At 44.8% G+C, this 64,031-nt stretch overlaps 3 long non-coding RNA genes and 1 other non-coding gene across 4 annotated transcripts; 3 read left to right on the plus strand and 1 right to left on the minus strand.

Annotated features, from left to right (window-relative positions):
• The first annotated feature begins 13,068 nt into the window (after positions 1 to 13,068).
• On the plus strand, positions 13,069 to 28,353 carry LOC117088428. Its single transcript, XR_004439215.1, has 3 exons — positions 13,069 to 13,357; positions 14,592 to 14,595; positions 28,343 to 28,353. It is a non-coding gene; the product is annotated as an uncharacterized LOC117088428 (long non-coding RNA).
• LOC117088449 lies at positions 13,195 to 13,358 on the plus strand. The gene has a single exon (XR_004439235.1). It is a non-coding gene; the product is annotated as a U1 spliceosomal RNA (small nuclear RNA).
• Positions 28,354 to 37,187: 8,834 nt separating the features above from the next.
• Positions 37,188 to 45,992, minus strand: LOC117088434. Its single transcript, XR_004439228.1, has 3 exons — positions 45,900 to 45,992; positions 40,541 to 40,543; positions 37,188 to 37,200 (listed from the first exon to the last, which is right to left on the minus strand). It is a non-coding gene; the product is annotated as an uncharacterized LOC117088434 (long non-coding RNA).
• Positions 38,975 to 45,971, plus strand: LOC117088445. Its single transcript, XR_004439233.1, has 4 exons — positions 38,975 to 39,373; positions 40,168 to 40,391; positions 41,323 to 41,526; positions 45,425 to 45,971. It is a non-coding gene; the product is annotated as an uncharacterized LOC117088445 (long non-coding RNA).
• Positions 45,993 to 64,031: the final 18,039 nt, after the last annotated feature.

Raw genomic sequence — 64,031 nt, forward strand, 5'->3', positions numbered from 1 at the left:
CAATTCTCACCTCCAGAAGATCCAGCCTGTGCTGCACGAGCCTTTCAGGAGGTCTGGATGTCTGTTCCACCGCTCCCGGCTTCTTTCCCTGCTTTTGCTTTTCCCTTCCCCCGCTCTTATCCTCCTGCCCCACGACCCGACCACTGCCCAGCTGAGCCCCTGCGGCTCCACGGCCGCAGAAGGTGCACTGGAGGCCCTGCCCGTTGCCCTCTCCGGGGGATGCCGAGAAATCAATGTGAATAAACGCTTTGTAAAAAGAACTTCCCTGGCTGGGCGCGGTGGCTCACGCCTGTAATCCCAGCACTTTGGGAGGCCGAGGCGGACGGATCACGAGGTCAGGACATCGAGACCATCCTGGCTAACACGGTGAAACCCCGTTTCTACTAAAAATACAAAAAATGAGCCAAGCTTGGTGGCGGGCGCCTGTAATGCCAGCCACTCGGGAGGTTGAGGCAGGAGAATGGCGTGAGCCCTGGAGGCAGAGCTTGCAGTGAGCCGAGATCGCGCCACTGCACTGCAGCCTGGGGGACACAGCGAGACTCAGTCTCAAAAAAAAAAAAAAAAAAGATCTTCCCCATGGAAAAATCTCATGATTTCTATTCTTGGGGTTCTTCAAGGGACTAAAAGCTAAAGGCGACTATGGCCTCGGGATGTCGAGGCTGCAGTGAGCCGTGTTTGTACCACTGCACTCCAGCCTGGGCGACCAAGCGAGACCCTGTCTCAAAAAACAACAAAACAAAACAAAACAAAAAACAAATCAAAACTTCCCCAAGGTAAAATATTTCATGATTTCCATTTTTCAGGGCTCTTCAAAGGACTAAAAGCTAAAGGCAACGATAGATTAATTCAACAAGTCCTAGTCGTGCGCCCTGGTGAGTGCCAGACCCTGCTCCCCGCGAGGGGCCCCATGAGCGACCCTCACCATGATCCCTGCCCCGGTGGAGCCCCCGTGCTGGACACAGGATCCGAAGATGACAGCGGAAGTTCCGCAGCGGCCTCAAAGGTGACTGGGCAGGGTGGGCACAGGCTCCCTCACTGGGTGAAGGCGGCACAAAGAACCATCCTGGGAGCCCACAGGGCGTTCAGCTTCTCTTGGGCCCCCAGGCGGCTCAGGTCCGAGTCGCGGGCCGGGGCTTTTCCAGGGGCTTTTGAAGCAGGGGAGGGGCAAGGTCGTCCTGGTTCCAGAATCTCCCAACCTGCGGGTCTCCGACGAGACCAACACGATTCACTGCTCTGATCTCTCCAGTTTTCCAAGGCCTTGCACAGTTGTACTCTCTGACGGGCTCTGAGGATGGGAGGGTTGGGGAGTGTTTGGTGAGTGCACCCTTTCTATAGCGCCCAGAAGAAGGTAAACTACGTGTCTCTGTGGCACAATCGGTTAGCGCATTCTGCTGTTAGTCTAAAGGTTGGTGGTTAGAGCCCACTGAGGGAAGCCTGCTCCAGGTTGTTTTTTTTCTTTTTCTTTTTTTTTTCTTTTGAGACGGAGTCTCGCTCTGCCGCCCAGGCTGGAGTGCTGTGGCCGGATCTCAGCTCACTGCAAGCTCCGCCTCCCGGGTTCACGCCATTCTCCTGCCTCCGCCTCCCGAGTAGCTGGGACTATAGGCGCCCGCCACCACGCCCGGCTAATTTTTTTGTATTTTTTAGTAGAGACGGGGTTTCACCGTGTTAGCCAGGATGGTCTCGATCTCCTGACCTCGTGATCCGCCCGTCTCGGCCTCCCAAAGTGCTGGGATTACAGGCTTGAGCCATCGAGCCCGGCCTCCTGCTCCAGCTTTTAAAGCGTTCATGCATTATCGATCCCTAGATAAACCGGGGAGATTATACCTTCCCAGAGTCCTAAGCCACTAGGGTCGTTTCTCTGCGGCACAATCAGTTGTCGCATCCGAAGGGCCTAGATAATTTTTGTATTTTTTGTAGAGAAAGGGTTTCCTTATGTTGCCCAGTCTGGTCCCCAACTCGTGGGCTCAGGCACATCCAAGGTCTTCCCAAAGTGCTAGGATTATGTCGGGCCTTATATAATGCTTCTAATTTCAGCACGTTAGCAAACTTATCTTCTGTGGGAAAGGTACCAAATCATATTCTAATTTATTTCTCAACTCTAATAATGTCCCTTTCTTAATTTCTTTGCTGACACAATGCATTTTCTCCCCTCTCCTACTTTTTGTTTTGAGACTAGGTGCCACTCTGTCACCCAGGATGGAGTGCAGTGTTGTCATCTCAGCTCACTGCAAACTCACTGCACCTGCCACCCTGGCTTTAGTGAGCCTCCAGAATAGCTGGAACTACAGGTGTGCACCATCAAATCTAACTTTTTTTTTTTTTTTTTTAGAGATAGGATCTTGCTGTGTTGCCCAGATTGGCTCCAGGAGCTCTAACTTCTTGGCTCAAGAGATTCACCTGCCTTGGCCTCCCAAAGTGCTGGGATTTCAGGTGTTAACCACTGCACCCGGTCTAACAAACTTTCTATACATGTGCCCATGATATTCTTTTCTTTGCTTTTTATTTTATTTTATTTTATTTTTTGAGACACAGTCTTGCTCTGTCACCCAGGCTGGAGTTCAGTGGCGTGATCTCAGCTTACAAGACTGCACCACCATGCCTGGCTAATTTTTGTATTTTTAGTAGAGACAAGGTTTCATCATGTTGGCCAGGCTCATCTCAAACTCCTGACCAGCCTCCCAACATGCTGGTATTACAGTCATGAGCCCCCATGCCCGACCATTTGCCAGTGATATTCTAGTAAGTGGACAAATGCCTTCCTGGCTTAAGTAAGGGGGAGGTACAACAGGAGGACATGGTGGACATTACACAGAGATATTCAGTTTCATAGGATGGACAGCTAAACTTTTAAGACATTTTATTTTATTTTTTGAGATAGGGTCTTGCTCTGTTGCCCAGGTTGCAGTGCAGTAGCACGATCATAGTTCGCTGTAGCCTCAGTCTCCTGGGCTCAAGTGATCCTCCTGTCTCAGTCTCCCAAAGTGCTGGGATTACCAGCCTGAACCACTGCACCTGGCTATTTTAAAGTCCTCCAACATCTGTAATTGTTTCTTTTTTATTTTATTATAATTATATAACAAATATATACAGTTATATATTATGTATAATAAAATATAGTATATATTTTTTATATATATTTATTAAAATATATATATGTATTTTTTAGAGATGAGGTCTCACTATGTTGCCCAGGCTGGTCTCGAACTCCTGAGCTCAAGTGATACTCCCATCTTGGCCTCCCAGAGTGCTGGGATTACATGTGTGAGTCACCATGCCTGGCCCTGTTTCTTTTTTGTTTATTTATTTATTTTATTTTATTTTATTATTTATTTGTATTATTATACTTTAAATTCTATGGTACATGTGCACAACGTGCAGGTTTGTTACATATGTATACATGTGCCATGTTAGTGTGCTGCACCCATTAACTCATCATTTACATTAGGTATATCTCCTAATGCTATCCCTCCCTGCCCCTGCTCCCCACAATAGGACCTGGTGTGTGATGATTCCCCTTCCTGTGTCCAAGTGATCTCATTGTTCAATTCCCACCTATGAGTGAGAACATGCGGTTTAGTTTTCTGTTCTTGGGATAGTTTGCTGAGAATGATGGTTTCTAGCTGCATCCATGTCTCTACAAAGGACACAAACTCATCCTTTTTTATGGCTGCATAGTATTCCATGTTGTATATATGCCACATTTTCTTAATCCAGTCTGTCACTGATGGACATTTGGGTTGATTCCAAGTCTTTGCTATTGTGAATAGTGGCCTGGCCTTGTTTCTTTTACAAATTTAATTCATTTATTTAGAGACATGGTCTTACTCTGTCACTCAGGCTGGAGTGCAGGGGTGTAATCATGGTTCACTGCAGCCTCAACCTTCCCGGGCTCACGTGATCCTCCCACCTAAGCCTCCTGAGTAGCCGGGAGTACTAGCATACACCTCCATGCCTGGCTAAATTTTGTACTTTTTGTACCGACAGAGTTTCATCATGTTGCCTAGGCTGCTCTCCAACTCGTGAGCTCAAGTGATCCACCCGCCTCTGCCTCCCAAAGTGTTGATATTACAGGCATGAGCCACTGTGCCCAGCCTGTAATTGTTTCCTGTGGTGACCAAGTCACATTCGTCCAGAGAAGACAGGTCACAGTGACCTCTTTGATAGCTTTCTGCCAAGTTGCTTATCCAAAGGGAGCAAAATCACAATGGTCTCAGTCATTTTTTTCTCCTCCCCTTTCCTCTTTTCTTTATAAATCTTGATGTTACTTTTATTTGATTAAAACAATCTAATGCCAGTTTCCCTTCTATAGTAATGGAGAATGAGCATGCAGATAAGTGTCTCTATGTTATTCCTCGACTGATTTCTTTCAGAGGCTATGTCCATAAAAATTAGTCCATCTGAGACCCATCATTGGAGCCAACAGAATCCTGCACCTAACAGGCCCCTGGTGCAGACCTGGATCCTTAGAGATATTGGCTCTTGTTCCCTCGGTTCTTGCTTTCATGAGCAGAAGTTGAGCTCTTTTGCTTTTATGTGCTAAGTATGGTCATTGGGCAAGTCCCCTCTATCTCCCTCTCTCCCTTTCTTGCATCATTGTTTTCTGCCATCAGTGGCATCAGTGTGGGTTTCTGGTTTTGATGTTATGAAGTGAATTTCTGAGGACAATCTCTGTTGGGTGTTGTTGACAAGGATCCAGTCCCTGTTTGGTGATACATGACAGCGGATCGAGTCTGTGAGTCTCTTTCGATGGTCTGTTCATTGTCCTGAGGATAATGGTATTTCCTGATATTTGAGACTGCAGCAATGAGAAGTTGCTCGTATCTTGTCTTTCCAATGTTTGGTAACAATTTTTTGGGTCCAATAGCTGTCAATACCTGCAAGAGTGGCATCTCTATTATAAAGATGATCTTACTACTCAATGCCCCCCTCCCACCTAACTTCATTCCATAGGAGCTCTTGGCTTTAACGAATTACTATACCTAAAAGAAATCTTACTACAGAAAGAAAGCTAAGTCTGTGGCACGTAAGGAGCACTTTTCTTTGATTCGTATACTCAGGTTTCTACTAGCTAAACAACTCTAACCAGCTGAAATACATGTCCTTTAAGGATTAAATTTAAATCACACTACAGAAAGGAGAAAAGAGATTTATATGATCACAAATAAGCAATGGAGTCAGCAATATAAGCACTTCTCACAACCACACAAATCAAAATTTTTTTTTGCTTAAGACAGAGGCGCACTCTGTCACCAAGGCTGGAGTGCAGTGACATGATCTTGGCTCACTGCAGCCTTGGCCTCCCGGATTCAAGCGATTCTTGTGTATCAGCCTCCTGAGTAGCTGGGATTACAGGCATGTGACACCATGCCTGGCTAATTTTTGTATTTTTAGTAGAGATGTCAGCCAGTCTGGCCTTGAACTCCTGAACTCAAGTGATCTGCCCACCTTGGCCTCCCAAAGTGCTAGGATTGTAGGCGTAAGCCGCTGCACCTGGCCACAAATCAAATGTAAAAATCTCCAGAACATCAAGGAAGTTCAGCTCTTAATGAAAATGGATGAAAAGAAATGATTTACTCTTACATGCTCCGGAAAGAGAACGTCCTGCAAGACTCAAAAGGGTATCACAGAATCACTCAGATTTTCAGCAGTGAGGGTTTTCCAAGGATGTAACAATGTTCATTTTTTCAGTTTGTTTCCCTCACTGATAAGCATCATTAGTAGATACCATTGCATCTGTTTTCACCCTAAATGATGTTACTTAATGCAATTACTTGCTTTCGAATGCCCCCTAGATTGATGGAAATACATTTTCTGATTTATAAATATATTCTTATGAAACCAATTGGTATACTCTTCCAGTGGAGTGAATAGATAAATTAAGTCTCTAAAACTTTAAAGAGATTACTGCCCCAATTATCTTAAGGATGGTAATAATTATGTATATAAAATTAAAATATGAAATTAAGCAGGGTGTGGTGACTCACACCTGTAATCTTAGCACTTTAGGCAGCTGAGGAGAGAAGAAGGATTGAAGCCAGGAGTTCGATACCAGCCTGGGCAACATGGTGAGACCCCTGTCCTCTACAAATTTTAAAAAATGAGCTAATTTAAAAAAACTAGCCAGCACAGTGGCTCATGTCTGTAGTCCCAGCTGCTTGGGAGTAGTTGTAAATTATTACAACTACTAGTAGTAATAATTTCATTTTCTTGATCACATATTACCATTATACTCACAGGACTAAACATACTAATTACTGCCCTTTATTCCCTACACATATTCATTACAACACAACTCAAAATAAAATAAAATAAAGAATAATTTCTTTTTATTTATTTATTTATTTTTGAGACGGAGTCTCGCTCTATCGCCCAGGCTGGAGTGCAGTGGCGCCATCTCGGTCCACTGCAAGCTCCGCCTCCTGGGTTTACGCCATTCTCCTGCCTCAGCCTCGCCAGTAGCTGGGACTACAGACGCCGGCCACCACCCCCGGCTAATTTTTTTGTATTTTTTACTAGAGACGGGGTTGCACCGTGTTAGCCAGGACAGTCTCGATCTCCTGACCCCACCTCGGCCTCCCAAAGTGCTGGGATTACAGGCGTGAGCCATCGCGCCTGGCCAAGAATAATTTCTTGACTTTTTTTTTTTTTTTTTTAAATTCCTGCAATGCCAGGCTGGTTGACTCATACCTGTAATACCAGAAAATCAGGAGGCTGAGGTGGGAGGATTGCTTTAGGCAAGGAGTTGGAGACCTGCCTGGGCAACAGGGCAGGATGCCATCTCTAAAAATTTAAAAGGCAGGCTGAGCTGGGAGGACTGCCTGAGCCCAGAGTGGCAGGTTGGTCAGCTGTGGTTGCACCAATGTACTCTCACCTGGATGACAGAGCAAGACACTCTCTATTACAATTTTTTTACTTATGCTTTCAATGTGATGTTTCATTAGGGAAAACTTTTCTTATTGAATTTGTAACATGAAAAAATAACAGATTTAGCTGTAGATTAAATTAATGGTCTTGGCTGGGCACGGTGGCTCACGCCTGTAATCCCAGCACTTTGGGAGGCCAAGGCGGGTGGATCATCTGAGGTCAGGAGTTCGAGACCAGCCCGGCCAACATGGTGAAACCCCGTCTCTACTAAAATACAAAAATTAGCCAGGCATGGTGTCTGGCGCCTGTAATCCCAGGTACTCGGGAGGCTGAGGCACGAGAATCACTTGATCCCTGGAGGTGGAGGTTGCAGTGAGCAGAGATCATGCCACTTCACTACTTTAGCATGGGTGGCACAGTAAGTGAGAGTGTGTCTCCAAAACAACAACAAAAAAAAAAAATAAAAGAAAGAAAATAACTTTTTCATATGAGGAAAACGAGTGCTTTCAAATTAGTATGCCCACAGCTAGGCATTAAAATGAGACAGCAACCACATCCTACTTCCTGCTTTCTAAAATTGTTTAAGTTAAAAAAAATTTTTTTTTATTGTATTGAGATGGAGTTTCACTCTGTTGTCCAGGCTGGAGTGCAGTGGAGGATCTTGGCCCACTGCAACCTCCTCCAGTCAGGTTCAAGCCATTCTTCTGCCACAGCCTCCCAAATCGCTGGGACTAAAGGCGCGAACCACCATGCCAGCCTTTTTTTGTGTGTGTGTGTATGTATTTTCAGTAGAGACAGGGTTTCATCATGTTGGCCAGGCTGGTCTCAACCTCCTAACCTCAGGTGATCCGCCCACCTTGGCCTCCCAAAGTGTTGGAATTATAGGCATGAACCACCACCACTGGCCACTTGCCCTCTTTTGAGCTATGTATTCATCCACTGAAACTGCTTGCTATTGCCACAGTTAGCTATAAAGTAACCTAATCATGTGCACTGGACACCATATCTCACTACCTGTAGCTGAACAATGCATAGCTAATCCCTAATCAATGTTATTTCTGTAAACCACTGGGAGTTCCTGACAAACAATTTTCTACCAGCCAACTCCCTGTCTCCCTTTTTGGTCTTTACAAACCTGCCTGTGACAAAGCCAAACAGAACCCATATCCAAGATTGCTTGGGTCTGAGCCATCCGGGCATCTACCCTCACATTGGCTCAAACAAACTCTTTAAATCATACTTTGTGCTTAAGCCCCTTCCTTCTAGGTCGACATTTTTGGCCCTGGGAGCAGGATTCAGAGCAACTCATCTCTGACCAACTGACTGTCCTCTCAAAGGCCTCCAGGGTGGCTAAATAGTAGTAAGAATTTTATTGGTGAGATCAGTTTGCAGTCCAGGAAGAGACAATCTCCAGTGCGTGTCTTTGAAGAGGTGGTTTCTCTTGAGAGAGAGAGAGAGAGGGCAGGTTGGTTTTTGTGCCTCACAGGGTGTGTATCACACAATGGAGTTATACATATTCAGCAGGTTTGGAGAAAGTCCATTTCTGAGGAGTACTGAGCTCATGTGCAATGGGTAAACATATATGTAACATGTACCCCATCTTCACATTGGGAAGGGATTTTAGCATTAAAATGAGGTGGAAATTGGCTCTTTATGTCAAAAGGTGAACTATTGGACACGAAGTCGGTCTGTGTGCAGTCCCTGTAACATGGCTGAAACTGGCTTGATATCTGCAGTTGCTTATCAGGAGAGAATGAAAGGCCACTCCTCTGTCCCATCGGAGGTCTAGTGATCTGGGTTGTAAATCCAGTTGAGAAGGGCTGGGAACATTTTGACAATTTGCCTGCTAGCTCCTATTGTTAAGGAGTTTAGCAAGAGTGTGGTTTTTCCTGTAGCCATAGGAATTCAGGAAGTTGTCATGGTAGCTGAGCCCTGAACCCTTGACCTGTAGCTAACGTTTGTTTCCTTAACCTTAGAGTCTGTCTTAGTCTCTAAAGGGGCATGTATTTTCATCTCTCAGATCACACCACATTCCTCCCGGACTGGGTGCCTGGCCAGCTCTGAAGCCCTTGAGTTCTGACTCAGAGAGAAACAGATGGGCAGTAGTAAAGGGTGAATCCTCCTGAAATCTGGACCTTCCCACTCTTCGGTTGAAGGCCTGGAGTTTGCTTGAGTTTCCTTTCCAGCTCTCCCTTTCTAGAACGGAGGTTTTCTGTCTTTACCCTGTGGGTAAGAGCTTTGAGTTTCAGGGGAAATAACTGCCGTTTCCACCTCTGTGTCAGGACAGAAGGTTGGGTCATAGTCAGGCAAAGAGCTCTCCAGAGAGCTTCTGCCTTTTCTGCCTCTGTTCCTCGGCAGGAAGATCTGGGTCAAGGTATTGGCAGGTAGGCACTGGTGGTTTCTTTTTATGTAGCATGTTGTTTTGAACATTCGGACTTAGCTTTTCATTTGTGACTAATTCCTGTTAGTTCTCAACTGGAAAATGCACGGAGGTGTGTTCTGCCCTGAAGAAAAGAAGTGATCTGCTCCCGCTGACCCATTCAGGTGCTCCAAGTGACCAGGGACGCTAAAGAGGTGTCGGGGTCATTACTCACCATGTGAAGGTGGCCTCATAGGGCACTCCCCATCAGAAGTACATCTTTATGAACCCCCTTTCCTGCTCTTCTGGGAGGGTATATGTGGGACGGGTACCCCAGAGCACATGCACTCTGTGGCCACCTGGTGGTTAGAAACAGTGGGAACCACTGAGACAGCGATACACAACTCTGGTATTATCTGTAGGAGTGACTTCATAAGAACCGCACTGTGACCCAAATCACATTGCAGGCCTTGGTCATCTGAAAAGCTCCTGAATTATGGGAAATCAAGCTTCAAAATTTAGCACACTGTGAAGAAACAAACGCCTTTAGAAACACCAGCTGGGTTTATGTATAACACTTACGAGGCATCCTCTTGTAAATGTCCAAGAAACTGGACCCACCTAACCAGTAAAGGTCATAAGCAGAATGAAGGAAATGGGGATTTTTTTTTTTTTTTTTTGAGGCGGAGTCTGACTCTGTCGCTCAGGCTGCAGCGCAGTGGCCGTTTCTCAGCTCACTGCAAGCTCCGCCTCCCAGGTTCACGCCATTCTCCTGCCTCAGCCTCCCGAGTAGCTGGGACTACAGGCACCCGCCACCTCGCCCGGCTAGTTTTTTGTATTTTTTAGTAGAGACGGGGTTTCACCGTGTTAGCCAGGATGGTCTTGATCTCCTGACCTCGTGATCCACCCGTCTCGGCCTCCCAAAGTGCTGGGATTACAGGCTTGAGCCACCGCGCCCAGCCAAGGAAATGGGGATCCTTTGAAATGCTTAAAATAATTTATTAGGCCGGGCGCGGTGGCTCAAGCCTGTAATCCCAGCACTTTGAGCCGAGACGGGGGATCACGGGTCAGGAGATCGAGACCATCCTGGAAAAGGGTGAAAACCCGTCTCTACTAAAAACACAAAAACTAGCCGGGTGAGGTAGCGGGCGCCTGTAGTCCCAGTACTCGGGAGGCTGAGGCAGAGATGGCGTAAACACGGAGGCGGAGCTTGCAGTGAGCTGAGATCCGGCCACTGCACTCCAGCCCGGGTGACAGAGCGAGACTCCGTCTCAAAAAAAAAAAAAAAAAAAAAAAAAAAAAAATAATAATAATAATTATTAGTGTGCACAATTGGAAAAATTTGGTTTTAGAACCAAATTAAATGGGAGACTTACTTCAATAATACCTAGAAACTTCTAAAAGAACTGAGAAAGTTGCCTCCAGTGAGGAAGTAAGCTGAAGGAGGTAAACTGACACGTTTTCTGAATTGATAAATATTGGGGAGACTTTGTCTCTTTTGCCTCCAACTGCGCCTTCTCCTCCTGCCCCTGCACCTTCGTAGTCCCTTACCCGAGTCCTCCAGTCCTGCCTTGCCTATTCTTACATCACCGTCACCTGAGGAAAGTCCCCAGGGCTCTGGCCCCTTCCCTGAAACTTCTGTTCTGACAGCCCCTTTCAAGGTAAAACCCACAGGAAGAGGGGAGCCTACAGTTCTGTATACCGCTTCACCAAAATGTGAATTAAGAATATTATAAAAGATTTCCCTAGGCCGGACGCGGTGGCTCATGCCTGTAATCCTGGCACTTTAGGAGGGCTAGGCAGGTGGATCATGAGGTCAGGAGTTTGAGACCAGCCTGGACAACGTGGTGAAACCCGGTCTATACTAAAAATACAAAAATTAGCCGGTCATGGTGGCACATGACTGCAATCCCAGCTACTCAGGAGGCTGAGGCAGGAGAATTGCTTGAACTCAGGAAGTGGAGGTTGCAGTGAGCCGAGATTGCAATCCAGCCTGGGTGGCAGAGCAAGACACTGTATCAAAAAAAAAAAAAAAAAAAAAAAAAAAAGACTTCCTTGATCGAAATTTAAATAAAATGTCCCTTTCTAATTCTAAAGCAGCCTCCAAGATCCGATAGGGTTGAGGAGAAAATTTGACTTATTGTCCAAACTTTTGAGCCCAGATAGTCTGATTTTTATCAATTAATTCACATGCTAGTGTAAGAAGGCAGGGCCACTAAATGGTTGAAAAGGGCAAATTGGAATAATCCTTTAGAGGATTTTTAAAAATAGACTGAAGCAGACAATGAAAGGGTCTGCATTTTGGCCAAATACCTCCATGTTGCTATTCCCCAGGTTGTTCTCAAAAATGTAGATTGGAGAATTCAGTAATGCACTTAAAAGGCCAAACAGATGTGTCATTGATATTTTAAATGGTTGAGATTTATTGATTGATTGACTGAGACAGGGTCTCACTCTGTCCCCCAGGCTGGAGTGCAATGGCTCCATCATAGCCCACCACATCCTCAACCTCTCAGCTCTAGCAATCCTCCCACCTCAGCCTCCCAAGTAGCTGGGAACACAGGTACATGCCACAACGCCCAGCTAATTCTTTGATTTTTTTTTTTGTAGAGAGGAGGTCTCGCTGTGTTTTCCAGGCTGGACCTGAATGAACTCCTGGGCTCAATCAATCCTCCCACCTCAGCCTAACATTTACACTGGCAGCAGAGATGCATTTGGAGTAGGTGATGATTTTGGAATGCTTTAGAAGCAACATAGGTATCTGATTTCATCAGGTCAAACCATCAGAAATGACCAATAAATCTCTGACCTCTTAGAAGCATCAGACAGATTCAATAAACAGGTTTTGCTTGTTGTGACCCTGAGTTGCATTGTGAGTGCAATCAAGAGAAATACAGGTGAAATTTAGCACAGGATGTACCAATGGGTCATTATGGTCAAAAGTGGTTGGTGGTTTTGATTGGCAAACCTGGAACCTTGTCAAATGTCCCACAGAATTTGGTGTTGTAGTCTATATATTAAAAGTAATCAGTTAAACACCTGAAATAAAATTTCCCCCAAATATGTTTGCCAAATTTGGATGACTTTGTTTCTGTCTTTGCAGAATATAAAGTGTTAACATGAGGTAAGTGCTAAGGTCTAGAGAAGGCAGTGGAAGAGATGATAAAACGACTCCAGCACCATGCCTGAGTGTCCAGTGTGGTCCGCTGGGGCAGCACATTTTTGTACACTGCTGTATTTGAAAACCGCTACAAGATTCATGAAACTGGACAACCGTCTTTATAACACTCCTAGTGATAAAACAAGCAAGGATGGCTGGTTTGCAGTCATCTGAGCAGCCCCTCTAGTTTCACAGATACGGTTTCTCTCTGATACTGAACGACTTCTAACTTCAAGCAGAAAGCTACATCACAAGGATAACTGTATGTGAAAAGAACCGGTTTTCTCTGTAATCCTAAACTTTCTAGTTGGCGCATTAAAAGCCATTATTTGAAGAAGAGAGCATAGGCTCCAGCTGGCGGCCAAAGGTGTCCTTGGCATCACAGTTTAAGAACTTACTTCTTCGGGAGAGACCGGGGCGGGGAAGGGAAAGAAAGGAAGTAAAGGCAGGTGTCACTTCCTCCGCAGGCTCCCGCAGCAGGTTGGTCGGCTGAGTGGCGGAGGGTGGGGCGGAAGAGTAGACGGGGACCGGGAAAGGAGCTGTCGGTGACATCACGGATAGGGCGATTCCTATGTAGATGAGCAGCGCAGGGGCTGCTGCTTCGCCACAAAAGATTCCTCGTGCTGTGGGAGCAAGTCCAGGACCGCCGGTTGGACGTGATCGTCCTGGGTGTGTGTCAGGGACAGGAGGACTCGGGGTGGCGTGGTAGGGGCAGTGCGGGGGGCGGGGGCAGGACATGCGCGTGGTAAGTGACCGTGCGTGTAAAGGGTGAAGCATGTGAGGCTGTGGCGGGGCGGAAGTACCACAACTCATACTTACCTGGCAGGGGAGATACCATGATCACGAAGGTGGTTTTCCCAGGGCGAGGCTTATCCATTGCACTCCGGATGTGCTGACCCCTGCGATTTCCCCAAATGTGGGAAACTCGACTGCATAATTTGTGGTAGTGGGGGACTGCGTTCGCGCTTTCCCCTGTTTTGTAGCGTTTGAAAGTCAGATTGTATGTGAATGTCTGTTTTGTAGTTTTTTGTTGAGTAATGCGAGTGGTGTGGTGTTATTTTTACAGTTGAATGGCGATCAGGAAGAAACGTCAGCCATTATAAACCTGTTTATCGCAACTTAACTATCGCAAATGCTGTATAGCTATTTCCTTTGCACGTAAACCTGTTTTTTTTTTTTTGCGCAAGTTGTTCTGTGGATTCCAGTCTCTTGGGGTTTCATGCTCTGTGAAAATCATCGTGTTTTTTTGTCTGGCTCCCCGAGTCATCTTTCAGCGTCTGCTTCTAACCGCAGTCCTCACAGGAGTTTGTAGGATTTCTGTGCCAGCAGGGAATGTGTTCTCATCTCACAGAGCCAGTTAGAAACTACGCAGGCAGTGTTCTTTGAGAGGATGAAAGCAGCAAGGGCTTTGGGGCTCTTAGTGTCCCCGTTCGCTTGCAGACAGTAACACTCTTACTTTGTGTAGGGGAAGAGGTCTCCTGGCGCCCACGTTCCCTAACGCACATTCATCGAGGCCCGCAGGTCAGAACCGCAGTCTCACCTGTCTTGGCGGAAACGCGCTGCGATCCTCCCTGCACTGCATGAGCACGAGAATTCCACTACAGAAGAAAACCCCAGGCCTAGTGATGGCGGTTCTGGGCATTTTGCCAGTCTCTCCCAGGGTGTTTCTGACCCCACCTGAGCACTTTTGATCTGTAATGTCCTGGTCAATAGAAACAACCTGGCCCAATCGGAAAAGGCAAGGAGGACCACGGCAGAAAGGCCTATGGCGTCCCCTGGTGGCTACCCTGGGGACGGCACGCATAGATCCGCATGTCCGGAGAAGCCTCTGCCATCCCGTCTTGGGTGAGGTGCGGAAACCCCCGGCTCCAAAGAAAACCGGCTAGAACGCACAGGACGCCCAGCGAGTGTTCAGGACACTGCAAGTGGAAGCCGTACGTCCTACGGACTGATCTAGTTTGATGAAGACGAGCCAATTACTCTTTTTTTTTTTTTTTTTTTTTTTTTTTTTTGAGACGGAGTCTCGCTCTGTCGCCCAGGCTGGAGTGCAGTGGCCGGATCTCAGCTCACTGCAAGCTCCGCCTCCCGGGTTCACGCCATTCTCCTGCCTCAGCCTCCCGAGTAGCTGGGACTACAGGCGCCCACCACCTCGCCCGGCTAGTTTTTTTGTATTTTTTAGTAGAGACGGGGTTTCACCGTGTTAGTCAGGATGGTCTCGATCTCCTGACCTCGTGATCCGCCCGTCTCGGCCTCCCAAAGTGCTGGGATTACAGGCTTGAGCCACCGCGCCCAGCCAATTACTTCTAACCCCAGCAGCGGACATTGCCTTACTCAAATATAAAATATATGAACCAAGACCGAAAGCAACTTTCATTGCGTTACTGATGAGCAAACGGGTTTTTAGAATGTTTAAGAAATGTCCCTTGTTTCGGGACCGGCATCACTAACGTATGCTTGGGATTCCTGATCGGTATTTCTGATGCGCCTGGAAGCCAATATCCAAGCAGTTCTCAGCCACTGGATTGGTGGGCTGCTTTTGCTCAGAAACTCCTCAATCAGGAATACCGAGGTTCTGACAAAGACCTGGGCTTCGGTCAGCCATTGGGAAGACCTTCTTCCGGTCCTGGCGCTGCCACTTGCCTTCTGTTTGACCTTGGGCGAGGTCCTTCAATTTGCTAGGCTTCAAGTTGGAAAGGGTTACAGAAAAATAATAATATGAAGTACTTCTTAGAGTTGTTGCACAAATTACAGAAGACAGTCTAATAGTACACCTAGCATCGTGTGTGGCTTACATTAAGGATTTGCTGACAGGAAACAATATCCCAGATAAAGTTTTTTCCCCCTTAATTATGAAATATAACAAAGGAAATTGTGTAGACTTCTGCTTCAGGCCTCTGCAACATTTGAACGAATTTTGCACTTGTGAAGGTGACATCCTTTTACAAAATAAGTTAATACTGGCCGGGTGCGGTGGCTCACGCCTGTAATCCCAGCACTTTGGGAGGCCGAGGCGGGCAGATCACAAGGTCAGGAGATCGAGACTATCCTGACTAACAGAGTGAAACCCCATCTCTACTAAAAATACAAAAAAGCCGGGCGTGGTGGCGGGCGTCTGTAGTCCCAGCTACTCGGGGGGCTGAGGCAGGAGAATAGCATGAACCGGAAGGCGGAGCTTGCAGTGAGCCGAGATCGCGCCACTGTACTCCAGCCTGGGCGACACAGCGAGACTCCCTCTCAAAAAATAAAAAAAAAATTAAAAAAAAGAAAAAACAAAATAGTTAATACTAAAGAATGACAAATGGAATTTACAAAATATATATTCACAAAAAGAGCCTGTTCTTAGCAGTTTTGTTTACAATAGTCTCCAAACGGGAAACGGTTTATACATATCAAGAGGTGAATGGACCTATTGTGATATATTCATCCAATGGAGTACTACCCTCAGTAAGATGGGACAAATCATGGAAACATGAGTTATCATGGATGAATCTCAAAAACCTCATGCTGAGTGATGAAAAGAGTGCATCCTGTGTGGCACCATCAAGCTGAATTTCTAGAACAGGTGAAACTAACCCGTATAGTGACAGAAACTACATCATTAAATGTTGGGGTCAGGGAGTCGAGGGCACTGACTGCAAAGGGCACAAGAGGACCTTCTGGAGTAGTAGACATGTCATCAAACTTGAAATGGATGCATTGTACCATATTCAACCAATGTCTTAATCAATTTGATTGTAAAAAGTAGTAAGAAAACCACTGCAGGCCGGACGTGGTGGCTCATGCCTGTAATCCTTGCACTTTGGGAGGCTGAGGCAGGTGGATGGGAGGTGGAGGTTGCAGTGAGCGGAGATCGAGCCACTGCACTCCAGCCTGTGCAACAGAGCAAAAACAAACAAACAAACAAACAAAAACAAAAAACACTGCAAATCATAATGCATTCTACTTAATTTAATGTATGTTTAGCTTTAGAGGATTCCTTTAGAAAAGTGTCTCTCTAAATGTGATTGAGAGTTCAGGAATTCCTTCATTTCTGTTTCTGTCTCTTTGTCTTCAGTTAAATTCATGCACTATTAAATGGAGTATTTGTAAAATAAAGAGTCTAAGCTCAGTTTTACAAAAGCATGTATATACGGCCAGGCGCGGTGGCTCAAGCCTGTAATCCCAGCACTTTGGGAGGCCGAGACGGGCGGATCACGAGGTCAGGAGATCGAGACCATCCTGGCTAACATGGTGAAACCCCGTCTCTACTAAAAAATACCAAAAAAAACTAGCCGGGCGAGGTGGCAGGCGCCTGTAGTCCCAGCTACTCGGAGGCTGAGGCAGGAGAATGGCGTGAACCCGGGAGGCAGAGCTTGCAGTGAGCTGAGATCCGGCCACTGCACTCCAGCCTGGGCAACAGAGCGAGACTCCGTCTCAAAAAAAAAAAAAAAAAAAAAAAATACAAAAATTAGCCGGGTGAGATGGCAGGCACCTGTAGTCCCAGCTACTTGGGAGGCTGAGGCGAGAGAATGGCGTAAACCCAGGAGGTGGAGCTTGCAGTGAGCTGAGATCCGGCCACTGCACTCCAGCCTGGGCGACAGAGCGAGACTCCGTCTCAAAAAAAAAAAAAAAAAAAAGCATGTGTATATAATATACATATATATTATGTGTGTGTGTATCTATATATATGTATTTTTATTTATTGTTCTGTTTTTTCTTTTGCGGGGGTGCGGGGGGGGGGCAGTCTAGCTAAAATACACATTCTTTTCTTTGTAGATATATCAGAAGAACATGACTCGATCAGTGTTGCCCTAATGTTGACAAAAGTTATTTTGAACTCCAGGTGATCAGAAATTTTACATATCTGTACTTTTTCTGTATTGGTGGTATGGTCTATGCTAAGCATGTATACTTTAAAAAAAATGAGAGTAACTTTAAAATGATTTGGAAGAAAAATATGTACATGTGAACAGTACTTAATTCCAGGTAGTGGGAATATGGATGACTGGTTATCTTCTTTCTGTATCTTTTATATTTTTAAATGGAAAAACTCAATGACCTGGAAGTGAAAGAACAGATTTGGAAGGGGTGTGGGGCAGGTGAGAGGAAAATGCAAGGGAAGGACTATAGGGAGACACCCTGAAACTATTGCTACGGAATAAAAGATGAAATGCTCCTGATTGTTGTAAATACAAAATTGCATGCAGGATGGTGTAAAGACAATGCCAGGTTGGACTGCCAGAATGAGCCAACAGCGTGTGATGTGCTTTCCCCTGCCAGAGAGCCTGTGAACGGACGTGCTGTCAGGGAGATTTCACATCACCAAGATTCCTATCCCAGAAAAGCAGATGTTCATAGCTCTGAGAATGGAATGCGACCCTCGTGGAGAGCCTATAAATGGATGCATGGGGGGCGCCTGTCCATATGGAAAAGATGGGGCTATAAATGCCCTCACCTTGCCACACGGCTCTTCTAGGCCTCTTCAGGGTTCATATTCCCTTCTGAGAATTTCTGGTCTAACTGGTTGTCTAGCTTCACAGCCTGTTTCTATGGATTGTTTGTAACCAGCTTTTGCTGCAACTGTTACTGCTGATTAATATCTTGCTAATCATAGGTTATGGAAAGACTGTGTTTCTGTTTTAAGGCTCTGTTAGAAATTACTGATGCACACACTATATTGTAAATTCTTACCTCTGTATACTGTTCTTCTGCATACAGATGTTATATTAAATAATTACTTCATCCCCATGTGACCATCTCACCTCATAATCAAATGACCCTAAATCCCTCACTAACCTACCCCCACCCTCACTAAACTTAGTAATAAATGCTGGTATATCCAGTGCATTGTTGGCACCGCAGGACCAGAAGGCAGTGACACCCCTGGATCCAGCTTTCACTATCTTGTGTGTGTCTATTATTTCTTGACCTGTTGATCCACCTGGAAACAAAGAGAGAGCCCCGTTGCATTGCGGGCTGCTGGCCAGTTCCCTCAATGAAGGACAAACCCAGTTCTGGCAGGACCGTGTTTAAGTTGAAGGTTTCTGGGGAGCAGTTGTTGGGATAAGAAGGATATGGGGGAGGCAGGAGAATCATGAAAATATTAGGACAGTGTATTGCCTGTCATATCATTCCTCCTCCTTTCGTGTTTCTTCAAAAGAAATATACAGACTTACACTTCTTTTCAAGCATATGTGCTATTTGTGTTTCTCTTTTATTGATGTAACTGGTGAGTTTACATTGCTGGTTGCCCAGAAAAGCCAATGGAACTGAGAACAGCAGACTTTCTGCAATAGAGAAAGAATCAAAATGCAGAGACAGCTAAGTGACCGGGACAGAGGTTTATTATTACTCAAATCTCTCTCTTTCTTTCTTTCCTTTTTTTTTTTATTTTGACTGAGTCTTGCTCAGTTAGACAAACATAGTCGGACTCCGTGTTGCTGTGTCTTCAGACACAACAATGCACATTTCCTCTGGGTACAGAGTGGGTACCTCTCACATGAGAGCCTTATGATTGGCTTCAGGGAAGAAGGGCAGGGGGAGGGTGACAGTGACTTTTCTGCTTCTGTTGTTTTCTTTTCTTTTCTTTTTTTTTTTTGAGATGGAGTCTCGCTCTGTCGCCCAGGCTGGAGTGCAGTGGCCGGATCTCTGCTCACTGCAAGCTTCGCCTCCCGGGTCCACGCCATTCTCCTGCCTCAGCCTCCCGAGTAGCTGGGACCACAGGCGCCCGCCACCTCGTCCGGCTAGTTTTTTGTATTTTTAGTAGAGACAGGGGTTCACCATGTCAGCCAGGATGGTCTCATCTCCTGACCTCGTGATCCGCCCGTCTCGGCCTCCCAAAGTGCTGGGATTACAGGCTTGAGCCACTGTGCCTGGCCGCTTCTGTTGTTTTCTCAAATTCCTTTAGCATAAAATATTCAGTACCCTAAGGTGTTATATTTTGGAGTAGAGTGTCCTGAACCCCACCCTGTACATGCTACAAAACCCAGAATCTTTGAAGAATGATACTTATGACTATAAAATATTTAAATTCAAAATACAAATGATGGCTGGGCATGGAGGCCAGCACAAAATCCCAGCACTTTGGGAGGCCCAGGCAGGCAGATCACTTGAGTCCAGGAGTTCAAGACCAGCCTGGCCAGCATGGCAAAACCCCTGTCTCTACAAAATATACAAAATTAGCTGGACACCGTGTTGTACACCTGTGGTCCCAGCTACTTGAGGAGGGCGGGCTGAGGATCAACTTAAACAATATCATATGTAAAAACAAAAATTTTTTCCTTTAAGTTTAGTCAAGTGAAGCAGTGGGAGTGGAGAAGGAACAAAGAAATCTGTAGCTAGTTGTGATAATTGGTTGTAAACAGGAATGATTTTTTATGCACTATATACTGTTATCAGAGTTACATATGCTGCAAAGCTGGTGGTGAACAGCAACAACAGCAGTGTCCTGGTCCCCCCTACACTTCTCTCCAGGGATAACAATCCATCCTCCCTCCCTCCCTCCCTCCCTCCCTCCCTTCCTTCCTTCCTTCCTTCTTCCTCTCTCTTTCTTTCCTTTTCTTTTTTTTTTTTTTGACTGAGTCTTGCTCTGTGGCCAGGCTGGAGTGCAGTGGTGCTATCTCAGCTCACTGCAACCTCCGCCTCCCGGGTTCAAGCGATTCCCTTCTCTCAGCCTCCCGAGTACCTGGGGTTACAGGAAGGTGCCAAGACACCCGGCTAATTTTTGTATTTTAGTAGAGGCGGGGTTTCACTGTGTTGGCCAAGATGACCTCCATCTCCTGACCTCGTGATGCGCCTGCCTCCGCCTCCCAAATGCTGGGGTTACAGGCCTGAGGGATAACAATTTTCAATGCATGCAGCCAACCTCTACATATCGTTACTCTTTGACTGTCCAATTTTCCATCCCAGGCCCTGCAGTCCAGCCTGCAAGGGGAAATTGATCTTCTGTGTTTTCCTTCCTGCCAGTCCACTCTAAGGAGCCAACAAGGCACCTCTCTCCCCTCCCCCACCCTCACGCCTCTGCACGTCCGCCAAACTGAGCCCCTCAAAGACTGCGGTGTTTTTCAGTCCTTCGTAACCGCTGAAAATTTTCATATTTTCAAAATATGAAAATCAGAGTGATGGTCCTGAGCGCCCGGAGGGACATCTTAGCTTGCTCTCAAGACCCACCATGAGCCGCCCCCACCGACCCGCACTCAACCCTGGGAGCTGCTCAGGCTCCTCTTACCCGTGGCCCTGCGGGAGTCCAAGGATCAGAACCCGCGCTCCCAGCCCGGGCGCTTGAAGAGGCCGCCGCGCGGATTTCTCTTTCCGGCTGAAATCTTGGGACGAAAGAATGAGATTTCCCGGAGTCAGGTTCCAAAGCTTAGTGAAATAACAACTTTTAGGGCCCGCAATAGAGACATAGGAGCTAGACATTCGGCTTGGAAATCTGAATATGAAGAACAGTATAAATTAACGTTAGGAATAGGACGGGCCATCTGAATAAAACAGTGTTATTCCTAAGTTAGGTCTCGAACCATCGACCCTAAACTGAGACACAATCTCCAATGACTGAGCTAACCCCATCAGAATTTCTCATGCCACCGTTTACTTACCAAAAAGACAACGGGTGTCATTACGAGATGTCCCGAGTGAAAGGAATCTCGGGGTCTCGGACTGAGGGGCGGCTGCCTTTTTAGTGGAGGAGACCTCTCACCCCGAGGCCCAGGGTCGCCCTGAGAGGTGGTGGAGACTTGTTCGGTTGCTGAGGCGCTGGCTGCGAGGTCTGGGCCTCTGATTGCAGGGGCCAGGAGGCTCGCCCAGGGCTGGGACCAGGATTGGTGACTCCGATTGGACGTTTGGGCAATTTCCCTGTGGACCAGGCCCCTGCGAGAAGCCGGTTTCTGTTACCCGGACCCCTGAGGAGGGGACGGGAGAGGTGGAGGGACATCTCAGGGGACGCATTGCCAGGCTGGAGAAGGAGGGACCTGGGCACTTGCAGCCACGGAGCTTCCTTCCCCAGGACCCAAACCTTTCTCTTCTCTAACCCAGGACTTGGTACAAGGGCAGAGGTAAACCCCAATCCTTTCACTTTGTCTTTGAGAGGGGAGTTTGCTTCCCAGAGTGTCTTCTGGCAACAGAGTAAAAGACCAGCAAACAACAAGGTCCCACCGAGATCTGAACTCGGATAGGCTAGATTCAGAGGCCAGAGTGCTCACCATTACCCCACGGAACCAGCTGTTGAGAATGCTCTCAGTTACTGGCATTTGGCAAGTGAATTCTCAGCCTCCATAGTCACCAGAATTTCCTTTGCAGGTGTTTTTTTCTCTTTGTCACATGGGATTTGAGTACCTTTAATCTACAGTAGGAGGAGTCGCCCCAGACTTACCTCTCTGCCCTTCTCTTTAGGTTTCTATCTCAGAGAATGCGATTAATCTCCTTTCCGGATTAGGGTCAGGGAAGAACTATATTTAGGTCTCCACTAAAACCACCAGTTCTGCCTGCGTTGCCAGTTTTCTGCCCTGAAATAAACATTCTGCCAAGACCTCCTACCCGCTGGGGTTTCTTTCTTTTCCTTTGCAACTTTCCTTTTCCCTTTATCCATGGAGCACTGATGACCATTTCCGGAATAAGATTTGGGATATGCTGGAATTCCCTCTTCTTATTCTGCTTTCTTCTCCTCCTGTTTCTCCTCCTCCTCTCATTCTGTTTCCAATCCCCTGTCTCTCCTGCTCTCTGTCTTCCTCACACTACCCCCACACCCATTTTCCCCAGCTCCCTCCAGCTCTCCACACTTCCTGCCTCCCCCTCCTTCTCTGTTCCTTCTTGGCTACCATTTCTCTTCCTTCTCTAGGCTCCCACCCTACCCACCACCAACCTCCCACACGCAGTCTACACTAACAGAAGAATGGACTACCACGATCTGAGAGGAAGTTGAGGAATATGTTCCTAGTCAGCACACTTTGGGGGATCTTTGCTAGGGAGTGTGAGTGCGGTGACACCAACCGAGATGATGAACGTCAGCCAGTCCTTGAGGCCTGGGGAGGACCGGCAGATCCAAGGCAACACCATACCTGGGGTGACCCAAAAGAGTCATCTTCCCATTCCAAAAGGCTAAATCTGATTGCCAAAGTCCAAGGAAATTGAAAGCAGCAGGAGCCATCGTCTTTGCAAGTCCAGTTCCAAGTGGAAAGATCATGGTGCTTCCTTCCAGCCACCGCAAGGTCAGCACACAGGCATTTGCATTGCCCAGGACTCAGCCAGTACCCTGGATGCCTGGCTAGGGCCTGTCCAGAGAAAAGCTAGGTGTGGGGCCCATTTCCATCTAGGCGGAGGTTCCTGGGGAAGTAGGCACTTGCCAAGAAATTGCCCCTTATAGTCCTCCTAAGGGTGTGTGGAGCCTCAGTGCTGCTACCTCTTGGACTCCACCCTCCAGATGCCACCAGCTCCCGCTGTCCAGGGCTTGCAGTGAAGTCTCCAAGGCTCTGGTTTTTTTTTTTTTTTTTTTTTTTTTTGAGACGGAGTCTTGCTCTGTCGCCCAGGCTGGAGTGCAGTGGCCGGATCTCGGCTCACTGCAAGCTCCGCCTCCCAGGTTCACGCCATTCTCCTGCCTCAGCCTCCTGAGTAGCTGGGATTACAGGTGCCTGCCACCTCGCCCGGCTAGTTTTTTTTTTTATTTTTTAGTAGAGATGGGGTTTCACTGTGTTAGCCAGGATGGTCTCGATCTCCTGACCTCGTGATCCGCCCGTCTCAGCCTCCCAAAGTGCTGGGATTACAGGCTTGAGCCACCGTGCCGGGCCCCGGCTCTGGTTTTTGAATCGTCCTAATTTGGTGTGCCAAGAGCTGCCTCCCACAAAGTGAGCAGGTGTGGAGAGCTGCCAGATCCAATCACAAGGCATTGCCAGCTAGATAGGGACAGAGTCCCCTCTCAATTATGATTCGGATTCAAAGGGTAGATGTCATGGCCCCTAAACATCACAGCATGACCAGGGCATGCCACCCACGACCTGCAGTGCCCTTGCACCTGGTTAGGTGTAAGTGATTTTACTTAAGCAGACAAGTGTTCTCTTCTCCCCCAAACTAACGCTGCTGCACTGTCCTGCGTGGGGAGATGGGTATGGCTGTAGATGGTGCCCTCCAGAGTGCCCAGGATGGGGGAACATGGTGCAGTGGCCAGTATAATGGTTTAAAAGAATGGCCACTTTCAAAAGCCTTTCACATCTCCTAATCTGGGATCTTTTGGGACTAAAACGTTATGGACCACAGTGGAATTCTTCATCCTCCAGGACCTTGTGGCGGATGCCTTCTTTCACCGAGCTTTCATGGTGTGGCTATTAAGCGCCAGGCCCTGCTCTTGGACAGTGTCATGATTGTGAGGAAGTCTCAAGTCACCACTCATAGAGTGGGTCTGCAGCTCACCTCTGCAGGCATCAACAGGTGTCAGAGAGAAAGGGGCATGACCAGTTTGTGTCTTTCCCACGTGGCCACTCATTGGGTCGTGGGGGAGTGGAAGTCAGTGCAAGGAGGAAGCCCAGTGAGAAAGCAAATGGACAACATCAGACCTGGGGCTGAGGCCCCCACCTGTGGGACAGCCTCTGAGGCAGGCAAGGGGCAGCAGGGAAGGTCGTGGCCTGGTGTAATCTGGAGTCGGGTGCCCCAGCTCGTTCATGTGAATCTTATCCAAAGGCAAGATTCAATATCTGCGTTCTTCAGAGGAGAATGTGTCTTCAGAAGAGAATGGAGAAGTTGGGGAGCACCTTCTCACCCCATACTGACTGTATTTGATGTTACAGTATGCTATCTCTGTGCTATAATTCGTTAGCATGTGGCCATTAATGGAAATGATTGATGGTTTAAGCCCACTCCCAGATATTCTAGTCTTCATCTAAGTTCCCTCCCTTCCTCCCTCCCTCCCTCCCTCTTTCCCTCCTTCCCTTCCTTCCTTCTCTTTCTTTTTAAATAGACCACTTTGCACTGAAATCTAAGTTCTTTTTCTGACTTAATTCTCTCACAAAATTTGCCAAACTCTCTGAAGCTGCCTTTATCTTTCAGTCAGGGAGCTCATTCTGTAGCCTGCAGTTCCTCCCTGTCTCCTCCTTTGATCTGTGGTTCCAAGTATTTAGCAAGTTCTGCCCTCCAAGGTGGTGTCACCCTGTCCTCACTGGAACCTACACTGTCGGGAATGCTGATGTCACTACGACCTAACTCATCTGCCATCTGGATTCCAGGGGCACCCCCAGGCACAGAGGGTGAAGGCACAGACATTGAAATCTTCAACTCCTCTGACCCCAGGTTGGTGCATCTCAATGCCAAGTACTAACCACACGATATCAGGATGCCATCAAAATTGAATAGTGCTTTCACATGCTAACTTAGAAAAATTAATATATATTATTTTATAGTTCTAGGCTTACAGTTAAATTGAGCTGCTACCATAGAGAGTTCCCATGTGCCTCCCTGTCCTTCAATACACAATTTCCCCCATTAGTATCTTGCAGTAGTGTGGTACATTTGTTAGATTGGATGAACCAATATTGATAACTATCATCAATGAAAGTCTATAGTTTACATTAAGTGTTCCCTCTTTTATCTTATTTTTTTAAACAATTCTGTGGGTTTTGAAAATTACAGTGTCATAACTCCTGAATACAGTATCATATGTAATAGTTTGACTGCTGAAAACTCCCTGTGCCTCACCAATTCATCCCTCCTTTCCCTCCTTCAGCCTTGGCAACCACTGATCATTTTACTATCTCTGTCTTTTTTACTTTCTCAGAATGTCCTACAGTTGAAATTATATAGTATGTAGGTTTTCAGACTGGCTTCCTTCAAGCCTTATGAATTGAATGTTTCTTTATGTCTTTTCATGGCTTGATAGCTCGTTTCTTTTCATCACTGACTAATATTCCATTGTGTGGATACCCCACAATTTGTTTATCCATTCACTTATTGAGAAGAACATATTGGTTACTTCCAGTTTTTGACAATAATAAATAAAACTGCTGTAAATACTTGTGTGCAGGTTTTCGGGTGAACACAAGCTTTCCTCTCATTTGGCTAAATAAGTCAAACTGCCATTGCAAGATTATATGGTAAGACTATGTTTAGCTTTGTGAAAAAATAAAATAAAAAATAAAAAAAACCCTCCAAACTATTTTCCAAAGTGATTGTACCATTTTGCATTTCCATCAACAGTGAATGAGAGTTCCTGGCCGGGCGCGGTGGCTCAAGCCTGTAATCCCAGCAGTTTGGGAGGCCGAGACGGGTGGATCACGAGGTCAGGAGATCGAGACCATCCTGCCTAACACGGTGAAACCCCGTCTCTACTAAAAAAATACAAAAAACTAGCCGGGCAATGTGGCGGGCGCCTGTAGTCCCAGCTACCCGGGAGGCTGAGGCAGGAGAATGGTGTAAACCCGGGAGGCGGAGCTTGCAGTGAGCTGAGATCCGGCCACTGCACTCCAGCCTGGGCGGCAGAGCGATACGCCCTCTCAAAAAAAAAGAGAGTTCCTGTAGCTCTGTTTGTTTGACAGCTTTTGGGATTGTCACTTTTTACAGATTTTAGGTGGGTTCTGTTACCTCATTGTTTCATATGCAATTTTCTAATGACATATGCTTATTTGCTCTCTGTACATCTTTTCGGTGAGGTGTTCAGATCTTTTGCCTACTTTTAAATTGGGTTGTTCACTTTCTTATTATTGAGTTTGAAGAGCTCTTCATTTATTTTGGACACCAGCCCTTCATCAGATCTGTATTTTGCAAATATTTTCTCTCAGTCTGTGACTTGTTTTTTCATTCTGTTAAAACAGTGTCTTTCACAGAGCAGAAGGTTTTAATTGTAATGAAGCTCAACTTTTCAATTTTGTTTCTTTCATGGATTGTGCTTTTAATGCTGTTTCTAAGAAATCATTACCAAACCCAAAGTCACCTAGCTTTTCTCCCGTGTTATCTCCTAGGAGTCCTGTGGTTTTGAACCTTACATGTAGCTATAAGATCCATTTGTGAAAGTTATAAGATCTGTGTGTACATTTATGTATTTTTTCATGTGGGTGTCCAGGTATTCTAGCAGCATTTGTTGGAAAGGCCATCCTTGCTCTGTTAAATTGCCTTTGCGCCTTTATCAAAGATCAGTTTATTATATTTATGTAGGTCTATTTCTGGGCTCTGTTTCATTTTCCATTGATCTACAAGTCTGTTTTACCTTTTTTCACCAACTCCACACTGTTTTGGTTACTGTAGCTTTACAATGTGTCCTGAAGTTGGCAGAGCCAATCCTCAGGGATTTTTTCTCATCTTCACTATGAGAACCTTGTTGGGTTCCTAGTGGTCAGACTTAGGAAAGTGTGATATCCCCACATGACTGGTTCTCAGAGAGTTTTTAATGCTCAACCCAGGCCACCCTCAGCTTCTAGTAATCTGTCAATACCTTTTAAGTGCTCCTCCCAGGTGCTGGCTCCAGCAGCTTCTGTTCCTGGCAAGCTGTGACTCCCTGTGTTTGCCTGTCTTTCCAGTTTTCAGGGTGGCAGTGACTCAATTCTCTGGCCATCTAAGAAGAGTTGTTGGTTTTCAGTTTGTTCAGCTTTTTTCTTCTTGTGAGGACAAATGGTGACTTCCTACCTCTTTATATGTCAGAGTTGAAACCAGACATTTCGTTTAAACAGTTGCTTGTGACCAGGCGTGGTGGCTCACGCCTGTAATCCCAGCACTTTGGGAGGCTGAGGTGGGTGGATCATGGGGTCAGAAGTTTGAGACCAGCCTGACCAACATGGTGAAACCCCGTCTCTACTAAAAATACAAAAATTAGCCAGGCGTGGTGGCGTGTGCCTGTAATCCCAGCTACTCAGGAGGCTGAGGCAGGAGAATCGCTTGAACCCAGGAGGCAGAGTTTGCATTGAGCCAAGATCATGCCATTGCACTCCAGCCTGGGCGACAGAGTGAAACTCTGTCTCAAAAGAAAAAAAAAAAAAGAAAAAAAGTTACTTGTAATAAAACTCACCAATTTTAAATCTATGATGTAATCATTTAAGGAGGTTTGTAGAATTATTCAGTCATCAGCAGAGTCACACTTTAGAATATTTTTGTCATTTCCCCAAATTCCCTCAAGCCTCTGCATAGTCATTTCCTAATCTCTGATGCCCATGACTGGGCCTCAACAAAATAAAAATTTGGAAAACCGACATCATTAAATTTCAACCTTTCTTAGATTGGGATTTTTTTTATAGTGACTAATTGTTTTACTTTTGTGACATTTAGAGGAAATATTGCATTTTAGGGACTTTTTTGAGGAACTTAATAATAGTCCTTTTCATTGCTCTTTGTGAATTGTTTCATTTTTACTGATAACTGGTAGTTGCTACCAAACCTGGTCTGGCAAGCCTAAATGAAGGAGCTAAAAAAAAAAAATCTGCTATAATAAATATAGATGGTGAATTTATAAGCACATAAGATTATGTGGAGTTAGTATTGTACCATCTTTATTCTTTCAGAAATGTGGTTGGTAACATTAGAGATACTCCTCACGTGCTTGGAATGCCTCTCATGGTCTTCTTCAGGTTACAAGGGCTCCAGAATAGTGACATAAAGGTGAGTGCAAGATTTTTGCTGTAGTTCTTTGCTTTTTTTTTTTTTTTTTTTTGAGACGGAGTCTCGCTCTGTCGCCCAGGCTGGAGTGCAGTGGCCGGATCTCAGCTCACTGCAAGCTCCGCCTCCCGGGTTTATGCCATTCTCCTGCCTCAGCCTCTTGAGTAGCTGGGACTACAGGCGCCCGCCACCTCGCCCAGCTAGGTTTTTGTATTTTTTTTTTTAGTAGAGATGGGGTTTCGCCTTGTTAGCCAGGATGGTCTCGATCTCCTGACCTCGTGATCCGCCCGTCTCGGCCTCCCAAAGTGCTGGGATTACAGGCTTGAGCCACCGCGCCCGGCCTTTTTTTTCTCTTAGAGTGGTTAGCATCCATGTATCTGAAATAATAAATCAAGAGTAGAGATAGGCATCTGTACTAGTTTTCTATTGCTGCCTATTAACACATGCAACAAACTAGTGGATTGAAACCACAGAAGTCTGGAACAGAGGTTGGGTTCCATGATAAGGGTTTTAGGAAGCTGAATCCAGGCTATGTAATTATGTGGAGCTCAGGCTGCTTCTCCAAGTTCACTTCAGGTGTAGGAGGAATTCATTTTGGGGGGGTTGAAAGACTGGGTTTTCTTTTTCTGTGCTGGCTGTCGGGCAGGAGACACTAACTCCAGAGGCCACCTCCATTCCTTCTCACCTGGCCTTTTCCATTTTCCAACCAATTACAGCTCATGGAGTCCTTCTGAAGCTCCCATTCTTCCTGACGTCACCTTCTCCTGACAGCTAGAGAAACCACTGGCATGTATGCAATGATGTGATTAGATCCAGTTTCCACAGGTAACCTCATCATCTTAAAATCATATAGCTGGCATGTAACAACATAATCACAGGAATGATGTCTCATCACCTTAACAGGCTTCAGAGACAAGAGTGTGGCATGTTTGGGGACCATTTCAGAAATCCCACCTACCACAGTCAGACACTCACATTCCCCCATCTGCAAAATACATTCATCCTCTCCCCTAAGGTTTCCAAATTTCATGTCATTAAAGCATTAGTTCAAAGTGAAAAATGTTATGTAGACCACCACACCAGATCAAAAGTTTAAAATCTCATCTTAATCATCTACACCAAGTGTGAATGAGGCTTCTGAGGGTCCATTAAGTCCAGATCCTTGACATAATTCCCTTCCCTCTATCAACCTGTGAAACTGAACTGAACAAACAGCTTATCTGCCCTCAGTGTGCAATGGTGGGACGGACATAGAAAAACGATTCTAGTGATTCTTGTTCACAAATGGGGAAAGTGGAAGTACCAAAGAAGTCACTGATCCAAAACCTTTTTGAAATGGGGCTGAGCAAAGCCCAGCAGGAATTTCTTGGTTAGGATCCACAACCTGGAACTAACCCTCTGTGACACGGGCTTTGCCTCTGGGCTCTGCATTTCTTTCTATTTTTACAGAAATAATTTTATTTTCCTTCTTCTCCTACTCCTTTGGTTCTTCCCCTTTCTCCTTATGGCAGCATCCTCCCCTTAATCCTTGGCACATCATCCCCAGCAGAATTAGTCAAATGTTGCCCATGTCATGACCCTGACCATCTCCATGAGGGCTGTCCTTGTGACCCCCTGCTCCCCTGGGACCCTCTTCACTGACCTGACCTCTCTGTCATGATTGCTTTCAGCTGACCTGGCTGGTTTAGGAAAAAACCTAGAATTGTGGAGACCCAGAACCAATCTCTGCCCTCTCTTGTCTCCAAGAGAGGAAGAAAACAACAGGTATCGTCATGGAGAAATGACCCACGTGAGGGCTGAGACTCTCCAGCAGTTACAGCAGAGGAAACTCCCTGAAGAATGGTGGAGCTGAGATCCCAGACTGGGAAAGCAGGCTTGTGTTAAGCACTATTTAATCTTTATGTCCTCCCTGCCCCAATCTACCAGCCAGCGAATGACAACTGACCGAGTATAAATACTAGGACTACAGAACCGTGATAAAGGGTTTGTCCAAGGAAATGCCCTTTTACTATTTTTGTTTTCACAGTGGAAATTGCTATTTTTGATTCAAAGTTTTCTGAAACGCAGCAGTGAGTTCCTGGAGGGTGAGTTAGGTGCTTTGGACCTGGAGGCTGAGACCAAGGCTTGTGTGGTTGATCTGCTGCCACCATGTGGTGACGGAGCCTGGGAGAGTCTTAGTCTTTCTTGGCTTCACTTTTCTTCTCAGTAAAGTAGGGGCTTATTGCTGCTGTGTTTTCTCTGAGTCTCTGAGGAACTGACATGGTTTTTAACGCTGCCCAGGATCTGCAGCTGAGACCTGACTCTGTGTCTCCTGTAGGAACCTGAGCTGAGTCCGCACCCTGGAAGCCCAGAACTGAGGGAACAGGTGAAAGAAAGAAAGTCAGCAGGTTTAGGGGATGAGAACAACCCACAAAGGACAAGCCATTGGTACATGGAAACCAAAGAAGGGGGGAATAAGGACAAATTGGGACAGAAGCCTCAGGGGAAATGGGCAATGCCTATCATCATCCAAACCCTCAGGGAGCAGCGCGAGCTGAGCAGTGGGGACTGAGAGAAACTTACTCCACAGGAGCTTCCTGCCCCTGGCAAGGGAGAGCCATGGGGTGGATCAGAGCTGGTTTATAGTGAGGGGCAGCAGCAACTCCAAGAGGGGGAAGATGCGACCATGAGCCCCCCTCCCCCAGACCCAGGAGCCTCGAACTTGGGGCTGCCGTAGCAGTGGATGCTCTTCAGGTCAGTGTGGGTTAGAGGGAATAACCATGCTGGGAGAAGGGTTGGAGACATCCATTCTTACATTAAAAAGCTCTGCCCTCGTGGTGGCTCAAGCCTGTAATCCCAGCACTTTGGGAGGCCGAGACGGGCGGATCACGAGGTCAGGAGATCGAGACCATCCTGGTTAACACGGTGAAACCCCGTCTCTACTAAAAACTACAAAAAACTAGCCGGGCGACGTGGCGGCGCCTGTAGTCCCAGCTACCCGGGAGGCTGAGGCAGGAGAATGGCGTGAACCCGGGAGGCGGAGCTTGCAATGAGCTGAGATCCGGCCACAGCACTCCAGCCTGGGTGACAGAGCGAGACTCCGTCTCAAAAAAAAAAAAAAGCTCTGCCCTAGGTCAGGTGCTAGAGTAAGTGTCCCTTGCTAGTATACAAAGCAGTGATACTTATAATATTCTTGAAGGAGGTTTCCAAATGGTATCTCATAAATATTTATTGGATGTTTAATTTTCTTTACACTGTGTTAAACACTTGGGATTCAGATATTAATGTCTCCCTAAAGGAACTCAAGCCCATGAGAGAAAGAACACAAACATAGCATTTTAAGAAAACATGGAAGTTCCCCCACATTGGGGTGTTGTGGCAACCCAGAGAATGGGAGTTTAGGCGAAGACATTGCTCCTAATGACACGGGGAACCATAAGAGGACTTGAACAGACTCATTTTCCTCCAAGGTCCCACAGAGAGGGATCCTGGGGCATGAATGGTGTAAGGCAAGGGCCAGTCTAAGGAAAGGGATTTGCTGCATCCTGGGAGAAATCTCAGCACCCCTGACAGGACATTTGGGACAGGAATGCAGGTGAGAGGAGGTTTGCAATCACTTTTATTCAATAATTGATGAGCACTCTCCTGAGAACTCCCTCAGTGCTAGACCCTGAGCTGGGCACCATGAACACAGAGATCAGTAAGACATGATCTCAGCTGTCACAGAACTCTCAGTCTAGTGACCAGCGATTCCTGAGAAGTATAGTGATGGTGGGTTCATTGGAACCAGCGGCCCATGCTGCATGGAGATGACCCCAGTGGATGGCCTGGTCTCGCTTCTGTTTTTTTCAAATAGCTGAATGACCTGTCCTGGGCCAGTGACCCTGGACTTCAGCCAGATGTCAGCATCTCAAGGTACAACCAACACCTTGGCTCCATGTTGGCTCAAAACAGTTAACACAGCCAAGGTATTCAAGGTATCAGTAGCTACTGACTATGTCCTGGCCAGCTGTGAAAAGAAAGAGGTGAGTTTAACAAGTATTCGAAAATTGTCCTTGACATAGTAATCACAGATGATCTATCTCCTGTCTGGTAATATATATATTTATTTTTTCCTTTTTTTGTGATGGAGTTTCATTTTTTTTGCCCAGGCTGGAGTGCAATGGCATGATCTCGGCTCACTGCAACCTCTGACTCCGGGTCAAGTGATTCTCTTGCCTCAGCCTCCTGAGTAGCTGGGATTATAGGCCTGTGCCACCACGCCTGGCTAATTTTCTATATTTTTAGTAGAGACGGGGTTTCACCATGTTGGCCAGGCTGGTTTCGAACTCCTGACCTCAGGTGATCCACCCACCTCGGCCTCCCAAAGTGCTGGGATTACAGGCGTAAGCCACCGCGCCCGGCCTCTGTCTGGTAATTTAAATGCTTTGCAGACTCCAAGATTCATCCATGTCCAAAATAAATTCTGTATTAATCATAGTACTAGCATTTAGAAATTGTGTATTTTATCCTCTAATATAGATTAAACACCTAAGGTGGAAAGGAGTAAAGCAGCTTCCATGAATGGAGTGAGAATGTAGGGGGGTCAGGGGCTAGAGTGTTGCCTTAAGATTCCCCAGCAGTTGCCAGTCACAATTTTTATACTCTTAGAAACAACAACAGCAACAACAAAATGACAACCTGTTTTGTTCCTCTGCCTACCCTATTCAATTCTCTACACTCTAACATCTCACTTATCGAGACAACTTGGATTCTCAATTGTTGAGCTCAACAAATGCATCTGCTGAGCCCCTGTGGGTAAAGCGTTATGCTAGTTACAGTGGGTGATACAGAGGAAGCCCAGAAGAGTCCTTAGTGACAAGAGCTTGAGATTTCTGCTCCCAGCTCAGCATGAGTTGCCTGGAGATGAGAAAATCAGTAGCTGACACCCACAGGTGCATTCTGGTGAAAGGGTTGATAATAATGAATAGTGGTTCTGACAGGCTGGGCTCTTAACCTCCCAGAGATGCTGGTCAAACAGGATCTGGAGGATCCCTGCACATAGTGTCTGACTGCCGCCTGTCATAATTGAATGTTACCAAGTCTTGGCCTGGATCCCCTCCCTTTGTTTCACTTCACAGATTACATGTTGACAGCAGGAAAATCAACAGAAAAACCATGAGGCCAGACACCAAAAGACTTAGTAATGCTGCTGGGTGGGCCATGAATTTTTAAAAACATGTGAAGGGCCTTCTCAGAAGTGAAGTTTTAGGAAATATAAAATGCATAGCTGGGATACATTACAGTGTAATGATAGAAAAAATATTGTATATAGCAGCATCTAATAAGTTCTGGAGGAAAAAATATTTTTCACATTACTCCAATTATGGCCTTATATGTCAAAAAAAAAAAAAAGAAAAAAAAACCCAAAAAAACCAAAACCCTAAGAGAACCACTGACATCCATTGGTTTTGCAGAAACAGGATACCCTTAGTGCACTTAAAGTTGGAAACATGGCTCTGCCTTTAGGGCCATGCAATGAAACAGACTGTGGTAGTTGACGTAGGAGGAGCAGAGTGGAGTTTATAACGATGGCCACAAGACGGTGAAGAAAATGCTTTGGGATTTTTAAGCAGCAGATGAGGTGACTCAGAGGAATGTTAGACAATCGCAGAAAAGCAACTTTAGCAAAGTTTTTCATTCAGTGGGCACTACATAGTTAGTCCATGCTCTGCATCCATTCTTTCACAGTCTGTCCCTTTATCGACTTGGGCCTACAATGACTTTTCTGAGAGACGAGAGGGATCAACACAACAGCACGCACACACCTGAAATAAAGAATGAATTTCTAACTTTCAGATTTAATCTCTGACCTAACCAAAGAAGTGACTACCACAGAGGTTAACTATTAACATAAATGATGCTCACAAATATGCAGATCTTATAATAACAAGGTAAAACAGCTTAAAAAGCAGATGGTAGAACTGTAGTCCAGGGACGCTAATAGAAGTGACCCATAACATTACATCATCTCCACTTCCAACAAAAATCAGGTAAAAGAAGGAAGGAGACTGGCAACCCAATGCACAGAACTATATATAACAGGCATACTATTTATTGGTTGGTTATAAACCAGTGGAAATAAATCTTTTTATATATTGACTCTCGGTTTATGTCACAGAGGCACAGCATGGAACAATAGACAACCAGACTGTAAGATAAATTCATTTGAATAAATGGACTTTTGTAAACCATTAGACAGACATTTGAGAAACCAAATTTAAAGCTGTTTGTGAGCCATGTTGCCTATCAAGGTGGAAATTCAGGAGAGATACATAATGACAAATAAATGCTTTATGTGTGTGTTTGTGACACAGTGATCTGATGCATTGGGAATGTGATCTTGTGAATCTCTCTGGTGAGCAATCCTGCCATGATTGGGCATAAAGGTCAGTAACTGAAGAGGTACCAAATGTGCTCCATGTGTCAGTTGTGACCTAAGGAACTGAAGGCTTTCACCCTCCCTTGAAGTAATGAAGCTGACACAGCAGGGGGCTGCAAATTCCACTGCAGATCAGGGTCTTGATGCTGACACACTGAAGAGTGGACTCCCACTTGAGTTACAGAGTAGGAACTACTGTTGCCTAAGGCTACTGAATATCCCGCAAACTAACCTCCTCAGCTTGCCATTATTAATTATTTTAAAGCTCTTAGAGGTCTCATCTTATACTAGATCACATCAGAAGTAAGACTAATAAGGATCAGGTACAAACTCATATTTGCTGGACATATCATTGCATATCATCCCAAAGTTTCTGGCACTACATAATGCTGGAGTAGATTCTTGAATATTAAATTTAAAACTAAGGGAGAACATTGGCTTCTAAATTTTACAACTATAGTATTACAGCTAAACACAAGTGCAAATGGGCAGCCTTATCAACTGCATGAGTAATCTTAAGGAAAACTTATTGGTGAACATACAGAACATTTCACATGCATTTGTCTACAAAGTACAAATTCTTCCCAACCTCAGAACTTGATATGGGTTAGGACATTCCTCTCCCTTGGGCTGGTGACAAAGCTCTAACTGAAATGAGAAAGATTCTTCATACCTGGTAAATATGCAAGTTTCCAAAGATATTGCGACTGGCAGAGCAAACCTGAATCCAAAAAGCATTTGTTTCTAGCAGGATATAAGATCAATATGCGGCCGGGCGCGGTGGCTCAAGCCTGTAATCCCAGCACTTTGGGAGGCCGAGGCAGGCGGATCACGAGGTCAGGAGATCGAGACCATCCTGGCTAACACGGTGAAACCCCGTCTCTACTAAAAAAATACAAAAAACTAGCCGGGCGAGGTGGCGGGCGCCTGTAGTCCCAGCTACTCAGGAGCCTGAGGCAGGAGAATGGCGTGAACCCGGGAGGCGGAGCTTGCAGTGAGCTGAGATCTGGCCACTGCACTCCAGCCTGGGCGGCAGAGCGAGACTCCATCTCAAAAAAAAAAAAAAAGATCAGTATGCAAAAGTAAATGGTATTTATGCAATTGCATGGCAGAATTTAAATGTAAAAGGAATACCATTTACAGTAATATCAAGTGTATAAAATCCATATATATGAATATGACTGAAAAGTACAGCATATTTCACAAAGAACATAGTGCAGGCCTAATAACTGGAAAGATATTGTTTGTTCATGTGTTGAACAAACAATATTGTTGAGATGTTCATTTCCTCTAATTTGATCTATGAATTCAATGCAATCCGACTCAAAATTTCAGAATGCATCGTTGGTAGAAAATGGTCAGCTGATTCTAAAATTAACATGAACTGGCTTAGCCAAAATGCCTGTTTAACGAACAGCAAAATTGGAGGGCTAGCTCCACCTGATATAAAGAACAATCATAGAGTTGTAATGGCCACAATGGATGCTTTGGCATGTGAGCAATTAAATGGATCAAAAGAAAATAGAGTCCAAATACAAGCCAATACATATATTGAGAACAGATTTTTGACAATCTTGAAAGAGCAATGTATTTAAAACTGCATAATATTTCAACAAATGATTGAGGATTTTCTTTTTTTTTTTTTTTGAGACGGAGTCTTGCTCTGTTGCCCGGGCTGGAGTGCAGTGGGGGATCTCAGCTCACTGGAAGCTCCGCCTCCCGGGTTTTACGCCATTCTCCTGCCTCAGGCTCCGGAGTAGCTGGGACTACAGGCGCCGCCACCTCGCCCGGCTAGGTTTTTTTTTGTATTTTTAGTAGAGATGGGGTTTCACCGTGTTAGCCAGGATGGTCTCGATCTCCTGACCTCGTGATCCGTCCGTCTCGGCCTCCCAAAGTGCTGGGATTACAGGCTTGAGCTACCGCGCCCGGCCGAGGATTTTCTTTTTAAGCAATGGATGTGACGTATTTGCAACCACATAAAAAATAAACAAGTAAAAAAAATTGAATTCATATGTCATATAATATATAAAAATTAGGGGTTACCAGAGGCTGGGAAGGAGATGGGGAGAAGGAAGAAAAGATATTAGTTAATGCATATAAAATATAGCTAATATAAGGAATAAGTTCTAGTATTTGATAGTATATTAGGGAGACTATAATTCAGAATAACATTGCATATTTTAAAACAACTAGAAGAATTGGAATATTCCTAACATAAAGATAAAATTTTGAGGTGACTGATATCTTACTTACACTGATTTGATCATTACAAATTGTATACGTTTATCAAAATATCACATGTATCCCTAAAATGTGTACAACTATTATACATCAATTAAAATAATGAAAAGTACCTCTTAGACAAATTAACAATGATTCCAATTCCATCAAGTATCTTTTCTGACCACAATGGTATGAAACTAAAAATTAACTACATAAGAAAACTGGAAAATTCAAAAATACATGGAAATTAAACAACATGCCTCTGAACAACTGATTGATCAAAGAACAAATCAAAAGGGAAATTTGAAAATATATTGAGGCAAACAAAAGTGAAAACAACAGCAAAAACAGCTCTAAGAGTCAAGTTTATAACCATAAATGCATACATTAAAAAAGAAGAAAGACTTCAAATATACATTATACCTCAAGAAACCAGGAAAAAAAAAAACCAACAAAATAAATCCAAAGTTCACTGAAGAAAGGAACAAAAATCAATGCAGAAGTCAATCAACTGAAGAATAGAAATACTACAGAAAAATAAAACTGAGTTGTTGTTGTTGTTGTTTTCCTTTTCGTTTTTCTTTTTCTTTCTCTTTCTTATTTTAGGAGAGACAACGTCTTACTATTCTTCCAGGCTGACTGGGAACAACTGGCCTCCAGTGATCCAACATAGGCCTCTCACGCGCAAGTTGTTTTTTGGGAAAAAGTAAAATTAACAAACACTTGGCTAAAATAACTAAGAAAAAAATAGAGAAGACTCAAATAAGTAACATTTGAAATGAAAGTGAAGGTATTACAACAGAAGCCTCACAAGTAAAAAGGATCATAAGAATCTATTATTAACAGCTCTATACCGTCAAACTGGATAGCCTAGAGTAAATGGATAAATTCTTAGAAACATACCACCTACCAGGATTGAATCAAGAAGAAACTGAAAGCCTGAACCACTAATAACAAGTAAAAGGACTGAAGAACCTCCCAACAAAGAGAAGCTCAGGACCAAATGGCCTCACAGCTGAACTCTTCCAAATATTTAAAAAAGAACCCGGGGCAGTGGCTCACGCTTGTAACCCCAGCACTTCCAAGGCCAAGGCGTACGGATTACCTGAGGTCAGCAGTTGGAGACCACCCTGGCCAACATGGTGAAACCCTGTCTCTACTAAAAAAATGTAAAAATTAACCGGGGGTGGTGGTGCGTCCGTGTAATCCCAGGTACTTGGGAGGCTGAGGCAGGAGAATCGCGTTGCAGTGAGCTGAGATGGCGCCATTGCACTCCAGCCTGGGCAACAGAGCAAGACTCTGTCTCGGGGCGGGGTGGGGGGGGGAAGAAAGAAAACGAAAACCTCTGCAAATCATAATGCATTTAGTTCACTTTCTGAGAGTGTGATTTCCTCTTCCTGTGGAAATAGCGATAATTTTTATGAGGGGTGCTGCCCGACCCCACTGGAGGAGCGGGTAAGATGAGGACTGTGCTCGGTGTTATCTCCCTACAGAACCACACAGGCTGATCGGTAATACCTGTGGCCCCTAAGTGTCCGTAAGGGGACTGGTCCCTCTACAGCATTACTTATGGCTGTGGACTCCCACTATATGGCAACAAGATGTATATGTGTGAGTAGTTGGCAAAACCATTATAGGCAACAGAAATTCAAAATGTTTCAGAACTCTAAAAAGTTCGCCTCATGTAGTATTTGGTCTATTGCAGGGGGCCCCAAGCCCCTGGGGCTGTGGTCAGCTTCCTGTCCTGGGCCTCTTAGGCACCAGGCCGCACAGCAGGATATGAGTGGCCGGCAAGCGAGCATTCCAGCCTGAGCCCTGCCTCCTGTCAGATCAGCGGTAGCATTAGATTCTCATAGAAACATAAACCCTATTGTGAAGTGTGCGTGAAAGGAATCTAGGTTGTGGGCTCCTTATGATAATCTAATTAATGCCTGATGATCTGAGGTGGAACAGTTTCATTCCGAAATGATCCTTCCCTCTTTTCAGGTCCCCCACCCCTGGTCCAAGGAAACATTGTCTTCCATGAAACCAGTCCCTGGGGCAAAAAAGTTTGGAGACTGCTGGTCTTCAGTGTCCCAAAACCCTTTTCTATGGTTCCTTCCCAAAGCCTGGAGGCTCTGAGTCCTCTCCTGTTCTTATACTCCTGTGTGTTGAGAAAAATAGCATTTCGTATGCTCTGAAGGCTCTCCAGAACATTCTTTCTAGGCTGCAGAATGGAGATTAATAATAACAGAATAATCGGCATGGCCTTGTTAGCCAATCCAAAGCCCTCTGGGCTGAAGTGGGGGTTTGTTTTTCACTTCAGGGACATCCAGCCTGGCTACCTTCCATCTCAGCATCCCCAAGCACAGACAGGAAGTGACATCACCCATTTACATGATGTCTGTCTTTGTGACCTGGGCCACTGGGTGGCTTACCTCAGAGGCGGAAATGCCAGAGATGGGTGTTCTGGGTATGATTAACAAAGGGAAAACTGAGAGCGTTCCTACTGAAGCCTCTTCTCCTTTCAGCTCCCACCCAGGCGGCCTGTCCTTACGGGCCTTGCAGCGGAGACTTGAGCCACCACCTGTCCTTACAGGCCTTGGAGTGGAGACTTGAGCCACCACCTGTCCTTACAGGCCTTGGAGTGGAGACTTGAGCCACCACCTGTCAGAGGTGGAGGCTTCACAGGCACAGCCGGAGCTGAGAACCCTGGTGCCCAATTGTCTGCGACTGCAGCTGGATCAAGGGTTTGACTGTGGCTATGGCTTAGCCAGGTGGGGCGTTTCCTCCACCACCTGCAGCTTCACAGCCAACGCTGATCCTGGGAAGCAATGGCCCCTGCAAGGTAGGGAAGGAAAGGGAACCACGAAGCTCTAATCCGGCTGTTGGTGATCATGGTGCTGTGAGGGGAGGAGGCAATGTGGTCTCTTCGTGCTTCCTCAGAGTCAGTAGAAATCCACAATGTTCCAACCCAGTGAGGTGAGCAAGAGCCTGGGGTTTAGGATCAAATCAGCTCTCAGGTCCTGAGTTTAACCCTTACTCATTATTCACCTCGGCCAAGTCATTTGTGGTGTTGGCATTTACATCTCAGTTCTGTCATCCGAGAGACCTGAAAAATAATATCTACATTCAATCATTGCTGATAACATTAATTATGATAATTTCCAAGGACTAATTCAGTTAAAATTGCTCAATAAATCTGTGAATAGATGTTATCTAATTCTGTTTTCTGGTAAGTTAGCACCTAGGAAATGACTTGACATTCGTTGTTTCAACTGAGAAAGTAACTGTTAGGATCTCTACTTTCTAGGGACCCCCTTCCTGTGTTTTCTTAGACAGTCTCTTTTGCCAGTTTTCTTCCTCTCCGTCAGCATCCCTTTTAAAGTCAATTTTCCCCTATCGAGCACTTTCAGTAACAACCTATTAGGCACATTAGTAAAAGTGCAAATCCTGGGCCCACAAGTCAGTCTCCTGACATACTGAGCTTCTTGCTCTGTTTTCTCCCCTCGTTTTGAAATAAAAGAATAAAAGGGCAACCTTCTCATGTAAAGGGTATAAATCTGTCTCTTCTACGAAACTCCATTTAGTTCATCATCTCCACCCATGTCCATGGCCATGTCTTCAGTTTTCTTCTCACAGGGATCCACTTCTGCTCAGATTTCCTTAAAACCCTGGGTCATGTTCATCCTTACTCTCCATCCCACTCAATATCTACTCCTGGAGCCCCTGGGGCTGCCTGATGCTCATCTGTCAAGTGATGTCCCCAGCTGAGGAATAAGGAGACCCATGTCCTCAGGAGGGAGGGTCACGTGATGTAACGAGCACCATCTGGATCCCCGGAGAGGCCACACGGAAGACGCTCAGTGAGTGTCGGGGGATGTGTAGTCCCTGACACGTGCCCTGATAACTTTGAGTATTTAAACTGATTTCTTCCCACTGATGTCTCTTTTGCTTCTTCATGGATTCCCACACCCCCAGTCAGGACTCATCCACCTGGCTCCAACACTCTCACCTGCTGGCTTCCCCAGGAGTCCAGAGCACTAACCAGGCTCCAGGCAAGAGGACAGAGTGAAAGCCTTTTGTTTCATTCTCCTTTACCTGGTGACTTCTCCCTGCTGTCTAACAGGGCATTTGTTTCTCACCATGTCTTCCCTCTCTCATTCATCTTATTTTTCTAAAATTTTTTTCCATTTTCAATGGACCAGATTATAATGTTAGTGATTATAATGCTAATTCACATCTTCCACATCCCTATGTAATAATTTCTTCCAATAGATTTTTATATATAAACATATGCATTTATGTCATTTGTCATATACATTATGCATATTTGGCATACATTTTTAATAAAATGTAGATATATGCTATATACATATCTGTATGATCATTTCATCAATATCCCATGTTTAGTGTATCCAATTCTTTTCTCTCATGTTCATTTAATGTTGATTTTTAGAATCTCCTCCCTCCCAAAACATAGCCTGTATCCAGTGTGATTTCCTTGCCTTTGCCTTATCTACCTGGAAGCTATTTGTGTTTATTAATCCTAAGTTTTTTGAATATGTTTGTCAACTGGATCACCTTTTCCTCCTGGCAATCTTGTCATTACTGGGTGATGCATGAAAAATCAACAATGCAGAAAATACCAAAATGTCTTTCCTGGCTTCCCTTTACCCCTTGGACTTTCTTATTTATGGCCACTTTCCTTCTCTGATGATCCTCCTGGGTGGAAGAGAAAGTCACAGTAAGATCATGGATGACAGTGAACGCTGTTGGGTGTGGTTTCATTTTCAGAGCTGGGTTTAGAGCCTCCTGGAATGAAGAACCCTCCCCAGCTGGAAGGTGATGCTCTTGAAGGCTCAACTGACAACACACATGAGCATCAAGTCATTGGCCACAGCTATGCCTCAAGTGTCCTAAAACTGAAGATGATCAAAAGAAAACTGCCATTCAGCAAGTGGAGACTGGCATGCAGATTCCCTGGCCTGCAAGCTTAGGGTACGAAGGTATTCACATCTATGGCTCTTAGCTGCCCTCACTCCTTATTTCTCTCTGTTAATGATGACAGCTTCTTCTCCCATTGCTTTTCTCTTCCCTATTTGTTCTCTCCAGCAGCTGCTGTCACCTCTGTCTGGTCTTACCTCTGTGTCCATGGGCTGCCACCCTGCCAGGTCCTTCTGGTCCCCATCGCCTGTTTGCTCTGTGAACTTTGCTCTGTTCCCACTGCTGCTGTCCTGAGAGTCCCTCTCATGGGCGCAGGAGAGCCCAGCCTCCTTGTCCCCCTCCAAGAGCATGGTGTGAGCTCTTAACCACAGGATTCTTTGCCTGGAATCACACAGCTTGAGTAATTTGCCTTTCCTCTCTGCATCCCAAACTCCATTGCCTCTTGTCACTGGGAACATTGCCTTAATACATCATTTATACACAGATTTTTCTCTTGGGACAGCTTTTGAGCAACCCAACTAAGTCAAACTTTAACTCTCCCCTTGTACATGGGAATGAGACGTGTTAAAACTGAGCACTAAGAACTCCAAGTCAAAAACTAAATTAGAACCTGGATCACAGGTGAGAATTCCCTGCTAGCCTGGAGTCAGCTGTGTCTTCAGCTCTAGATGGGCAACCTTATGTCAACGTGGATGAAGTTTCCAGAGACTCAGTGTCTGCTCCTCATGGACTCACTTAGCTGACATTAACTGGAGAACATTTATGACATTCCAAAGGGACTTCAGCCAAAGGGTAGATGCAGATAGCAGGGCAGGACTTTGAACCGCATAGACCATGAGGTACATTCTCACCTCTGTCCTTTTTATTCACATACCTACTTCTTTTTTTTTTTTTTTTTTTTTTTTTGAGATGGAATCTCGCTCTGTCGCCCAGGCTGGAGTGCAGTGGCCAAATCTCAGCTCACTGCAAGCTCCGCCTCCCGGGTTTATGCCATTCTCCTGCCTCAGCCTCTGGAGCAGCTGGGACTACAGGCGCCCGCCACCTCACCCGGCTAGTTTTTTTTTTGTATTTTTTAGTAGAGACGGGGTTTCACCGTGTTAGCCAGGATGGTCTCGATCTCCTGACCTCGTGATCCGCCTGTCTCGGCCTCCCAAAGTGCTGGGATTACAGGCTTGAGCCACTGCGCCCGGCCTCACATACCTACTTCTACAAGCTCAGTTAGAGTCTAAAACACAACTCAGGTGACTCTTGAGGACAGAGAAATAAGACAGCATTTAGTGAATTAACTTTGAGAAAAGTGAGTCCAGGGGCCAGCTTTATGTCCACATGAGATGATAGACAATAATCTATCTGTAGGACAGACTTTGCCTCAGACCAGCCCAAGTGAGAGATTTAACTGAAATTGTCAGAAGAAAGACTAAAATCCATAGAGCCACAGAGAATGAAGGCGATCCTGAGAGAAATGAGGATAGGAAAGAACATGACGGGAAATTGGTTTGGTTCATTCATTGTCTCTAAATCCTGCGACCATATAATAAGCACCTGGTGAGATTTCAATAAAGATGAATGCCTTGAACTGACATCTTGAGATTTTCACTTAAATGGTCTGGGGTGTGATTTGAGCATCAGTACCTTTAAAAAAACTTCCATGATATTCTAATATACAACTGAAGATGACAAGGACCACTGGTTTACTCTGACCTCAGGTTTTCAACATGGAGATGACCACATGTGTGGCTACTCCACACAAATGCTGAGCATCCATCAGACATTGATGGGATCTGTATTCACCTCTCAACAGTAGTATTTGTAGAACGTAGAAAAAAATTAAAAAGAAAAACAAGAAAATAGATGGATTAGACCTATAGTCTCTCTACTTAAAGCACACTTGCTTAATTTTGAATACAAGTAAAATAAGAAATAGTCATTATATTGAAACTCAGTATACAGAAAACAATACCTCGTATATTACACATATTCAAATTTAGTATTTTCTTTTCAATTTTATTTTATTGTGTTTTATTTTTAAGACAGAGTCTCACTCTGTCATCCAGGCTGGAGTGCAGTGGTGCAGTCTCGGCTCACTGCAACCTCCATCTGGCAGCTTCAACAATTCTCATGCCTCAGCCTCCTGAGTAGCTGGGATTACAGGTGCATGCCACCACACTTGGCTAATTTTTGTATTTTTTAGTAGAGGCATGGTTTCACCATGTTGGCAAGGCTGGTCTTGAACTTCTGGCCTCAAGTGATCCATTCACCTCGGCTTCCCAGAGGTGGGATTTAGGCATGAGCCATCATGCCCAGCCTTCTTTTCAATTTTAAAATAAATTCTGCAGTTTACATTTCCACACACTGATTCCACAGCCCATTAATGGATTTAGCACTGCAATGTAAAAATTCTGCTTTGCTCAATTCTTGACATTCAGTCAAATCCTCAAAGATAACTCGTATGTCTCACTCCACTAGAGAGACTATAATAATTAAAAACTGAAACTCGGCGGGGTATAGTGGCTCATGCCTCTAATTCCAACACTTTGGGAGGCTGAGGGGGGTGGATCACCTGAGGTCAGGAGTTTGAGACCAGCCTGGCCAACATGGTGAAACCCTGTCTCTACTAAAAACACAAAAATTAGCTGGGCGTGATGGCACGTGCCTGTAATCCCAGCTACTCAGGAGGCTGAGGCAGGAGAATCACTTGAACCCGAAGGCAGAGGTTGCAGTGAGCTGAGATCACACCACTACACTCCAGCCTGGGTGACAGAGCGAGACTCCATCTCAAAAAAAAAAAGACATAATAATAATAAAACTGAAACTCAGGAAGAGATGATACATGAATAGTTTTTTTATGCTACCCTTGACGTTGGCATAAAATTCTAAAAAGAAATCTTTCCCAACAAACCTTTTGGGAAAAGGGAGAGGAGAATGCACTAAAACACAAACTAATCCTTTTCACTTTCTACTTCAGAGTTTTGTTGATCAGATATTGAGAATATTTCTAGAAATGCCTTAAGGTATAACCAGGTGTGGAATCAGCTTCAGGGAATTAGGGATAATAAGTTGGGCCATGGTTACAATCTCCACCCTTCCTTTGTAATTCCATTTGACTCTTTCCTTTTCCTTTTTTTCTGATCCATTTTGGAAGAACACATATTTCTTTTGTCTTTTTCTCATTTTTTATTTTAACCAACAAAACAAGCAGCAGTGACATCATCTTTCTTTGTCAAAGCTCATTCCTATCCTAGCCAAGGTGACCCAGCAACCTCCAGTGACTGTCGAGAACTCCAGATTGGAGAATTTACTCTCCCTTCTCTCCAACTTACTGAAGGGGCCTTCGTGCGTGGGTTCCAGTTTCAGGGTTGTCAATAGCAAGTCATGTGGCTTTAGTTAAGTCAGCCCCGTGGCATCACTGCTCCTCTGTTGTAAAAGGCAGAACTGGACGTGGATGTGGTCTGAAGTCCTTCCTGTATCTCACATCCAGGGTTCTTCCCATGGCCCTGCCCACCCTTCCCTAAGAGACTGGGACATGGAGTTGTAAGGGGGTGGGTTTCTCTGCAAAAGGCCCTTTCCTTCTGCAGCCCTCTGTTTCTGAGCTTTCATGGTTGATGCTGAGAACATCCTCACTGAGAGCTCTCAGTGATAGCTTGTCACAGAGTGAAAAGCTATCACTCTGCTCCTTATACATTGGGAATCAGGAGGAAAGGGGCTGCTGGTTGGGCAGAGCTAGGGTCCTTATATCCTTCATCTCATGCTGACTGGAAGTTCAGGGGCATTTACTTTTCACTTGTGGATGGCACTTGCCATTCACCCAGCCTGAGGCTCACCCTTCAGCTCATCCTCCTAGCAGGAGCTCAGTTTGCCCGGGCTATAAACACTTAACTGTCCCTCTAGACTCAGCCATCAGCAGGACCTGACAAAGATGCCCATTTGATCTTTCCTTCTCTTTCTCCTGCAGATACTAAATGCTGCTGGAACAATGAAAAGAAAGAACAGATGTCACAAAAAGCATTTTCATTTGATGAAAAAAACTTAAAGAGTAAAGCAATTGAAAGCTCAACACAACACGGGAGGGATCCGTGGCTGAAGATTGTATTTCAGAACCACTGACTGCTCTTGACAATTGTTAACCCACTAGGCTCCTTTGGTTAGAGAAGCCACAGTCCTTCAGCCTCCAATTGCTATCAATACGTAGGAAGACCACAGCTAGATGGACAAACAGCGTGGAGAGCCCTTAGCCCTGCTCCTCTCAATTCCATCCTGTAGAGAACAGGAGTCAGGAGCTGTTGGCAGGAGACAGCATGTCACACGGGACTCTGCCAGTGCAGAATATGAACAATGCCATGTTCTTGTTAAAAATGCTTAGCTTGAGTTTCATAGGAGGTAATCATCAGACAGACAACTGCAGAGTGTAGAATACTGAGCAGGACAACTGTCCTTCACACAGTCCATGTCACCATGAATCACACAATAAAAAGGAGAAAGACATTTTGGGTTCAAAAAAAGTAAAAAGATAATGTAGCTACATTTCTTTTTTTTTTTTTTTTTTGAGACGGAGTCTCGCTCTGTCGCCCAGGCTGGAGTGCAGTGGCCGGATCTCAGCTCACTGCAAGCTCTGCCTCCCGGGTTCACGCCATTCTCCTGCCTCAGCCTCCTGAGTAGCTGGGACTACAGGCGCCTGCCACCTCGCCCGGCTAGTTTTTTGTATTTTTTAGTAGGGACGGGGTTTCACCATGTTAGCCAGGATGGTCTTGATCTCCTGACCTCGTGATCCGCCCGTCTCGGCCTCCCAAAGTGCTGGGATTACAGGCTTGAGCCACCGCGCCCGGCCTAGCTACATTTCTTTAGTTATTTTGAACCCAAAGTATCTCCTCATCTTTCTGTTGTTGTCATTGATGCTGGGGACATGGACTTGTTTGTAGAGGACAGGTCAGCTGTCAGCTCAATGTTCTACATTTTGAAGTTGTCCAAAATGTCCTCATGATTAAATTCAGCCTAAATGTTTTGCCAGGAACACTGCAGAGTCACTACTGAGAGTTTCCTACCTTAGCCCATCTGCAGGCAGAGAAGGTCCAGTTTGTCCATCACCATTTTCGTGATACTAGGACTGGTCACTTGGTTAAGGAGGAATCTAGGAGACCTGTCCCTTTTAGAGACACCTTATTTTTAATGAAGTAGTTGGGAAAATGGTTTTTAAAGTATAAGTGTCCTGTATTCCAATGATCATCTTCTAAATATTTTATCATTCACTAATCTTTCCTTCTCTTTCTCCTGCAGATACTAAATGCTGCTGGAACAATTGCCCGTGTCAATTATTGCCTGCCTGTCAACAATTGCCTGCCCGTGTCAATTATTATATTCATATCTCTACACTGGAAATTTTCTATTTCAGTTTTTACTATATCCTTATTTTTGCTAGTTTTTGTTGTTGAAAAAAACATTTCCTGTCTGGGTTTTAATTTTTGTCGAAAGTTAACTTTGGACTGGCGAATTGTTTTTTACATTCAGTGTTATGATCTTTTCTTATGTTGATTGGTTTTGGTAGGTAATGATACAAATTAATAAGAACATTTTTATTTCCGTGTTTATTTTCTAAATGCTTTCACATTGTAGGCTACGTTTATCATATGTAGCAGATTGTATTTACTATATTTCTTTGTTCTAGTTATTTGTATTCTTTAATAGTGTGTGTGTGTGTGTGTCTGCGTGTGCCTTTGGCATTTAGGAAGGGTTGTATAGGTCATGTTTAATATTGCACTAAAATGTTTTTGATAGTTTTTCCCCTTTGAAGTAGACACACTTCTAATATTTGGTTTATACGTTTTAAATTATAATTTTCAACATCAAATATTTCCATATGACAGTCAATTACATGATTTGTTTTCTTTTCCCTATCTTCTTTACCTGCCACTTCTCATAATAGTAGATAGAGATGAAGATGAAGAGAGAGGAGAGAGAGAGAGAGAGGAGACAGGGAGAGAGAGAGGAGACAGAGAGAGAGAGAGAGAGAGAGAGAGAGAGAGAGAGAGAGAGAGATTGAGATTGATTTTAAGGAATTGGCTCATATAATTGTGGATGCTTGGTGAGACCAAATCTGATGAGGTAGACGAGCAGGCTGGAGACTCCGGGGAGAGTTGCAGTTCAAGTCTAAAGGGAATCTGCTGGCAGAATTCCTCCTTGTTAGGGGGAGGTCAGGTTTTATACTATTAAGGCCTTCACCTGACTAGATGAGGCCAACTCACACTGTGGAGGGTCATCTGCTTTACTCAAAGTCCGCTGATTTCAATGTCTCATTTCATCAAAAAACACCTTCACAGAAACATCAGAATAATATCTGACCAAATATCTGGGCACCATGGCCCAGCCAAATTTACACATACAATTAAGCATCACAACATATAATATAGAAAATGTAGAAAATCAAAGACCAAAGAACATCTTGAGAGAAGCTAGAGAAAGAAAACACCTTACCTTAGAAGAACAAGGATGAGTATTACATTAGACTTCTCTTCAGAAACCATGCAAGAAAGAACAGCATGCAGCTGTATATTTACTGTTGGAGGAAAAAGAACCCTGTTAACCTAGAATTCTGTAGAATTACCCTTCAAACGTGAAGGAGAAATAAAGACCTCCTTGACAAACAAAAAGTGAGGGAATTTGTCACCAGTAATTTTGTCTTCCATGAAAGGTTAAAAGAAGTTCTTCAGAAAGAAGAAAAAAAACACAAAGGTGGCCAGGAGCGGTGGCTCACGCCTGTAATCCCAGCACTTTGGGAGGCCGAGGCGGGCGGATCATGAGGTCAGGAGATCGAGACCATCCTGGCTAACACAGTGAAACCCCGTCTCTACTAAAAATACAAACAAAAACTAGCTGGGCGAGGTGGCGGGCACCTGTAGTCCCAGCTACTCAGGAGGCTGAGGCAGGAGAATGGCGTGAACCCAGGAGGCGGAGCTTGCAGTGAACTGAGATTGCGCCACTGCACTCCAGTCTGGGCCACAGAGCGAGACTCCATCTCAAAAAAAAAAAAAAAAAAAAAAAAACACAAATGTTAGAGACATGGCTACAGGAAGGAAGGAGGTTAGAGAAGGAATAAATGAAAATAAAATAAAATATTTTATTATGTTTATTCTTAATTCATATAACCGTCTGTCAAAATAAGAAAAACAGCAATAATAGATTGGATGATTATACATTATTAATACATCAAATGAATGATAGCAATGTTTTAAAGGGTGGTAAGGGCCGGGCACGGTGGCTCAAGCCTGTAATTCCAGCACTTTGGGAGGCCGAGACGGGCGGATCACGAGGTCAGGAGATTGAGACCATCCTGGCTAACACGGTGAAACCCCGTCTCTACTAAAAAATACAAAAAACCAGCCGGGCATGGTGGCGGGCGCCTGTAGTCCCAGCTACTTGGGAGGCTGAGGCAGGAGAATGGCGTGAACCCAGGAGGTGGAGCTTGCAGTGAGCTGAGATCTGGCCACTGCACTCCAGCCTGGGCGACAGAGCGAGACTTTGTCTCAAAAAAAAAAAAAAAAAAAAAAAACCAATAAAATAAAGGGTGGTAAGAAGGAATTAGGAATTTTGTTTTTAAGGTACCCGCATGACCCATGAAGCATCATAGCATTACTTTAAGTTGATTTAGATTACTTGTAAGTATATATGGCAAGCAATAGGGTGAAAACAAAAACAACATTTTTCTTTTAAGAAATGGAATTCGTATTGTAAGAGAGAAGAAAAAAATGGGATCATATAACATGTTCAGTTATAGCCAGAGAAGGTAGAAAAAGAGTAAAAGACACAAAAGGAAACAATGAAGAAAGTAAAAAAATAGAAACAGTTATACATATGGTACATATTAATCCAATGATATCAATAATCACTTTAAATGTGAATGGTCCAAGTACACCAATTAAAAGACAGAGACTGGCAGAATGGAAAATGAGGTCCAACTATATGTTGTCTACAACGAACCTACTTTAAATAAGAAGGCACAGAGATATTAGAAGTGAAGAGATGGAGAAAGATATATCATACTCATTGTAATCAAAAGAAAATTGGAGTAGTAGCTGGGTGCCGATGCTCACACTTGTAATCCCAGCACTTTGGGAGGCTGAGGCAGGTGGATCACTTGAGGTCAGAAGTTCAAGACCAGCCTGACCAACATGGTGAAATCCCATCTCTACTAAAAATACAAAATTGGCCGGCTGTGGTGGTGCATGCCTTTAGTCACAGCTACTTGGGAGTCTGAGGCAGGAGAATCGCTTGAACCTGGGAGATGGATGTTGCAGTGAGCTGAGATTGCACCACTGTACTCTAGTCTGGGCATCAAGAGTGAAACTCAGTCAAAAAAAAAAAAAAAAAACTAGAGTAGCTATATTAATTTGAGATGGAGCTGACTTCAGAGGGAGGAAAATCATGGGAATAAAGACAGTCATTATATAACGACAAAGAGGTCATTTCTCTAAGAAGATATGGCAATCATTAAATGATATGCACCTAACAACAGAGCATCTAAATATCAGGGGGAAAAGCTGTTAGAACTTCAAGGACAAATAGACAGATTCACTATTGCAGTGAAAGACTTCAGCTTCAATAATTGACAGATCCAGCAGGCAGGAAATCAATAAAGATAAAGTGAAACTGGACACCACCATCAGTCACCTGGATCCAACCGACTTTTTAGATTACTTCATCCAACAAGAGCATAATACATATTCTTTTTAGGGTCACATGGAGTGTTCACCAAGATCCACCACATTCTGGCCCATAAAACACACTTCAACACATTTAATGGGATAGAAATCATACCAAATATGCCCTCAATTCAAATTATAGAACTGAAGTAGAAATCAATAACAGATAGCTGGAAAACCCCAAAATTGGAGATCAGACAAAACACTTCTAATGACATATGAGTCAAGAAAAAGTCTCAGGGCAAATTACATATTTTGAGCTAAATGAAAATAAACATACAACTTATAAAAAATTTCTGGGTGCAGGAAAACTGGTGCTTAGAAAGAAATTCATAGTATTCAATGCATATGGTAGCAAAGAAAAAAGATCTACAATCAATAATCTGAACTTACACTTTAGGAAACTCAAAAAACAAGAACAAATTAAATCCAAAGTGAGTGGAAAGCAAGAAACAAGAAAAATTAGAGGAGAAATCAAGGAAATTGAAAATCAGAAATCAATAGAGAAAAATCAACAAAACCAAAACGTAGTTCTTTAAAATAATCAATAAAATTGATAAACATCTAGCTGGTGAATTAAGAAACGATGAGAGAAGATACAAATTACAAAAAGGAAAGAAGGTCCTCACTACTGATCTCATGGATATTAAAAGGATAACAGATGAAGATTATCAACAATTCTCTGCTCACAAATTTGATAACTTGATGAATTGGACCAAGTCCTTGAAAGACACAGTCTACCAAAACTCACACAAGGAGAAATAGATAACCTAAATAGATCTCTATCTATTAATGAAACTGAAGCAACAATTAACAACCTTCCAGAACAAAGCACCAGGTCTAGATGGTTTCACCACCAAACATTTAATGAATAAATGATACCAATTATCTCTAGAAAATGGAAGCCGAGGGAACACGGCTTATCTCTGGTCTAGGAGGCACTTTATTCTAGTAGCAAAACAAGACAAACGGTTTTGAACCAGGATATTGAACTAGCCTGCGCTGCTGAGCAGCTCCTGAAACTCAGCCCTGGAAGAACCAGAGAAGCAAGAAGGAAACATGGCTCACGGGACCTGTGAAAAATGGTAAACCTCCCTTAGAGACCAAGGCGGTTTTGAACCGGTGTGTGTGGAAGGTTGATGTTCACAGGTAGGTGAGAGAGAATGACATACAGAAAAGTGTTTTCGGTTCTGCTCTTGTTTCTGACTCCATTGCTATGGCCAACTGAGGCTCTTACCCCTTCACGAAAGATATTTGTCAGCGGCTTTTTTTTTTTTTTTTTTGAGACGGAGTCTTGCTCTGTGGCCAGGCTGGAGTGCAGTGGCGCGAACTCGGCTCACTGCAACCTCCACCTCCCGGGTTCCAGCGATTCTCCTGCCTCAGCCTCCCGAGTAGCTGGGATTACAGGCGGGTGCTACCACGCCTGGCTAATTTTTTGTATTTTTAGTAGAGACGAGGTTTCACTGTGTTGGACAGGATGGTCTGGATCTCCTGACCTTGTGATCCCCTCCTCGGCCTCCCAAAGTGCTGGGATTACAGGCGTGAGCCACCGTGCCTGCCTTTTAATCCGCCTGTGTGGCAGCTGCGATGTGACACCTGGACCCATATAAGCTTCCCTGAGGAAAAGAGTAGATGAAAACAGGGGAGGACAAACGAGATGATCCCGGGACGTTCCTTTTCCAGCTTTCCTCCCCAATCCTCCAGAGGTGATGATTGTCATGGCCTCCCCAGCATGATGCTTAAAGAGACGCATTAAAAAGAATCCCCTAGGCGGGGCGCAGCTGCTCACCCCTGTAATCCCAGCACTTTGCGGGGCCGAGGCGGGCGGATCACAAGGTCAGGAGATCCAGACCTTCCTGGCTAACACGGTGAAACCCTGTCTCTACTAAAAATACAAAAAATTAGCTGGGCATGTTGGTGGGCGCCTGTAGTCCCACCTACTCGGGAGGCTGAGGCAGGAGACTCTAGCCTGGGCGACAGAGCAAGACTCCTTAAAAAAAAAAAAAGTTTGGCCGGGCGCGGTGGCTCAAGCCTGTAATCCCAGCACTTTGGGAGGACGAGACGGGCGGATCACGAGGTCAGGAGATGGAGACCATCCTGGCTAACACGGTGAAACCCCGTCTCTACTAAAAAATACAAAAAACTAGCCGGGCGAGGTGGCGGGCGCCTGTAGTCCCAGCTACTCGGGAGGCTGAGGCAGGAGAATGGCGTAAACCCGGGAGGCGGAGCTTGCAGTGAGCTAAGATCCGGCCACTGCACTCCAGCCTGGGCAACAGAGCAAGACTCAGTCTCAAAAAAAAAAAAAAAAAAGTTTAAAACTTTTAGGAAAAGCCCTAAGAACAGCTTTTATTAAAACTGTCTTCAAGAAAATAAAAGGTGTTGGGAAAAAATTGTTGCCTTAATGTTTTCTAAGCAAAGGCATGATCCATCAAGGAGAAATATACTTAGGTTTTTTTAAAGTTAATTTTTATGTTTTAATAATTCACATACAATCTTAAGAACTCAGAGAGAAATAGAGAGATCCCTTGTACACCTTACTCAGTTTTCTCCAATGGTAACATCTCGGTAATATTTCCAAAATGGTAATATTTGCATATAATGCAAATGTATTGCAATGCCACAGTACCAGGAGATTGACATTGATACAAGCAAGGTAGAGAACATTTCCATCAACACCGGAATTCATCATGTTGCCTTTTTATAGCCACGACCAAGTCTATTCAGTGCTGCTCCTCCTTCCCTCCTTAACCCCTGGCAACTACTAATCTATTCTCCATTCCTATAATTTATTCATTTCAACAATGTTACATAAATGAAATCCTACAACTAACCTTTGGGATTACGCCTTGTCCACTCAGCATAATTCTGTGAAGATTCATTCATGTCATTGTGGGTATCAGTAGTTTGCTCTTTTTTTAAAAAAAAATCATTGAGGACTATTTGGTGCTATGGATATATACCGCAGTTTGTTTAACCATTCACCTCATGAAAGTCGTCTGTACATTGTTTCCCCAGTTTTGGCTATTAAAATAAAGCCGCTACAAACTTTAGTACATGGGTTTTGTGTGGACATGAGTTTCTATTTCTTTGCAGTAAATGCAGGGAATGCAATTCCTAGGGGGTATGGTAGTTGCACATATAGTTTTAAACTTAAAAACTATACAGATATTCTCCAGAGTGGGCTGTAACAGTTTACATTCCCACCATCAAAGTATGAGTGATTCAACTTTCTCTGAATCCTTGACAGCACTTGATGTGGTCACACTTTTATTTTGGCCATACTGATAGGTATGTAGCAATTTCTCATCGTTTTAATTAGTAAATCACTAGTGGCTACTAATGTTCTGATTCAACATATGAATTTTGCAGGGGCTGGGCACAATGCATCCCATAATAATGTGTATTCTGGTGTGGTTGGATGTTCTAAAATTGTCAATTTAAGTCCTGCTGGTTGATCATGCTGTTGGGTTCTTTTATATTCTTGTTGATTTTCTGTCTGGTTGTTGTGTACATTGTTGAGAAAGGGGGACATTGAAGCATACAGCTATATTTGTGGATTAGTCTAGCTATCTGTTCAGTATTTTTCAGTTGTTGTTGCATAGACATTTATGACTTTTGTCGGGGGAGGGGTTGGTGGATTGGCCCTTTCATCATTTTCTAACATCCCTCTCTCTCTCTCTGATTAGTTTCTTTGTTCTGAAATATACTATATCTGGCATTAATATAGCCAGTCTTACTTTCCTTTGGCTAATGTTTGCATGATATATCTTTTTCCAGCCTTTTGATTTCTACTTGCCTGTATCATGTTTGAAGGTAATCTCTTCGTAGCCAGAATGCAGTTGTCCATTAACCTACTCTGCCAATCTCTGTCTTGTAATTGGTGTACTTAGGCCATTGATATTTAATGCGATGATTGATATGGTAGGGCTTAAGTCTGCCATTTTGTTTTTCTTTTTCTCTTTGTTCTCTCTGGTTTCATTTTCTGGATATGCTTTCTTTTTCTTACTTGCTGTGGTGACTTGAACATCTTTGAGAATGGTGTTTTGCCTTATCCATTGTGTTTTTTAGTATATGTGTTTGCATAGCCCTCTTGGTTTCTCCAGGTATATATATTCATATGTCTGTGCATCTATATCTGACCACACAGTATACTGGTGGACGATAGACAAGTAACCTTCTATGTAGGTCTCTTTACCCTTCCAGTTTATAATTGTTTCCAACATTTTCTTTATGGAGAGTTAGAACCACATCGAATGGTGCTATGATTTTTTTTTTTTCCTGAAACTGTCAAGCATAGTTTAGAAAACACAAGAGGAGAAAGAAGGCCTATTTTGCTTACCATTTTAAAAAATTTTCTTTCTGATGTCCCAAGGTTCCTTCTTTAATCATTTCCTTTCTGTCTAGAGAATTCCCTTTAGCCTTTCTTTTAAGGTAGAACTGCTGGTCAGAGATTCCCTTAGCTTTTCTTAATCTGAAACTGTTTTGATTTTCCCCTTAATTCCTGAAAGATGTTTCTGTTCGAGAGAGAAGTCTGGGCTGACAATTATTTTCTTTTTTTTTTTTTTTTTTTTTTTTGAGGCGGAGTCTTGCTCTGTGGCCCGGACTGGAGTGCAGTGGCCGGATCTCAGCTCACTGCAAGCTCCGCCTCCCGGGTTTACGCCATTCTCCTGCCTCAGCCTCCCAAGTAGCTGGGACTACAGGCGCCCGCCACCTCGCCCGGCTAGTTTTTTTGTATTTTTTTAGTAGAGACGGGGTTTCACCGTGTTAGCCAGGATGGTCTCGATCTCCTGACCTCGTGATCCGCCCGTCTCGGCCTCCCAAAGTGCTGGGATTACAGGCTTGAGCCACCGCGCCCGGCCAATTATTTTCTTTCATGGCTTGAAAAGCACTGCGCAACTTCTTTCTGCTTCCATGGTTTCTGATGAGAAATCCATCATCACCGGAATTGTTTTTCCTTTCTATGTAAGGTGTCACCTTTCTCTGTTGCTTTCCAGATATTTTCCTTGTCTTTTGTTTCCAACATTTTATTTTTTCACGTGTCTTACCATAGATCTCTTTGGGTTTTATCCTATTTGGGGTTCTCACAGCTTCTTGAGCCTGTAGGTTAATGTCTCTTGCCAAATCTGGGAAACTTTCAGCCATTTGCTTCTTTGAGTATGTTTTCAGCCTGGTCCTCTTTCTCTTCCCCTTCCAGACATAGATAACAACATGAAAGTGAGACCTTTTGAGGTAGTTTCACAGGTCCCTGAGGTTCTGTTCACTTTCTCCCACCGTCTATTTTTTTCTCTGTTAAGATTGTGTAATTTCTATTTTTTTCATCTGCAGTATATGGATTTCTTTGCTCTGCACCATCCATTCTGCTGCTGAGCCTATCTGCTGGAATTTTTTATTTTAGCTGTTGTATTTTTACTTCTAATACTTCTATTTGGTTCTCCTTTGTGTCTTGCATTTATTTGCTAAGTCTTTCTACTCATCCATTTGTTTCAAGCGTGCTCATAATTACTCATTAAATCATTTTCATCAGGCTTGCCTGCTTTAAAGTCTTTATCAGACAATCCCAATACCTCTCTCATCTCATTACCAGTGTGTATTAGCTGTCTGTTTTCATTCAGTATGAGATTTTCCTAGTTCTTGGTATGATGAATGATTTTCAATTGAAACTTGGACTGTTGGGTATTATGTTATCAGAGTTTTGATTTTATTGAAATCTTCTGTTTTAACTTCCTTTTTTTGAGTCTGTTTCTACAGGGGAAGGGGAGTGCTGCCATCTCATTGTAGCCAGGTGTGTGCAGAAATCCCAGTTTCTCACCTGATGGACCTCTGTTGACATTCTGAGTGGAGGAGCTGCTAAGGTAGGAGAGGGAGTTCCAGCAGCCCACTCCTCCTCCACTGCTACCTCCCTGGCTGGGTGGGTAGGAGTGCTTCATTACTGCTTTCCATGTGGCCTCCAGTGACACCACAGGACACGGCTTGTTACTGCTGGGCGGTGATGAAAGTCCTGACTCTCCACTAGGACTCCTCTGACACCAGCCTAGCAGACAGAGGAAGAGGCACCTCATGACCACCTAATGAAGTCTAGGCTCCAAATGTAGTTTCTACTGACAGGGAGGTAAACATATTGTCACCTGGCAGGGATGATGATGATAGCTCCAGCTTCCTTCTCTAACATCTGTCATTGAAATTGGTTTTCCCCTCTAGGTAAGATGTCATCTTTCTCTGTTGCTTTTGAGATATTTTCTCTGCCTTTAGTTTCCAGCATTTTAGTCATTGTGTGTCTCATGATAAATAAAATGCTGGAACCTAAAGAACCTCTGGGCAAGGTGGGGGTTTAGGGTATGTCATTATACCTGTGCAAGTGTGAAACCCAAAGCCCCTCACTGGGAGGGGCTTTTATGTTGATGCAGCCACAGCTTTTTTTCCATGGTGCTTGACCTGAAGAAACGGATGATCATATATAAGTGTCTTGTCTTGCTAGACTGCCCCTTTGCTGATCCTTTGCCTAGAGAGAGCAGGATTGTATTGGGGGTTGTTGGATCTGTAGCCATTGGTATTTCTGGGTTGCCATCTCCTTTGACTCTACATCTAGGATGTATGCGGAGGGGGGGGGCATGGAGGAATCCTGGGAACTCGTCTCCTGGCTTTCTGTGGGTCTTGAGGAAGCCAGATGGAATCCTACCTTCTCTTTGACCTTCAGTCTTCCTATGTTTGTTTTATATACAAGGCCCAAGGTTTTTAGATGTAATGAGCAGGAAGAATAGGGCAACGTTCATCTATTCCGCTTCCCAGTGTATGCCTTTGATATCCTTGTCTTACCTTATTGATTTGGGTAGGATAGTCATGTGAAATATCAGTGGTGAGCATGGTCTTCCTTGCTTAGTTCCCAGTCCTAGAGGAAAAGCCTGCAGTTTTTCACCTTGAGGTAGGATGTTAACTGTGAATTTTTTGTACGTGGTCTTTATCGAGCTGACGAAGTCCTGTATTCCTATGTTTCTGAAAGTTGTAAAACATTTTCTTTCTTCCCTTCTTTCTTTTCTTCTTTCTATTTTTCTTATTTCTTTTTTTGTTTGCTTTGTTTTTTTGAGACGGAGTCTAGCTCTGTCACTCAGGTTGGAGTGCAGTGGCGTGATCTCGGTTCACTGCAACTTACACCTCCTGGGTTCAAGCAATTCTCTGCTTCAGCCTCTGAGTAGCTGGGATAACAGGCGCCTGCCACCACGCCCAGCTAATTTTTGTATTTTTAGTAGAGACGGGATTTCACCATGTTGGCTAGGCTGGTCTCAAACTGTTGACCCCAGGTGATCCGCCCACCTCGGCCTCCCAAAGTTCTGTGATCACAGGCATGAGCCAAAGTACCTGGCCTCCCTTCTTTATTTCTATCATGAATAGATGTTGAATTTGTCAAATTATTTTTCTTCATTGACTGATACTTTTTTTGTGGTCTGGTTTTGGAGTTGGGGTAATCATAGCTTCACAAAAATAGTTGAGAGGTGTTCCTTCATCTTCTGTTTTCTGGAAGAGATTGTATAGAATTGACGTTAATTTGGCCGGGCGCGATCAAATTAACTGCACTCCAGCCTGGGAGAGAGAGCAAGACTCTGCCTCAAAAAAAAAAAAAAAAAAAAAATTGATGTTAATTTTTCTTCAACCATTTGTTCGAATTCTCCAGTGAAACCATCTGGACCTGGAGCTTTCTTTTCTGGAAATTTTAAAATAAGGAATCCAATTATTTTCACAGTTACAGAGCTACTCAGATGACCTATTTTGCTTTAGTTGATATTTATGACAGATTTGTCCAATTCATCTGGGTTGTCAAATATATGTGTGTACAGAATTTTAAATAGTTTTTCCCTTATTATTATCCCTTTGATATCTGCAGAGTCTGTATGAGTGTAGTCTCTGTTTCGTCCTGATGTTCATAAGTTGTGACTTCTCATTTTCTTTGTCAAGTTTATTGATCTTTTCAAAGAGACAGCTTTATTTTCACTGGTTTCCCCTTTAGTTTTTTCTGTTTTCAATGCCATTGATTTCTGCTATTATCTTTATTATCTCCTTCCATTTGCTTTAGGATTTTTTTTTTTTTTTTTTTTGAGACGGAGTCTTGCTCTGTCGCCCAGGCTGGAGTGCAGTGGCCGGATCTCAGCTCACTGCACGCTCCGCCTCCCGGGTTTACGCCATTCTCCTGCCTCAGCCTCCGGAGTAGCTGGGACTACAGGCGCCCACCACCTCGCCCGGCTAGTTTTTTGTATTTTTAGTAGAGACGGGGTTTCACCGTGTTAGCCAGGATGGTCTCGATCTCCTGACCTCGTGATCCACCCGTCTCGGCCTCCCAAAGTGCTGGGATTACAGGCTTGAGCCACCGTGCCCGGCCCTTTTTTTTATTTTAGATTCAGTCTCATTCCTATGATGAGGCTGGAGTGCAGTGGTGTGATCTCAGCTCACTGCAGCCTCCACCTCCCGGGTTCAAGTGATTCTCCTTACTCAGCCTCCCGAATAGCTGGGATTATAGGCGGGTGCTACCACACCCAGCTAATTTTTTTGTATTTTTAGTAGAGACAGGGTTTTGCCTTGTTAGCCAGGCTGGTCTCGAACTCCTCACCTCAGGTGATCCACCCACCTTGGCCTCCCAAAGTGCATGTATTACAGGCATGAGCCACCGAGCCCGGCCTGCTTTAGGTTTCTTTTGCTTGCCTTTTTCTTGTTTCTTGAGGGGGGAACTTAAAAAGAATGAATATTCGAGACGTCCCCTCTTTTCTTTTATCCCTTTTTAAAACTTTTGTATGTAATTATTGTAGGAAATTAGGCTTGGGCCTGCAAACTATGGAAGGACAGAATATACTAGGCCGCTGCTTTAATAGCCGGTGACTGCTTGTCGCCCACCCTCTCTCCCCCACCTTATCTGCCTTGTCCGAACCAAAGAGTTTAGTCTAGAATGAACATTTACTAGCCTGCAAAATAGTGCACTACATCTATTCTTATCAGCTTGCCTGACTGCTTAGGTCATAAGTCAAATACTTGAAAAGCCCCTGAGCTGACCATGATTGCAATGCATTATGGGATGCAACAAAATGCAGGGAGACAACCCTAAAAACAAAACAAAACAAAACAAACCTAAAAGTCCCAACCCAAGATCCAATAGGCGACATCGGAATATTTTGACCCCATAGTACTCAGCCTATGAGGAACCGGGGGAGGCACTTGCACACTAGGGGATAAATTGCTTGTTGTAAGCGTACTGGGTGTGTCTGCCTCCCAGACACCCGATCTTGCAAGACTGTCATTAAAAGTCTCACTTCTGCTGTTTTCTGGGTCTCTGAGTCCATTCTTTGGGTTGGGACGGGTGAGTTTATTTCTCACAATTATTTCTAGGCAGGCCTTGTGCAGTGGGTGGCTCATGCTTGTAATCCCAGCACTTTGGGAGGTTGAGGCTGGAGGATCATCTGAGGTCAGGAGTTCGAGACCAGCCTGGTTAACATGGCGAAACCCTGTCTCTACTAAAAATACAAAAATTAGCCGAGCATGGTGGCACGGGCCTGTAGTCCCAGCTACTCGGGAGGCTGAGACAGGAGAATCACTTGAACCCTGGAGGTGGAGGTTGCAGTGAGCCGAGATTGCGCCACTGCACTCCAGCCTGGGTGACAGTGCAAGATTCCGTTTCTAAATAATAATAATAATAAAAAATAATGATGGCATGACCTAAAGTTATGCAAACATTTGCCTTACATAAAATTTCAAGTTTTCAAAGTTGTTAGCTGGGTGGACGGCATGACTACTTCCTATTTCTTGGTATTTCCTAATCTTGTTGAAAAAAAGTTTTTCTTTTTCTCAAAGGCTTATTTCAGTGGAAGCCCATCTGCAAAATGTTATAAATTTAAATTAGAAAATAACTACAAGTGCCATTGACACGTTGGTTGTTTTAGCGAGTGACCTAAGGCCACCTCTCGGATCAGCTGGGGGCTGCCTTCCAAGCCTGCGCCTCTGCACCGGGTGCCGGGGCCTGGAAGTCAGACTCGGGGGTAGAGCGGCAGCAAGGCGTGCAGTCCTAAGCGCAGGGTCGCCCCGGGACACCGAGGGGGTGTGTCTTCTGCCTCTTTAACCTGGCAAGGGCAGTTCAAGTGACCGGGGAAATCAGTGATTTGCAGGGTCAAGGGCTAGTGCTTTGAAAGAGAGGCGATTTCCCGGAGAGAGGGATTTCCCGCTCTCCGCTGCACTGGGTGCATCCCCTCGGTTACTCTTTTCTTGGCCCGCGCAAATCCGTTGCGCGGTAGAGGCGGCAGAGTACCTTTAAGGCCCTCCTGCGCCTGCGCCTTGGGCTCTCCTGACGCGCAGAGCAGCACCCTGAGGAGACAGCGGGCAGCAGGCTAGGGGCTGGGCGGCGGTTGAGACAGCGGCTGTATTGGGGGGTAGGTGACGGTCGCGAGGCTGCCTGAGCTTCTGAGTGAGCTCGGAGCTCTGGGGAACGCGGGAGGGGCGACCTGCGGCGCCAGGAGCTGGCAGAGGCTCCGCGGCCGGGCTGCAGTCTGGCTGGGAAGTTACGGTTTACAGCTAAGTCCACCCAGCGGTTCCGAGGTGAGGGCGCCGCGCCTGGCCAGGCAGGCGGTGAGTCCGGGACCGCTGGTGCACAGCTGGGTCGAGCTGCGGCTGTCCCAAGTTTTGCTGCGAGCGGCGGCCGGGGCGCGGCGGGGGGGGGGTCGGCGATGGGGAGGCGTGTGCTTCGGCGCCGCCGGGGCCTAAGATCCCTGCGCTGGATTCCTCCCCTGCCGCTGCCGCCCGCAGCCCACCTCTCCTGGGCGCTGGGGCAGAAGCTCGCTAGTGGGTGTTCTGTGGTTTCCCAGGGGGTGGAGGGACGGAGGAGCTTCGGGGGCATGTCCTCGTATATCCTGTGGAGGACACTGATCCCGCACCCCACCCTTGAGGCCAGAAATCTGTTCCCTCTGGGGACGTGAGAGGCGAGAGCGCTCGCGTCCCTGACTTGCAAAGTTGGAGTCTTTAGTGTCCTCCGGGATTCTGCTCCTGGCGGTGTCTCCAGGCTGGTGATGGGCAAGCCAGGTGTGCCAGGTCCAGGAGGCACGTGAGGAGCGTTTGTAGCCATCACTGAATCACCTCATGACTAGTGGGACAAGCCTCAAACTAACCGCAGGATTTCCGGTAGATTGGATTGTGGGGTTGGTGTTTGCACTGCAAAGAGTTGCTGTGATTTCCCTGTGTCTGTCTTTCTGGCTTCTTAGATCATCTCATTTGGCGTCCTTTCACCGAAGAGTTAACCAAGACGTTTGGCATAGTTTCCTTGCTTTCCTCCTATCTTTTGCTGCTAGAGCTGCTTTGGAAAAGAAGTCTTTTCTTGCAGTGGTATCTTTTCTTTGGGTTCCAGTGTTGTTCATCCTTTCTTTGCCGAAAGAATGAATCCCAGTGCTTCAGGAAGTTAAAGAAAAGTGATCTGCTGGTAGTGTTGTGCCTTTGTTCTGAGCTGATATGCGTTAGTAGTTTTCTTTCTGTTTTTAAATTTTGTTAGTAAAATTTCACCAGTGAACCAGACGCTCTTTTTTTCTATTCTGAAATGCTAGCTTTAAGATTTCTGAGAACTTTGTGTCAAAGAAATCTTTGAAAAGTTACAGAAGTATACAGAAGAGGTTCACAATTTTAAATGTGCAGGTGGTCCGGGCGCAGTAGATCACATCTGTAATTTCAGCACTTTGGGACGCCAAACTGGGCGGATCACTTGAGCCCAGGATTTCCAGACCAGCCTGGGCAAGGTGGCAAAACCCTATCTCTACTAAAAATACAAAAGTTAGCTGTGTGTGGTGCTGTGTGCCTGTAGTCCCAGCTACCCGGTAGGCTGAGGTGGGAGGACCACCAGAGCCACAGCCCGGGAGGTTGAGGTTGCAGTGAGCCGTGATCATGGCAGTGCACTCCGGCCTGGATGGCAGAGTGAGACCCTGTCTCAAAAAAAAAAAAAAAAAAAAACCAAAAAACAAAAACCAAACAGGTAATGAATTTTTACCAAGTGAACCACCACAGATCAAGAAATAGAACATTACTAGACTGGGGTATATTTGTAGGAGTGGCATTGTTGGTTTTAGAGGTATATGAATGATAAAACTTTAGTATTACATATTGTTGAACGTTTTCCCAAAGTGGTTGTATCATTTAGCAGGGATATTCTGGTTACCCCACATCCTTGCTGATGCCTGTCAGTTAAAAATTATTTTGTTGTTCTAGTAGAGGAGCAGTAACATATCAGCGTAGTTTCATTTTGCATTTTCCTGGTATTGAGATTGAGTATCTTTTATTGCCATTTATGTGTCCTCTTTTGTGAAGTGCCTGTTAAATCTTTTTATCCAGTTTTCATTGATATGCTTGTTTTTCTGTTGATTTGTAATACTTTAATCTGGATATGTGTCCTTTCTAGGATGTATATGTATTGCATTTCCCTTTTTAAAATCTGTAGCTTGCTTTTTCACTCTTTTAATGGTGTTTATTCATGAATGGAGATTCTCTTAACATTTTTTTTTTCTTTTTGAGGCAGGATCTCACTCTGTTGCCCAGGCTGGAGTGCAGTGGCACAATCACAGCTCATCACAACCTTGACTTCCCAAGGCTCAGGTGATTCTCCTGCCTCAGCCCCCAAGTAGCTGGGACCTACAGGGGAGCACCACCACACTCAGAAGCTCTTTTTTTCTATTCTGAAATGCCAGCTTTAAGATTTCTGAGAACTTTGTGTCAAAGAAATCTTTGAAAAGTTACTGCAGTATACATTCAGCTCTTTTCTGTATTTTTAGTGGAGATGGGGTTTTGCCACATTGCATAGGCTGGTCTGGAATTCCTGGGCTCAAGTGATACACCTGCCTTGGCCTCCCAAAGTGTTGGGATTACAGGCATAGGCCACTGCACCAGCCTGAGATTCTTAATTATAATGAAATTATACTTTATCAATCTTTTCCTTTATGGTTACTGCTTTTTGTGTCCTGTTTAAGAAACCAATGCCTAACGTAAGAGTATGAACACATTTTTCTGTGTTAACCTTACAGCAATTTTATTTTAGTTTTTGCATTTTTTTTTTTTTTTTTCAGACAGGGCCTCACTCTATTGCCCAGGCTAGAGTGCTGTGGCAGGATATCAGCTCACTGCAACCTCCACCTCCTGGCTCAAGCAATCCTCCCACTTCAGCCTCCTGAGTAGCTGCGACTATGGGTGTGTGCCATCATGCCTGGCTAATTTTCATATTTTTTGCAGAGATGGGGATTCAACATGTTTCCCGGGTTGGTCTCAAACTCTTGGGCTCAAGTAATCTTCCCGATTCAGCCTCCCAGAGTGCTGGGATTACAGGCGTGAGCCATCCCACCCGGCTGTGATTCAAGGCTCAAGAAATCCTCCTGCCACAGCCTCCTGAGTAGCTGAGACTACAAGTGTGTGCCACCATGCTCAGCTAATTTTTCATTTTTTATTTGCAGAGACAGGGTCTTACTATGTTGAGGGAACCTAGAAGTAAAGGAGAAGGACATCTGGCTTGCTGGGCTCCATTTAAACTTTATTTTGAGTACAGCAGAGCCACGAGCTCTTCGGGACACATGCCTGAGGCAGTGACAGTCCAACTTTGGAAGAGTGGAAGCCCTAGTTTCAAATTCAAGCATGCTTTGTGTAGAAATTAAGTTGACCTCTTTTTGCACAGCAACATGGCCAATCTTGCCTAAGCTGCTCCCCTTACTAGAAAAGGAATCATACTGCTAGGAATTCAAACTTCAGCAGTCATGGGTAAGTGAGGAAGTCTTATAAATCTATTCTAGCCACCTAACAAGAAACCTGAAATTTAGCAAGCTCTTTCAATTTCAGGACAGTTGTGTTCACTAGATCAGAGGCATGAAGAACAGACCC

Source organism: Trachypithecus francoisi, unplaced genomic scaffold, assembly GCF_009764315.1.
Source record: "Trachypithecus francoisi isolate TF-2019V2 unplaced genomic scaffold, Tfra_2.0 Contig00759, whole genome shotgun sequence".
NCBI lineage: Eukaryota > Metazoa > Chordata > Mammalia > Primates > Cercopithecidae > Trachypithecus > Trachypithecus francoisi.